This window comes from Lolium perenne, chromosome 6, assembly GCF_019359855.2.
Source record: "Lolium perenne isolate Kyuss_39 chromosome 6, Kyuss_2.0, whole genome shotgun sequence".
Taxonomy (NCBI): Eukaryota; Viridiplantae; Streptophyta; class Magnoliopsida; order Poales; family Poaceae; genus Lolium; species Lolium perenne.
In genome coordinates, this window is record NC_067249.2 from 57,700,077 (window position 1) to 57,772,165 (window position 72,089).

Genomic DNA, 72,089 nt, shown 5'->3' on the forward strand with positions numbered 1-72,089 from the left:
GTGCCAATTCTCTTGCTTCTTCGAGCAAGTCGGCATCATTTTCTTGGGCCTCTTTGACCTCTTCATTTGTAAACAGCTACACTCGTGGTGAGTCATGGATTATATCGGTTGGAATGACCGATTCTGCTCCATATACCATGAAAAATGGCGTGTATCCGGTTGACCAGTCTGGCGTGGTTCTTAAGCTCCACAACATAGATGGTAATTCATCAAGCCAACATCCCGGATTTTTCTCCATAGGCTTAATGAGCCGTGGTTTTATTCCAGATAGCACCTGGGAATTTGTCCTTTCTACTTGTCCATTGTTCTGGGATGTGCGACTGATGCAATGTCAAGCCGGATATTCTTATCTTCACAAAATCGAGCAAATGTATTCACCTTTCCTCGTCTGTGCGCGGGACGAGGAATTGAAGGCCACATGACAAGGAATCGTTGTCCCAGGGCTCGATGGAGCCGTGGGACGTACATGACTTTCAACAGGGTGACCAACTCCTACAAGAAGAGGCGGAAGTTCGAGACGCTGACATTAGCTGGCCGTGTCTTCGGCTTTGGTACGAGCATGAAGTTTCGCGAGTACTACAAAGAGCATGGCAAGAAGAGAAAGGAGAGGAAGACCCAGACGTCGGCTAGGGACAAAGCTGAGGTGGAATAGCTGAGGCAGAAGGTCCATGCACTGGAGGCATAAAAAATGGATGAGTCGGCGGTGGACAAGATGTTGCAGCAGAAGCTCCGCGAGTTTCTACCCCCAATGCTGATGGAGGGGATAGCTGCTTGGAATGCGACCGGTTAGTTGGGGCCGATACAAGTGCCTAGCGCTAGTGGCAGCAACTCGAGCTTCAACGTGTCCACCATCGCTGCGGTGCAGCCGATGGATTTGGATGCGCCATTTCCCCCTCCTGTCGAGAATGCCAAGGAGCAGCCGGCGACGGTGGTGCTTCATAATGCACTCGAGCCAGAGAAGATTGATCAGCCGGCGACCATCCCTATCTCGACATTAGCCCAGCTCAACGCCATCACCAAGGTAGTTACCTAATTAGTTAGTCCGCGCCATCTCCTTTATGCCTTCGATATCCGAAGATGTAATGATGCCCAACATGCATGCATATGTTTTTTACTCAGGACACTCCTTGCGTGCTCCTATTTTACGTGCCCGGTGGGGAGTTGAAGGATGTTGCCATGGGCATGCTCATACAACCGAAGAGCCACACGATGCAAAACAAGGCGATGGACGATGCCATGATGAAGGTCAAATTGGGTCGGGTGTTACCGGGGTGCGAAGACATGGACCCCACCATGCAACCTTCAGGAGCCGACGACCACCTGACCCTTGAAGGTTGCCATGGCTGGCCTATGACATGGCCAAAGACCCAGATTCGTCTTGGGGGTCACTCCACCAGCGCCACCTTGATCGTCCATCCCCAGAAGGCACTAGTCGTCGTCGTCGCCACCACAAATCATCACCAAAAACTGTTGGGAGCATCTGCACCTCCACAAGGCAAGGACATCGTTGCACCTCAACTGCCATCGGCCCCACCACTGGTCGTTGTTGAAAGTGACAAGGCCGTTGGAGTGACAAGTGTAGGGCTGCAAAGCACGTCGTAGCCCTAGGCCGCCCTGGAAGCCCGCGCCACATCACGCACGCATGTGACACGATCATGTGGATCAGCAGTATCCCGTGTTAGGTGGAATGGGATGTGCCCGGACACTTTTGCACCCGCACATTGGGTCCAGATGGCTTCCTCTACAAAGCTCCGCCAGCTCCTGAAGCCGGCCAGGGGGTGCTTAAGCCGGCCAAGGCCAGGCGCAGCCGGCAAGGAAACGCCGAAGCCGACCAAGACGAGGATCCAACCCGCCATGGGCCAGCCGGCCACAGTCAAGTCAGCCACTCCTCTGCCGGCCCAACCGCGGTCCAGCCGGCCTTCCCTGTCCTTTGGCATACCCGGGGTCATCCCCCCAACAAGACTCCATCCGAAGCGTGACCTATCCAGATGGCTTCTGGCCTCCCCTCCTCGACAAATATGATGGCAAAGAAAACACCGAGGCGTGGTTAGCAGACTTCCTCCGTGTATTTTACGAAGATCACTCCACTCGCTGCTTCCCACCTAAAAACCCCAAGTGTGACACCACCCACTCACCTATTTCAATTTAATAGTAAATATATCCTTCACGCCGTACCCTCGCTCTGGTGGTGCGTCTAGCACCGGTGGAGGGCTCTTGGAGTCTTCTGCCCATCGGATTTTCTGGGATCGGGTCAGTTTTCGTGTTCGTTGGTGTGGTTTCAGGTCAGTATCTTCCGATTTACGGTTGTCATCATTGATGATGGTTGATGCTCTAGGGCGCTGGTCCTTTGAGGCCATAGCACGACGGTCTTTCATCTGTGTACTACAAACAAGCTCTAGTACGACAAGTTCTGCCCCGCTCTGGTGATAGAGTGGCGAGGATGGAGGTGCGCCATCGGCTCGCGCTGGTGTCTACCATCGTTGCTAGATAGTCCAAAGATTTATTTGTAATTTGTAGCTTGTACCAGTGTTGATAATTATTAATATATTGCCGGATTTATAAAAAAAATAAGACAAAGCGTAGAAAAAGAAGGTAAATATGAACTATTAGCAGATTGGTTTCACGTGAAGGAGAGCAGATCAGGACATGGTTGCCTGTGTTGCTTTTCCTCTTTACTTGATCCCTTGAGCTGCTGCTGCTCGGCGATTTGGCGCACGGTGGTACCGATTCGAATATTCAGTAGCTAGACAAAAACAATCTCGGACACAGCCGCACGAACAGATCGGAACAAACTGCATCGGCCAACATTTTTTTTCATAAATTCAAGCCAACAAATCTTTGTTTCATATCATAATCTGATTACAACTTCACTCGGCATACCGAGGACTCTCTTAGTCTTGAAGCTTCACCCACACATGCACACACAAGCCTTCACTAACCCGTGCCACTCGTCGGAAACTACAGCTTTAACTCAAGAAGATACCAATGCCTAAGAATCCAAGTCAGCCAGGAATAATTTTACAGAGCAACCAGTACGTAGTCTCCAAAACCTTAGGCAGCTCACACTATTACGCGTGCATCAACAAGTTCAATTCTATTCCTTGCCTGCTACAAGCTGGGTAGCAAACGGGTATTTTGCTCTTTTTTTTTTTTTTTTTTTTTTTTTTTGCATCGAGCGCTTTTCCGTCTCGTGCTTCAGCAGATGAGTTTTTTTCCCATCACTTTTACTTTTTTTATTCAAAATGCCCTTTATTTACTTAAACCCTTAGCTTAGGACCAGGCATGGACATAGTGGTAACTATGTTATGCACGTCCTACAAGGTTTCGCTGCCTGGTTGGAGACTTTGCTAGAGCTCTGGTAAAATTACTAATAGCTGACACAGACTCTAAGAACACTAGCATGATCTTTAAGTTTAGTAGCCGCAGAACTTAGAGAGACCAAGGTTAAAGAAAACTAAGACGTGCATGGTTTAGGAAACTTAAAGACTGAGAAGGAATACTAACACTGTAGTCGATCTTGGTCGGGTTGTAGCCTTGTAGGAGCCGATCTTCATCATCCCTTCATGCCCGGCCGTCGGAACCGCGGGTGCACGACGCCGTGACGGTCGTCCTCGAGCTTGAGCCAAACCTCTTCCGGCAGTACGTCTGTCCAGACGTTGGGGCACCGGTACGCCTCATGGCACAAGGCATCCGCCGCCTGATTGCCCTCTCGGTACACATGCTGCACCTCCACGTCTTGGAACCAAGAAAGGAGCTCGATAATGTGATTGTACATCTCCCAAGGTATCCTTGTGTGCTCCGACTCGCCACGAAGCAGCCGGATCAGTGTGAGGTCATCGCCCTCAACGACCAGCCGATTGCATCCGTTTTGAAGTGCAAGGTCAAGCCCGCGGATGAGTGCCCGCGCCTCGACCTCGCCCACCCCTGCGTGCGGCGTCGTCTCTCCGAATGCTAGCATGGTGCTACCGTAGCAGTCCCGGATTACTCCTCCGATGCTCGCCCTTCCAGAGCCGTCGTGGTGCACCGAGCCATCGAAATTTAATTTGTAGAACCCTGGACGAGGGGGTCTCCATTGCACGAAAGCGACGACGGCTGGACGAGCGGGCTGGTGGAAGGTGGCGCTGACGGCCGGTGGCAGCGACGCAGCGAGCGTCTCCATTGCTGGGCGCGAAGAGTAGGAGCGTACGTATGGGAAGGAAGAGGAGGAGAGGGAGGGCGGCGAAGTTTAGGAGAGTAGGTAGGAAGAAGAAGAGGAGGAGAGGGAGGGCGGCGAAGGGAAAGACGCATGGATACATGCAGAGACTAGCTATATAGATCGGTCTCGCTGCCGAAACTGGGTCGGATCAGAGTTTGTTAGGGGAAAGACGCTGTATAGCATGCAGACGTACTGCTGGAACAGTGGAACTGGGTTGTGTCGGATTGGTTTTTGAGCTGTGGACATGCAGACTAGATCGGCCTCGCCTGCAGAAACTGGGACGGACAAGAGTTGGTTAGAGAAAAAACTCTTAGCTTGAAAATCACGCGCGACCGGAAGACTCTTAGAGTTGGGAAGGAAGAGGAGGAGAAGGGATGGGTAAGAGTTGCATATTGGAAAGACGCATGGATCTGCAGACTAGCTATATGGATCGGCCTCGTGCTGCCGAAATGGGGTCGGATAAGAGTTTGTTAGGGGAAAGATGCATGTACAGCTGGATTGATGCATGCAGAGTGCAGACGTAGTGCTGAAACTGGGTCGTCTCGGACTGCGTTGTTGTGGACATGCAGACTAGGATCGGCCTCGCCTGCTCAAACTGGGTCGGACAAGAATTAGTTAGGGAAAACTCTTAGCTTGAGAATCACGCGCGACCGGAAAACAGTTTTTTGCTACAGGGTGTGCCCAGCAAAGCTAGCGACCTGATCGATTTGGCTAGGTTAGCTAAGGTCATCTCCAACACGGCGACCCATCCCGAGCCCGCGTGTCCGGATGGATCGAAACGGACAAAACCGTGGTCCAACACGGCCACACATCGCAAATGCGGATGGCCGCGGTGTCCGGGACGGCCCAAACCCGGCCTAAATCTGGGCCAGGTTTGCGTGGCCGCAGATGGCACGCGGTGTCCTCGCGTGTTCGCATGCTCGCTTCCCTAGGCCCAGCTGTCGGTGGGGGGCACGCGTCCTATTAAATGTGGACTGGGAGGGACAACTCCCCCCGCACGCGCAATCGCCGCCATGGCCCCGAAGAGGGCTTTTGCTCCCGGCGCCAACGACGGCGAGGCCAGCAGCCGCCGTCCTCCGCCGGCGTTGAGGGCTGGGGAACACCGCGGCGGTCTCTACATCGGAGAGGCCGCCCGCGTCGGCGCTGCATTGGCGCAACCCGCGCCGCTGGTGCCGAAGCCGGAGGGCGACGACGACCCAGACATGCGCGCCGCTCTGGCGCTGTCCGCGGCGGAGGAGGAGGCCAAGTGGCCGCATCTCGTGGCGGTCATCCGCACCTCCGCGATGGAGGAGGAGGCCCGGCAGGCGGTCGAGGACGCCGAGGCCTGGGCGTTGCTCGACCAGGCCCGCCGGGAGGAGTAAGCGAGGCGGCGGGGCGAGGAGGCCAGGCTCCGGCGCGAGGAGGAGAGAAGCCAGGAGGCCAGGCGCCTGGCGGAGCAGGAGAGGCGCCAGGAGCCCAGGCGCCTCGCGTGGCAGGAGAGGCAGCTCCGCCTCAGGGAGGAGGCGGAGCTGCGGGCTACTGCGGAGGAGCAGCAGGCGGCTCCGCACCGCCACTTGGCCTGGGAAGAGGCCCAGGGGTCGCCGTGGTCAGAGTCCCTGAAGCGGTCGAGCCACAACAGCGCGTCGCCGCCCGGGGACGTCGTCGACGCCCACGGCGACGAGGCCCACAGGGACTAGGCGACGCACCGGCGGCCACCACATCCTCATCAAACCCTAGGATAGGGTTTTATATTATTTTTTTAAGTTTAAAGTTCATATAGAGGGCTTTCTTTTGTAGTTTAAATTTGCCCAAAATAGGGCATATGTTGAATGAAATATGGTTTAGGTTTAATTGTCTTCGTTTTTTCCTTTTTTTTTGTTCTATTTTACTTTTGGGGTGCATCCACGGGGACTGCGCGACCCAAACGGACCGACGGCCAGGTTTAATTGTCTACCTGTTCACGCGGCCGCGTTTGGGTCGCTGCCATCGGAGATGCCCTAACACGCGAATTTGGAGATGCCCTAACGCGCGCACACGCGAATACGAAGATGCTAGTAGAATCGATTGGTTGTTACGTGTATTTCTTACCCTATTTCGTAGGGTTACAGTGCATACATAGCAGTTAATACTAATAGCACCAAACCCAGCTGCTCAACTCTTGATCAGGAACATATCGCATCAGGATCCATCGATCCGGTTTTATCTTAGGATCAGGACTACTCTTCGCATCGCAAATCAATAAACTGCAATTGATGTTATCCAAGTTCATTAGCCGTGGTCACAGGGGGCAACATTTCATCCACTGATTAGAAATGCAATTAATATTCGATGTTTGACAATGCTACTTCTGTTCTTGAAAATACAAAATAGTTACCCCCAGTCCTCAAAGTTACCCCCAAGCCCCCCACACGGAAGAAACAGATTCTTAAAGACGTGGAGCGCCGCTCTTATCCATTAGACGTTATCAACTGATGCAGCCAAGCTGCTCTAACACCATGTTCAAGCAAAAGAGTGCACAGGGAGATACTTAAGCTTCAGTCACCTTCCCGTTCTCCTATCCTTTTCCCGGTCTCTGCTCCTATCGTAGTGATCATCCTTCCCTCGGCTTGAACTTTTTTCACGTGCCCTGTCCCTCCCAGCATCACTGACATGCAGTCTTCCTCTATTGCGACTGTACTCTCCATCTCTATCCACAGACGACTTCTTTGAAGGACTATGGCTCCTAGTTGGGCTGTGAGGCCGCTTCCTGGAAGAACCACGTGCATCATTGGTCCTTTCTTTCCGCTCAAGTGATATTCTCTCTGGAAAACATAATAATAGTTCTTATAAGATACACCATAAAGCTACAGCATGGCTCATTGTTGTTGTTAGCACATGAATTGTTAAGCAAAGCTACAAAATAAGTATCAAAGATGAATGTGCCAAAGAAACAGCAGTGCAGCTATCAAATGAACAGGGTATTCTCTTCCTGCCTTCTTACATACCAGAAGATCGCCTGTTGTTTGCACCATCTATTGAAGAAGACAAACCATATTCAGACTGAAGACGCCTACGGTGGCTAGCAACCTTCACCTCAATCTCCTCCATATTCTGCAAACCCTTCTCTTCAAGAGATTCACGGTACTGCATTACAGCAATCTCAACCTGCCTCAGCTTCTGCCTGCAGATAAAAAGGTGTTATGACTATAGGTACAAAGAATGAGAAACACACAACATAACAGCTACATGCTTAAACATTCAGGGGGTACCTATGCTCTTCATCAACAATTGTATCTGGATGATGAATTAAGTGATCTGTACTAATTTCTGTTGTGTCAGCTTTCCCGGAATCACCAGCATTATCACTTCCAGATGAATAGCTTAATCCCAATCCCTGGCCGTCCTTTCTATCATCATAGTCGTCACTATCGTCTTCTCGGTTCCATTTAGAAGCTGGCAAAATGGGATCAGCTTTCTGCTTCTTACTTGGAACTTGTTCAGGTTCAGCAGATGCACTCTCTCTAGAGAGTATTTGTGCTGTTTCCATACCATGACGAGAGAGCCCCAGCATGTCCGAGTCAGCCTTACCAGTACCTTCTCCAAGTTTCAAAACACTACGAGTATTCAAACCAATATCCTCTCTTCCAGATCTGTGAGGGTCTGCTTGTACATGTTTCATGTGAACGTCCCTCTGATATACTTGCTCCTTCTCAGCCTCCTCCAAGCTAAGCAGCCTGGCAACCATCATCTCTTTACCACCACATAGTGAGAGGCCATTATGTCTACAACGACGTTCCAGTTCAGCAAATGGAAGCCCTAACAGCTCCTTCATCGCCGCTGCCTTTCCTGTCGCCAGGGCACCATCTTCATCAAACCTAAATCCGTTCTTATCATCCCCTGGGTTAGTTTTCTTTTCGATTTCAGGTGCATCACCACATAGAGAGTGAAACAAGGTGACCCCAGAGTTGCCTGATCTAAGAAAGGTAGCTTTCAGCCCATTCAGATATGCATCAGAAAACAGGAACCAGTCAGCCCATACTTGTAGAACTTTCAACACCCTCTCCTGCAGAAAAGCAATATAACAAGGCATTACTTAAGAACATCAAAGAAAAAGAGTGAAACTCTACTACTCAATAAATATAGCGACAATTACCTTCAGAGCTTCAGCAGTGATCCTTCCTGTGATACTGTGATACAAGTCATTGAAGCTCTCAATGACATCAGGTATAGCAGCCTCAAACTTAGTTCGAAATGCAGAGGCATTCTTCACTGGGGCACTACTATTATGAAGGATGTCAGATACTAGCATAAGCCGTGCAACCTTGGTTGGGATAGGTGTCTCCTTGAGTGTCAAAGATTCTGCAAGAACCTCAACAATCTATACAAGACACAGAATCAATGTGTTTTCATGCAATGTGAACTAAAATATATACTTAAAGTATACAACAATATAAAGTAGGCCTCCGAAGTATAGTTCATGACAAACAAATGGCAACCAAGTAGGCAATATAACATGTACAGTTATATAAACGAGCAGATGGTCCTGTAGGCAACAATACATGTAGTCAAAATGTACCACTCTATATGTTAGGTCTCAGAAAAAGCATATGTTTCAAACAACAGTTCATGCAAAGTATAACCGCTGAATCCCTTCAGTCCACGACTTCAAGGTTAACGCATAATGATCAAGGTATTAGTGTATCTCATGGTGGGCACATATCATAGAATTTCCATGTGTAACATTTGAGAAAGGGAAAATAACAGGACGCAAAATCATATTCTTAAGTTGAAGACATAAGGCAAAAAGATGAATAGAAACTTTAACTGATTAGGTCAAATGTACAAGGTGGTATTACCTCTCCAGCAGCATCAGCATTATCCAATGCAAATCCCATAGCTGCCTTTATCTGAGTTCTCTCCAATGTCAATGCACGTAGCATGTCCTCAAATTCATCACGCTGTGTATCAGTCAATGTACGCTCCACCTCAACACGCTGGAGAATGAAACATAAATTAATATAGTAAATTGTAATGGACAGAAACAGTTGCACCATCTTTAAAAAGACCAAGTTACATAGCATCTGTCAAGGTCCAACAAAACCTTACCCTGCTTCTACCAGCTGCAAAAGTAGATTCCTTTTCACGATCAGGGCTTCTGGTGGATGGCAAAGTAGGTGGAACCCATCTAAAATAAAACATTTAATGCAAAACTGTCACCAGAGTCAATAAGCACAAGAACAATACATATTTGAATATCATTGTGCTTTATTACCTTCCACTTCCTGTAATCATGATAAACGGTTCTGTTCGCCATCGTTGTAAAGTATCGCCCTGCATTCCAATATCATAAGCATAAATATTAGCATCATATCGGTACAGTGATCCCCATAGCTAGCTCATTCAAGTGGTTTTGCATATATGAAATATAACATTACTAGAATGCCAAATTGAGAACAAGGTGAACAGAATACTCAGAACCTTAAAGGGCAAAAATTTCATCGAACTAATGAATTATTCATTTTGATAAATTACTAGCCTCTCTCTGTGCAAAACATACACTTGTAATGTCAAGGTGATAAATAAAATAATATGTGTCTCTATTGCAACCAAAGATAGCATATAAGCCAGCTTTACCATCACCACGTTAAAGAAATAACAGAAATTTCAATGGACAGAACATATATAATGTTCTATTGTTAGATCATAGGAGATAACGTTGAAAATGTAGCAGCACAAAATAAAACGCATACCTGGGCAAATGAGTATAACCGCCAAACATAGTATGTGTGTTCTTTTGATTTAAGGTCAAACAAGAAGCTAAATAATGATTTTCCTCGTCCTCTCTCCATTACAGCTTGTTCAAAAGCACATCCACCATCAAGTACATGCAGAGCCATCGTGTCAATCACATGCCGAAGATGTGAATCCTCTGGTGGAGCGACCATTATATCAGGAACATTTGGAGTAAGGACCTGTCAAATCAAATGGACCGACGAAGTAAAGTTAGATTAATGAAATTTGACTACACGTACAAAAACTTACATACCAACATCCTTACCAATGCAAAACTTCCTGGATAATACCTAGGCTTACGAGATACTAAAGAACATAGGTGGTACCTTAATACAAGACAGTGTTGTTCAATAAGGTTTTAAAATCCATATCCGGCAAAAAGACCAAAGCAGCACCAGTTCTCAATCAGTTACTGGGGGTACCAGATTCTCTCATAAAGTTCCAATGTGTACAGGATAGGACACAAATTTTGTATTTGACCAAGGCCTTACTATTCAACAATTCAAAAAAAATTCACATTTTCCGGACCGGGATATTTATAATTAGCATCCAGGTGGTGTACATATGTTAGGACTACAAATAGCCGTGAAAAAATGACAACTGAGGACAGATAAAAATATTCCATAAATTAATTTGTATGTGCAACAAGGAAACTGTGAATTTTCTCTTCATCCAAGCACTTAATATTTTCTGAAAAGGGAACTTCAATAATTCGTGAATAGTGGAAAACATGGGAAAATGCAATGATATATTGCTTTTATTATTATGATGACATGAACAGTAAAATCACTATGCAACAAGAGAACAAATGCATATGCAAAAAAGTCACCAACCAGCTCTGAAGTCTGTGGTGTAACAGATGCAACAGGTGGACCTCCGGGACCAGATATGATGACACTACTACCCTGCACAACATAGAAAAAATAATGATAATCAAGGACAACTCACAGGAGAACACCAAAAACATGTCATCTACTTAGACCTTCTAGACAAATTATAAGAGTTAGCTGCACACAGAAACTTTGGAATGGAAGAAGCAACCTCCTTGCTTCTGATTGCCATATGTCCTGGAGGAGGAGCAGGCAGTGCTTGTGATGGAAGAGCAACAGATTTCCCCCACCCAATCTTCAGCTCATAGTCGTACACAACAACACCTGAGATAAATAATTTCAGTAAATTACAAGCAGGAGTGAAGTAGTATTTTAGAAGTACGAATATTTCAAGCTCCTATGGCTATAACATGATTGCCACTACATGGAATAGAAATGCACAATAACCTTGCATTTCATCCTTGGCTGCCTGTCCTTCTGCTCTATTCATGAATGCAACAAATCCACAATGTCTTTGCCTTTTGCGTTCTTCTTCTGTTCGAGGCCACATGATCTTGACGCTCGCAATAGGTCCAAACCGACCAAATGTCCTCAAAAGAAAATTCTCATCCACCTAACACCATATGGTACATATTGCACGGTTAAGCTAGATGCTTATACACAAGTTATGTCTAGACAGAAAAAGAACAGCAGAGAAAATCAACCTTAGGGGAGAGATTGCCAACATATAAGTTTGTGGTTTGCGGATCCCCGTCATCAAATGAACCTGGTAACCTCCCAGTGGGATCAAATTCATCTGGTAATTCATCAAACCGGCTAGGGTGCTGTCGGTTAAAGTTTCAAGCATCAGTATGTCATATACAAACACAGACTACAAGAATTTTGACAAAGATGAGAAGCGATCACAAACTTATTCTATCAGCTGGAAACCTGTTAAAAACAGTTTCTCGAAGTTAACAGACAGGATAGATTTTCTACATTCTACCCTCACTGTTCCCTTTTATAAGACTTTTCAGCAAACCAATTAAGCCTGCCAAAACATCTTATAAAAGGGAACAGAGGAAGTAGTCAACTAAAAAGTATATTTCAGCACACTGAATATAACGATATAATCAAAAATATCATCTGATTTATTTCATATTATGTCTGGTGGAAAGAACCGAACATATACTAACCACGGAGGCTTCACCGTGACGGCTGCCACGTTCTTGATTACGCTTTTCTCGAAGCTCTTTCTCCAACCTGAGTTCCTCCATGACAGTATCTATTGCCCGTGGCTTCCCTTTTTCCTTTTCCTTAGGCCGCTCATCTTCCTTCTGCATGTCAAGGTAATGATTAACCAAAGAACCACACTGAAAACTGAGGAAATCAAATAGCAAAAGCATCCCAACCTTTTTCTCTGGCTCTCTCCCAAATGTTGGTGGCAAAAAAGATGGAACATACCTGGATAAAAATATGCTATGTATAAGATATGTTATGCTGGTAAGTTATATTATGCTGACTATCATTTTGTACACCTAGATATCATGGGGTTACAGGTAACAACAGCAACAAATGGATGCAACCAATGAAACGAACACCTAATTCACTCTCTACAGGAATATTTTGGATCTTCTTAACAAACTAATGGAACTTTTACCTTCCTCTATTCGGTGTCTCTTTTGTATACAAAATCATGCCAATCTAATATACACACGCAGTTTATTAATTTTCCCATAAGTTTGAAACCATTCTACTTTATAGAAGAAGTCCAGTTAATATTAAATCTTATACAATCAGGCCACTGCCTTCAACGATTTACCGATTTAGTGGAAACCATGGAATATTTGTAAATTATTCTAGCACGACTACATAAGAGGAGAAAAATCAAATGAGTGAAACTCCAATCTGCACTGTGGTTCAAAAAATAACTAAGTTTCCACTTTTGAATAAATAATAAATGTCTGAAAGTATCTTTTCTGAGCCAAGCAAAATCATGTCAGAATTAGTAAATAGCTAAACATTCACTGCAAATGACAAATTTCCACAACACAGTAACCAGAAGCTGGGCCTGATTATAGGTTGTCCTTGTTAACTTAATTGGTTGGTTTTCGCAAACTACGAGACTTCCTTCGCGATGCAGCCAACGTAAAGAGCATTCACAATAAGCTGAAAATGGTCCAGCATTATGCAAAAAAAAAACATACCACCTCGTACAAAACACAGTCAATCTTATATCATTACTTAGTGCTCTTAGGAGATATGTAAATCATGACCTAAACATGCAGAACATTCAAGTATGCTGATCATTGCATAAAATATGCAAATAATAGTTTTATTGGAAGTGAAAACAGTGTCAGAAACTAAGATTCATTTGATTTATAATTAGCTGATAAAGGGTCAGAGTAGCAGTAGACTCAAAGCATAAATGATAACAAAAAATAGAACTCTGTGCGCGCACTAGTTGATCCCAACCCTGCAGCATCAGATGTTTAAAATAGAATTTAGAAGTTGATTCAAGATTCTATAAATTCAGTCAGCGCAATTGACATTTGAAACTACTTGTACGAAGGATTGATGCATCTGGTGGTTACAGATTTACACCAAATACCACATTTTCTGTCAATGTATTAGTATTATTCATACATGCTTTCCAAATTTACATCTATCTCGATCAATGGCTTTTTGATAGAAACAACATGGATACCCTCTCCGTGATGCATGATTCAACAAAGTCATGACCACATTACCGGTGTACTACATAAAAGGAAAACCTAAGTTCCATAACATCAATACATTATCATGACCTTGAGCAGTAAGTCAGCAACAACAAGTTTGCTCTGTCAAGAAAGTTCGACTATTTGTCAGAACTACAGCATAAATACAAGTGCCCTATTAAGTCATGAAACGAGATGTCATAAGGCCAGATGAGACTGTTTTCTTCTTCAGACCACTCATAGTTTGAAAGCATTCAGCACTGGGCAACAAACCGAAAAGGTAAATGGACGAATAATTGATGAATCATAATGATGGCATATAGCAAATGATCATGCGTTTAAAAAGCTCTCTCGGAGTTCTTAGTTCTGGTTATGTTGGCACGTGACTGTCTAAAGATGTAGCTGTGGTGCCACAGGATACCATCTTCCAGAAATCAAATACTTTTTTCCTTTACCTACTGCCCTTCTTTGTAACAGACTCCCTATCTTTGGACTTTCCACCTGTCATTGCCGAATGAGTAAAAAGGACAGCCTCTTGATTAATTGGAGCAATAAAGGAAACAATGCATATATCCATCATGATTAATATTGAAACTACAGACTGGAAGGCAAGCATGGCAAAGTTTAGAAGAAGAAGAAAAAATGAAACCCCTATGACTAACCTTGAGAATCAGCTCTCAGCTTGGCATTGGGATCAATCACACCCCCTCGGACAAACTTCGAGGCAGATGTGCTTTCACCCTCAAATGACTGGGCAAACTCCAGATACACGCGTGCTGCTTCATCTTCCTCCCTCTTCACGTACCAGAGCAGTTAATTTCAGATAGGAACGATACGTAAGTGTAGAAGATCCTGAGAATCTCAGGAAAAGGTTGAAAGGGATCCAAATCGCTGACCTTCCTCCTCGCCTCCTCTTTCTCCTTATGCCGATTGAACGGAACCTTCTTCGAACTCATCAGGACACTAGCCTGCGAGCAATGAAGCATCACCAGAGCATCAGAAATGCGTGCAATGTTCCTACCGCCATATGTCATAGAAATCAAATCTACACAAGCACACAGGAACATGCGCATGGAAACGCATAAACATGGGAACTAAAGTTCAGTGCAGACACTCTGTATGCCAAGAGTGACGGTTCCCATATACCTGTCAAGGCGCTAAACGCACAGACCCGCCGCACGCGCAGTGCAACCTACCAGCGCCAGGCGCAAACCCTAACTCTCTCGAGTCGATCCCAACTTCTTTGAGCGGGGAAACAAGCTGCTACTAGTACAAACCGGGCCGAATCCACGGGCTAACTCGATGGATTCACGCATGTCAGGGAATAACAAGGGCGCGCACTGGGTTTGCTCGCAGCGACGAACAAAGCGCTCCTAGACCTATCCCAGCGAAATAAGTTGGGGCATCCGTACCACAGAGGGAGGGAAGGAAGGGGTCGGCCTGGGTGGATCTCTCCTGTCCACGCTAGGATAGCAGCGGTGGCGCGGCTTGGCTGGAGAGGAATCTCGGGCGCTTCTTCTAGAGCGCCGGCGAAGAGAGGGTTCGGCGGCCGCCGGAATCTGTAGTCGGCCACCACAGTGGAAGAGGGCGAAGGGCAGGGACGGGGACTGCAAGTCACCACGTATTGCATCCAACATTCATTGTTCATCCAACGGTTCAAACAAAGCTGACCAAAACTGAATGGAACATCCACTGCTTCTACTCTCTAGCTTCAGACTTGAACGATAGATAGATGCACAACAAAATCGCATCAGGCAGCAGCAGCTAGGGGGTAAGTCTGCTCAAAAAAATTCGATAAAAGAAATACATATTAGAAGATACCAATTATATCCAGTCTATGCAACAACGCACCGTTCTAATGGCAATACGGATTGGCTTCCCTAGCCAGCGATCGCTCGCTGGATCCCTCCCGAGCGGTCACTTTTCGACAAAGTCAACCTTTCCGAAAATAGCAAATCTGTTTGGTTAAGCGGGCGGGCGCGCTGGTAAAAATAACCGCGACAGCAGGAATCGAACCTCCAACATCCAGCTGGAGCGCGCGCACCGTAGCCGAGAGTATGCCAGCTGAGCTAGTAGTACTTCGTGCTAAAGGAAAGAGACGCACTTATTTTGTACTATCAAATTCTACACGGTAGAGGTACAAAAAGGAAATTTGGCTGTACACTAAGACCAGCAAAAATACCGGACGAATAGTAGACCTCGAGCCTCCTAGTCCGGTTCTTAAACTACACTATTTAGTGAAATTTTTAGCTCATAATCTAAAAACACTCTACCCGTTATCTATAAATTATCAACCCTCTACCCCATTATTTATGAATGGTATGGGCGAGAATTTACCGACCTAAAAAGCCAAAATTCATTTTAAATATTTTGGTAACAGTTTTAGCTCATAATTTATCAACCTCTCTGCCCATTATTTATCAACGGTAAATGTGAAAAGTTATCAACCCAAAAAGCTAACTTTATTTAGAATATTTTTGGAAACATTATTAGCTCACAAATTATCAAGCCCTTCGCCCGTTATTTATCAATGCTAAATGTCATAAGTTATCTATCCGAAAGCTAATTTTATTTAGAATTGGGAATATTTTTAGGTCATAATTTATGAACCTCTCTACTTATTATTTATCAACGGTAAATGTGAAAAGTTATCGACCCAAAAGATAATTTTATTTTAAATATTTTTGGGAACATTATAAGCTTACAAATTATCAGCCCCTCCGCCCGTTATTTATCAATGGTAAATGTGAAAAGTTGTCGACCCGAAAACCTAATTTTATTTAGAATATTTGAAGACATATTTAGCTTACAGTTTATCAAACCCTCCGTTAGTTATTTATCAGCGGTAAATATAAAAATTTATCGACCCGAAAAGCTAATTATATTTAGAATATATTTTAATTCTCAAAGTTTATCAACCCTTATGCCCGTTACTTATCAACGGTAAATGTAAAAAAGTTATCAACCCGAAAACCTAAATTTTAATTAGAATATTTTGTCGACTTTCTTAGCTCAAAATTTATCAACCCTCTACCTGTTATTTATCAACGGTAAATTAAAAAATATCAACCCAAAAAGCTAATTTCATTTAGAATATTTTAGCGATTTTTTGGCTCACGATTTATCAACACATATGCCCGTTATTTATCAATGGTAAATGTGAATTTTTATCGACCCAAAAATCTAAATTTCATTTAGAATATTTTCTTGACTTTTTTAGCTCAAAATTTATAAACCCGATGTTCGTTATTTCATCAAAACATGAGAAATATTGATAAAGAAGGTACTTCATTTGAGTTGCAAGTGGTAGTTCATTTGAGTTGCAAGTGATTTTCCCACCCATTATTCCCCACCTAAAAAATCACTAACCCGAAAAAGGGAATAACAAAACTTGGTCCAAAGAAACATGACTTGGCGTAGTAAATTTGAAAAAAAAGGGAATTGATAAAGGGAATTATAAAAAGTCCAACAGATATATATATTTCAGTACCAAAATATAGGATTACTAAAAATAAAGATAATTGTAGAAAAGGGAATTGTAAAAAGGGAATAGAAAATGAAAATTGTCAAAAAGGAAACTAAAATCGGCTAGGGATAATAAAAAAGTTAAACGACCAAATTTGGTCCGCAGAAATTAAAAGCACCAGATTTTCGGGGAGCTCACGAATTAAATGCACATATTAACATATTAACAAAAATGAAAATTGTCAAAAAGGAAACTAAATCCGCGGGATTAACGTGACCAGAAATAAAATTAACGGCTCGGAATTTGCACTATAATAAATAGACGGAATTAAATGGGCGGGATTAACGCTACTACTACCAGAATAGAACTAACGGCTCGTGACGAATTAATTGCACGGAATTAAATGTGCGAAAATTGCGGAAAACGACAAAAAACACGGAAACGGAATTGACTCGGTACAGCGAGCGCTCCCGCGCAAAGGAACTAAGAGCATCTCCAGTCGTGTCCCCCAAACCGTCCCCCAAACCGCGCCGGATTGAGCGTTTGGGGGACGTGTTTCGTTCGTGCCGCGTTTGGGGGACGTCGCTCCCCAGTCGCGTCCCCCAAACAAAATTTCGCAAATTTTAAACTTAACTAGATTCGATTAGATTCGTCCAAACTTACATAGATTCGAACGAAATTTGACTAACTTTAAACTAAACCTAATCTAGAACCACTTGCGGCGGCCGGAGGCGTCGTAGTACTGCTGGAAGTTGTACATGTCGTCGGTGACGACCTCCTGCTTGACGCGCTCGTCGACGGGCTCGTCCTTCACCAAGCCGCTTGGTCCTGCCTCGCCGTCGTCGGTGAGGTCCACCAGCGGCTTGCCGGAGTCGCGGATGGACATGGCGATCGCCGCGTCCAGGTCGCCCTCCAGGCGTCCTTGTCGTTCATGGACGCCAAGAACGCCGCCCGCAGCCCTGGGCAGTCCTCGGGGTCGTCGCTGCTGGCGATGAGCCGCTGCTGCCGCTCGTACTCCGCCAGCAGCGCCGCCTGCGACGCTTCCTCCGGCTCCTCCTTCACCTCCGGCTTCGGGATGAGGAGGGCGCCGCCGCGCCTCCCTTGCTGCCGCCACGCCTCGTGTTGACGGGCGTCGCCGGCTCCTCCTTCACCTCCCGTTTGGGAACGGTGTACGGCGCCGACCGGTAAGACGAGGACGGCGTCGATCGTGCCGGTCCCGAGGAAGAAGAGTGCGAGGAGGACGAGTACGTCGTCCTCCTCGGCTGCCATTGAGGAGACGGCGGCGGCGACGACGGCATCTCCAGCCTTGGAGCGCCGTTGCGGATGCCGCGGATGACGTTGTCGAGGGTGCGCCCCGGAACGCCCCAGAACAGGGCGCGGCCGTCCTTGTTCCAGCTATTGGGGCCGCCGACGAGGTTGTCGGTGCTGTGCATCTCGATGTCGTACTTCGCCTTGAAGTACGTCGTCCACCAGGCGTCGTTGTTGTCGACCGCCCACGTCGGATCCAACCGCTCCTGGGCGGTGAGTTGAGCCCGACGGGCCTTGACGGCGTCCCACCATTGCTCCGTGCGCGGCTTCGGCGGCGGCGGAACGCCAATGCCGTTCACGGCCATCTTCCAGCCGCCGCTGCTTGGCAGCCGCATGTCCGGCGGGACTGGATACCGGGCGTGGTACAGTGCCCACGCCTCCGCCACGGTGAGGCTGCCGCGGCCGAAGCCGTTCGCCGCGGCGATCTTGCGGGAGGACGAGCTCGACATTTTTTGAGCGGCGAGGAGAAGATCTGGGAGGGGGGAGGCGGCGGCGACGAGAAGGATTATGAGCGGCGAGAACTGCAGGGCGTCTTATTAAAACAGCGGCGGCAGCGGGTGGTTGCACACAATAACTCCGGCGCGGACGGCCACGCCTGGGAAAACAGGGACGCCATTAACGTCGCTTGACCAAAGGTAGGCGACGGGGTTTTAGCCTTCCTGTGCCGCTGACGGGTCGACCCCGCCACTCCCCGCCTCGCTTTTCGTTGTGTCCGGCGTCCCTGGTGCGTCCCCTGTGGGACGGGGACGGGCTCGGGGCGCCGGACACCGTATCGGGCCGCGCCGGACAAAAAAGGGCTTTGGGGGACGCGGCTGGAACGCATTTTCTGTCCGGCTGGAGATGCTCTAACCACTCGAGCGACCGAACGCGGTAAAGGGAAATCGAATACGGATGCACATAGCTAAAAAAGAGAAAAAAAGAAAAAGAGCCACACCACAGCATTCTAGCCCTAAGATAAGGCAATTGACAATTCCTATTTCATGTTCATTTGCAAAGATCGATTTTGTGGAGGATCGTGCATATGGCTTTCATTATTTTCAAACTAGTATTATTTAGAATATATTTTGAAACCGGTTAAATGGGTGTGCTTTACTTTGGGTTATATGCCATGTGAAAAATGATTTCATCTCTAAAAAAATGAAAAAAAAAACTCATGGTGGTCCAATCTCTATGCATTATTGCCATGCATTTTGAGTGCAGCCTCATGGCAACGGTTGCACGGGATATATACAACCGGTGCGGTTGTCGGTTCGATGGAACATTAACATGTTGATACAAAGGCCCTGCATGTTATTTCATATTTTTCGTTTCCTAATTCATGTATTAGCATTATGCGATCCAAGACTTATAAGAGTTGTTAAACAAATTCCAATAATGTAATAAAAGGACGCATGCATACCATTTTGATGTAGAATCTGGGGCTTCCCCTTTTCCAAAAAAAGATCATGTTGTCTTTGTCAAACTCGATCAAAGTATTTTCCAGCACAAGGTGACTACAACCGTTTCGATTTTCCTCCAACCAATGTAAGGATGACAGAAAGTTCACGGCGATGGAGATTGTGAAGTCGAGATCGAGCCAGGTGCAGCCTGTCGACCGAGCGAAGTTACGTATACGTATTTGCTGTCTGTACTTCAGGTGTTGTCACGGTGGTGGTTGTATTGTTGTTGCTAGGTCTAGAAGGCTGTAGCGGGACTTTTATTTTTTAATTTTCTTTACTCTTTTTTGGCTCTGTGCATCCATACTGTCATTAGGGTGGGGCGTTGTTGCAGAGGCTGTATGTAATTGGTATCTTTTAATATTAATATATTCCTTTATCGAAGAAAAAAATTCTCAGCTCGTGTTGGTAACTCGGCTGGGTATCTACGTTGAAAAGTAGATCGTCCGACTTTTCTCTATAGTACGTTGCAAGTTTGGCCAGTACAGCAAGCAAAACAAGTACATGTATAACAAACCATGGCTACCTCCTCGTCGGCGCTCATTCTCCTGCTGGCTGTGTCATTCGCCGCCGGCGCCAGCGCGACGTCCTTCAGCATCACCAACCAATCACCACGGGAAAAACAGGGGCTGCCGTGCAGCAAATCATTGCCGTGAGCCCACGCACGGCAAAAATTTCTTTGCCGTTCGCACCGAGCATAACTCACGGCAAAGAAAAGGCGCACAACAACATCTAAAGGGAGCGCACGGCAAAGAAATCACCACGACAATGGCCCAACACACCGCACTGCAAAGATTCGGTTCACGGCAAAGGCGTTGGGCTTTGCCATGGCTCACCCTTTGCCGTGCACCCAGCTGGGATGCACGACAACACAGGCTTTGCCGTGCGTTTTGCCTTTGCCGTGCGCCATATGACATTTCCTTTGTTTTTCTTTCTTTTTTATTTCATCTAATACTTATATTTATTTTTTTAATTAGTTTTACTTTTTGATGACTATTTATTAGTGCTACGTAAGATAATGTGTATATACCCATTGAGTAACAGTAAAATGGAACTACTAAGGCTAAACCACAGCGATTTGGTGTTACCACCCGTCCGATCGGATCTCGAACGGAGCAGATTTTCTGGTCGTGCCACCGAGTATCGTTGGGCTCGTCTTCAGCACGGCCTTAACGCCTATCACGGCCAGCCACCTTTAAAGGGCTGCTACTCCACAGAACTACCTACGCAGCCTCCCGTTCACTGGGCCTCATGGTGTGGTCCATCTGCTTTAACGGCCCAGTCGCAAATAGACTTCATTCCCATCCCATGACGATTGAACTGCTAACAGGTTCGACACAGCGAGGAAACCCTATCGCTGGCCTCTCTTGCCCCCGTCTCGTGTCAGGTATCGCTCGTCCGCCGATCTCCTTCTCGATCTCCGACGGCTCGCAGCCTCTTTGCGGAAAAACAGGGTTGAAGAGGCGAGGGTATCCGGCGCTGGTGTGCCGCCCATACAGAGAAGGGTATCCGCGGGGACGGCGGCAAGCCCACGGCCGCCAGCGAGGGCACCTCGATCCGTCCGTCCCAGAGACTGGTGAGGGTTTTGTACTCAAACACGACGAAACTGACATGTTCATCTAAGATCTATGTCACATATATTCTATGTTTTTCTCTGATATTTGTTCCAAGTTTTCTCCTGTGGGTTGACGACGTCTACGATGGATGGGGCCTGGAGGTCCACTAGGTGATGAACTGATTAGCTTGATCCAGTTTCACGGTGAGAAGCCTCTCCAGATCCCAATCCTTCTTATAAGTTATACAAGTACAAGAACTATAACGATACAGGCTAGCAAATTGTCATGTGTGCATAATTTGTGTTCTCCGTACACATGACTCTATTACCCGTTTTTCTATTAACTTAGTATATATACAGTAAACGAATGAAACATTTGTGTACTGATTATCATTGTTTTTCTCAGCTCTTGTTGCCTGAAAGGGCAATGCACAAATGACATGTAAACGATTTCCACTGTATCCTTTTTTTTTCAGGCGAGGTGTTGTTTTGCCTTTGTCTTATTCGAGGCAATCAACTGCACTTGAAAATCTTAATGTGTGGTGGTGTTTTATGAGGTAATTCTTCACAAGCCTTTGATTTGTGCAATTTGAAGTGTCAGCAACATGTATGTTTATTGAAATTTTCCATCAATCTCAATCGTCTTTTACAGAGATGTTGTGACACATGTGGCATTAAATCTCGGAAAGACATTATTATTGCAAGGTACTCTTATAACGTATTCTGTACATGTTATTTATGGGAAGTACACTTCATGTTAACTTTAGCAAACTACCTCTTTGTTGGCTCTGTTTTGTATGGTTTATTTTTTGAATCTTACCCAATTATACTACCCGGACATTTTGAGGTAAAATTGTTTATAAATTCTCCGCGGCAGAGTTTATTCCCTCCATTTCGTAATTATGTGCAAAGAGGCCAACCCCTTCATATTGGGAAGTTGTATTTCTATTTGTACGGAGTAAAAGGTACGTTTAGTATTTCTTATTTTAACTCTTCTATTAATCAAGGTATCCACGAACTTTTATGTATATATTCCATTACTTGTTAGCTGCTTCTGAATATGTCCTCCTTAAATTCTGTATATGCTTGTTGTAAAAATAGAATCATCAACCCATTAGCTGCTTGCGAATAAGTGTTTTTTAATTGTAATTCAGAAGGTAATTTTTAAAATAGAATCATGAATATTGGAAAATGTTCGTTGTACATGTTTGTGCTGATGGAAAATGAATACGTGGTTTGTACATTTGAAGCCATGGAATGTTGTCAACGTCAAGAGGGTAAAGTGAGCTGAATTTTGATTTGCTATCTGCACATAATATAGCCTCTCTGAATCTCTATGACTGAGGTGTTTCCTCTTTTCCTCTAGACTCATTGAAGAAGCTCAGATGTAGCTGAAATATCAAAATACATACTGGTGCTTGAATTTATGCTAAAAATATTGACTCATTAAAGATCATGCTATTTTAGCAAATATATCAATTTAATATTTTTGACCTTGCTAGCTTGTTACTTATATCTATCAAATACTATATTGTTATCATTGATTTCACTTTTATTGGATTATATCACATTTAGTTGCAAGTTTATATTCCTAGCTAGCATGGGACCTTTTCATGCTGAGTGTGTCCATCGAGTTGACCCGTCAGAAATGTTAAGGCAGAGAACAACACTACACTATATTTAGAACAACCCCTTCCTTCAGCATGCCCTTTATTTTTGTTTCCGCATAAGTTGTGTCGTTCTAAACTGGTTTCTCGATGACAGATCAGTAAGTCACTAGCCTCCTCAATGATTTATGATACAATGAAGATTGTATAATTTTTTTAGTGCTCCTGGAAACTGACATGCTTTCTAATACCAAAAGTGACATGTTCCACTAGATTTTTTCATATTATGTGACATGAATCGGTGTCAAACTACCATTTTTACCCCCTTTTCTTGTTTTATTGAAGTCCATTGAGAATCCTAATGTCATCTGGTGGTTGCACGTGGAGCTGAACTTGGCATTAGATGTACCCATGTTATGCCAAAACTCTACCTTGGTTATAGCTTAGGTTTCACTTGATTATATTTTTCGGGTCCTTGTCGTTTGTGTTCATGCATTGCTTGCATGCCTAACATTCCCTCTTTATTTCAGTACTAATTTGCAAAAGATGATTTAACAGTTTACACCAATCATTGCTATTTTAAGATGTATATATACAGAAATGAAGGCGTGGGCAGCAATTTTTCAAGATTCACTTTGTATTTGTAAAATGAGAGTTTATTTCAGTCTACGTCTACACTCTGCTGGTATATAGGCCATATGAGATGCCATTTTGCTCAAGGACCAGGAAAAGAAGGTATTTGCTGTTGATAAAGGATGGTGTTTCTTAGCCCCAACCAACCTCTACGATAAGTTTTGGGTATCCTAGGAGCCAATATTGTTTCACATTGCAGTGTTCCAGTTCCAGACTAGAACTTAGCTTTTGTAAATAAAGATAAAAGATAAATTCAAATCCATTCCTTTTGCATCTGAAATATTTTATGCATTAGCTGAGTTAGTTTCTCCCACCATATCTTAGTTTCTCCCAAGATGTGATAGCACACTAGAAATTAGCATATGTTTTGACTCTTTAACAAAACGAAATAACTCCATTTTACTTGCATTTTACTTGCATTTTAGCATATGTTTTGCTCGACCGTTTGTCAGGCGGGATTAACTTTCAGTGGTTTTCTCGCCCGCCCCGTGGTAGGTCAGGGGGCATTTTACTTGGCGTCCGCATAGACACCATGACCGTTTTGGCTAGTTCTGATGGAGAGTACCACATTAAGCTCGACATTCAGAACAAAGCAGATAGTTTCACGTGGAGTCTGGTCGCTGTGTATGGTGCCGCCCAGGAAGTGTTTAAGGCTGACTTTTTACGTGAGTTGGTAAACCTTACAAAAGATAATCCTTACCCGATTTTAATCGGAGGTGATTTTAATTTGTTGAGGTTTCCTCATGAGAAAAGTAAAGGCCGTTTTGATGGTCATTGGCCTTTCTTGTTCAACGCTGTCATTGATAGCCTTGATTTAAGAGAGGTGTTTATGACTGGTCGACAGTTTACTTGGGCAAACAGCTTGCCGGAGCCCACCTACGAGAAACTAGATCGCGTGTTGATGGATACCGAATGGGAAAATAAATACCCTCTGGTGTCAGTCCGCGCACTAGAACGTATTGAAAAACTGTCTGACCACGCTCCCATCCTTTTAACCACCGGGAATCCCACACCCGTTTGTAAACGGCCGTTCAAATTTGAACTTGGCTGGTTATATCGAGAGGGATTTCATGATATAGTTAAAAGGGTTTGGGATAGACCGGTCGGAGGGAGTACGCCCATTTTGAGATGGAATAATAAAATGCGTTCTATGCGCAAACATCTCTCTGGTTGGGCTGCCCATACGGCTGGTATTCTTAAAAAAGAAAAGTCTCGCTTATCAAATGTGATTGATGAGCTTGAGGCTGTTGCGGAGATTAGACCCCTGTCTACATATGAGATTGAGCTTAAAAATCAATCCAATGAACAGATGGCGGGTCTTCTTCGCGAAGAGGAGCTCAAATGGTATCAACGATCCAAAGCTCAATTCATCTTGGAGGGAGACTCGAATACGCGGTATTTCCATGGCTTAGCTAATGGGAGACACCGGAAAAAACGTATTCACTCTCTTATTCAAGATGAAGGGTTGATTGAAGGCCATGAGCATCTCAAGTCTTACATTACTAATTATTATAAGGGTCTGTTTGGTCCTCCGGAGGAAAGTACTTTCTCTCTTAACGAGGACTTAACGGATGATATACCCCAAGTTTCTTTGGAAGAAAACGGCTTGCTAACCGCACCTTATACTGAGGAAGAGGTTAAGAAGGCAGTTTTCCAAATGGAATGCAACAAAGCACCGGGTCCAGATGGGTTTCCAGCAGAGTTTTATCAAACATTCTGGGATACTATTAAATCGGACCTTGTAGATTTGTTCAGTGATTTACACATTGGACAACTAGAATTATTTCATCTAAATTTTGGTGAAGTTATCTTGTTACCGAAAATTAATGAGGCAGAAAGGATCCAACAATATAGACCCATTTGCCTATTAAATGTAAGTTTCAAGATTTTCACGAAAGTGGCCACCATTAGACTTAATACGGTTGCGGATCATGTTGTTTTACCATCGCAGACAGCCTTTATGCAAGGACGTAATATCCTTGATGGAGTAGCGGTTCTGCATGAGACGGTACATGAGATGCATTCTAAGAAATTAAATGGGGTTATTTTAAAGCTTGATTTTGAGAAGGCGTATGATAAAGTTAAATGGTCTTTCCTTCAACAGACACTCAGGATGAAAGGCTTTTCGCCTGAGTGGCGAGCTCTAATTCATGATTTCGTGTATGGAGGTAGTGTTGCAATCCGGGTTAATGATGACACCGGTCACTACTTCCAAACACGAAAAGGGTTACGCCAAGGAGATCCGCTATCTCCGATGTTATTTAACATCGTAGCGGATATGTTGGCGGTACTCATAGAGAGAGCCAAGTCTGATGGTCAGATTGAAGGTGTGATTCCACATCTGGTTGATGGTGGTTTATCTATCCTTCAATACGCTGATGACACAATTCTTTTTATGGATCATGATCTTGAAAAAGCTCGAAATCTGAAATTAATTTTAGCAGCTTTTGAGCAATTATCAGGATTGAAAATTAACTTCCATAAAAGTGAATTGTTCTGCTTCGGTGATGCCCAAGACGATGTAGCTCTGTATACAGAGTTATTTGGTTGTGGGCAGGGCCAATTTCCGATTCGTTATTTGGGTATTCCGATTCATTATCGGAGACTGACAATTGCGGAATGGAAATTAGTGGAAGAAAGATTACAAAAACGCCTCAGTAGTTGGAAAGGTAAATTGTTGTCCCTGGGTGGAAGATTGGTACTCATTAATTCAGTACTAACTAATATGGTACTGTATATGCTATCATTCTTCATCCTACCAAAAGGAATTCTGCATAAACTCGATTATTATCGATCCAGATTCTTTTGGCAAGGGGACAACGAGAAAAAGAAATATCGACTGGTTAAATGGAGTATAGTTTGTAGTCCCAAAGATCAAGGAGGGCTTGGAGTTCATGACCTGGAGGTCAAGAATTCAGCTCTTCTGGGTAAGTGGCTTTTTAAGCTACTTACGGAGGATGGGATTTGGCAAACTATACTTCGGAGAAAGTACATCGGCTCGAAGACATTATCTCAGGTGGTTTGGAAACCTGGGGATTCACACTTCTGGGCTGGTCTTATGGCGACAAAAAATGTCTTTTTTCGACATGGGACTTTCTCCATTAAGAATGGAGCACAGATACGGTTCTGGGAAGATGCTTGGCTCGACAATGCTCCCCTATGTGAACAGTATCCCGCTTTGTATAGAATTGCGCGTCGCCAAGGTGATACCATTGCAACTGTAATGACTACTTCACCCCCGAATGTGACGTTCAGACGGGTTTTACTAGGACAAAGGCTTGTGGCATGGAACAATCTAATTCAGCGGCTTGGAGATATTCAGTTATCGCCAGAGCCAGATGAATTTCGATGGAACCTCCATGTAGATGGTACTTTTTCTGTAAAATCTTTATACAATGCGATCCTGCTTTCTGATTTACCAGTTGATAATAATAAAAAAAATTGGAAGATGAAGATACCATTAAAAATTAAAAATTTTAAATGGTATCTTCGTCGCGGGGTTATCCTCACCAAAGACAATCTTGTTAAGCAGAATTGGCACGGAAGTACACGATGTGTCTTTTGTCATCATGATGAAACCATCAAACATTTATTCTTCCAAAGTGCTTTCATAGATCTATATGGTCAGTCATCCAAGTAGCGTCTACCTTGTATCCGCCGACTAGTGTCGCTAATGTCTTTGGCAATTGGCTTCATGGTATTAACTCAAGGTTTAAAATGCTTCTTAGGATGGGGGCGCTAGCAGTTATCTGGGCGCTCTGGCTATGTAGAAATGACAAGATCTTTAATGACAAAAATTGCTCTTTGTTGCAGGTCATCTACAGATGCACAGGTATTCTCCGTTCGTGGTTACCTCTTCAGCGTGTGGAGAACCAAGACCTATTTACGGAGGTTTGTACACGGTTGGAGGATACGGCGAGGGATACTTTTTCCCTATATGGGTGGCAGCATAGTCTACGGATAGTAGCTCCTCCCACATCTTAGGCGTCATATGATTCATCGTTCCGATATGTATTTCGCCTTTTTATTTTTGTAACTCTGGACTCTTGTGACAACAAACGGCTGTGTGCATCCTGGTTATGCAGAGGCTGGATGTAATTGCTTCTTGAAGTAATAAAGCATCCTTTATCGAAAAAAAACTCCATTTTAAATAAACCTTTAAGCAAATGTACAATGCACCTACGAGGCAGTATAACCGAAATGTCCAATTTTTGCTTGGCGTCTATGTAGTTTTTCGTACGAGAAGGATGGGCGCAGCAAAGCGCGCATCTACGATCTAGTACTATTTGCAATACAAAAGTACTCTACATCTTCATCCCCCCACATATATCAGGGTGTCGGAGCAATCCGCGCTTCGGAAAATCTACTAAGTGTTATCGCCCAAATGTGAGAAAGGTCACACCGGGGAGCTATTTTTACACCATTAAACCTTCCACCATAATTTCACACATATCATAGGTCCACATGCAAGATTTGGTGGGATTCCGGTGCTCCGGCGGTCATTCTCCCCCTCCTCCCCCAAAAAACAGCGGTATGTGTGCCCCGGCGGGTCTACCCCCTAGATTTCTCCGTGCGAGGTTCCACCAATGTATTTTTTCATTGTTTTAGGTTTGTTCAGGACATATACACATGAAAAACGAAGCATGGGACCCCTTTGGCACATGGTAGCCTCCGGCATACCCGCAGCTAGCCATTATCACATGATCCACCCTTTCTCGGTTACTTGTTCTTCAAGACAATCTTCAAAAGTGGGCATATATACCAAGCTTCACCGTGTGGCCGGCGGCGAGGCCGGTGGGCGGCGGTAGGCAGCTCAACAGCGGCGAGACGTGGAACCTTGACATCCCGGCGGGCACCCACACGGCCACCATCTGGGGCCGCACGGGCTGCAGCTTCAAAGGAAACTCCGACCGCTGCGCAACAGCCGACTATGTCGGCGCACTGTTCTGCACCCTGTCTAGACAGCCTCCGCTGACGCTGGTGGAGTTCACCCTCGGCGGCAAGTTTGATTCTTATGATATCTCCGTGATCGACGGGTTCAACATCGGCATGGGCTTCTCCTACAGTACCGGCGTCGCGCTGCAGTGCCGGGACTCTCACTGCCCCGACGCATACCAGCAGCCCAACGACGTCAAGACCAAAACCTGCAGGGGCAACAGGAGCTTCCGGATCGTCTTCTGCCCATGATAACTTACAGGGCTTCCGAGTCGTCTTCTGCCCATCATAAGTCTACTTCCTATTATGAGAGTCAGATGCATGTATGTATATGTATACGACCATAAGTGGAACAATCGGTACACACACGGGTGCCCAATAAAGTCGATGAATAAAGGTGAAGAATATTTGTGTCTACTATTAAAACAGCATACAATATTAATTTGCTGCTCTTCATTTTGGTGCAATTGGAAAGAGTAGGCTACGGCGTATGAGAAAAGAGAGGACCGATGCTATAGAATTTTGTTTTGAAAATATATAGGCTACAGGCCAGGTAGAAAACTTTCAACCATTCTTGGCGAAAACATGTACAAATTTGTATCAACGATGAAACCACCTTATTATGACAAAAGACTATCGTTTTGTATACTAGTTACCAGGAGAGACATCGGTCTTGCGTTGATACACACCAAGATCCCTGCTGACAACCAAGTTTCAAAGTTACCTCCTTGTTAAAAATATTTTAAAACAATTAAAGGTAGTTTAACACCGAAGGTATGCGTGGATGAGAAATGCTGATGTTTATGAAAAGCTTGCATGGGGTAACACAAACAGATTACCGTTGGTTTTGGAAAATAATATATTAGTTGAACATGAGAACTTTAATCTCTTGGAGAAAACGCTTCATGTGTTGAATATGTCAGAATACCTATATGTGTATGGACTAGAGATAGCCTAGAACTCTACATTTTCTTGTACTTCAAGTCTAACTCTCTCTTGTACCTGTATACACACATAAGGGTCATGGCAATACAACACATAAAAAATAGTTTTATAATTCTTCATGGTATCACATCGGTTAGTCTCATAACGCCGATCCTAGGACATCCCACCACTTCCGACCCGGGAAGACTAATCTCCTCGGGAGCGCCGCATCATGTTTCGATCAAAGATCATACCAGTTTTTTAGATTAGTTCTTAGATAAAGATTTCCGAAATTCCAATTCTATCGTTTTACATCTAATCACCCAAATAAATCTCTAAACCACGGCCCCAAACTCCGGTGAAAATCTCCATCCATGGCGGCGGCAGCGACAAGACGGCAGATCGCTGCCAACGACCATGCGGCTTCAGCACCGCATCGCCAGATTGCACCAACACCAACTACTCGGGCACACGACCACACGCATAATCAGGTAGACGTGAGGCACGACACTGGCGCGAGTCGGCAACTCGGCGACGCGCCACGCTCGCGCGCGTCATTCAGTCGCAAGTCCTGCAAAGCTATCAACATGGGATTCCGATCCGATCTGCAGTGGCCGCATGTACCGACGTCCGCTAGGCTGAAGGTCCTCCAGCCCATCTCCATGCTAGCAGAAGTAGAACTAGCAAGGCAAGGATCCTATTTTTTTAATAAAAAGAATATACTAATATCGCAAAGACACCAATTATACTCAGCCTCTACAACAAAGATGTGCCCTAGTGGCAATACTTATGCACACATCCAAAAAAAATTTACATAAAACAAAAGTTCCGCTACACTGACCATGCTTTTTGTGTAAGATACACCTGGGATCCGTCAACTCCAAAAGCGGCCCATTTAAAAAGGAAACACTACAGAAGAGCCGTCATCGCCCTGATCAATGGCCATAGGTTTTCACACCGGAGAAAATCCACACTCACAAAATAATTCCTTCAACAAGATTATTGCCAGACACTGATGGCAACAACTCCGTGTGTAATAACTCTTTGGGACTCCTCTTCAATCAATATACAAAACAAAACAAAATTTCCTTGTGTCCCATACTTCACCATATAGTTGTCAAGCACAAGGTTTCGTTTAAGTAATATATGAAGAGTATAGCAAATAAATAAAAGTAAAGAAATCTATTCTAGGCAATAAAAGTAAAACAATAAAGTAGAGTTTTTTTTTTTTGGTTTTCGAAATTAATAAGTGCTGAAATTGTACAGATTGATAAAAGTGTTGCTTTGGTGTTTATTATAATTAAAATTGGGCCAGAGTTCATGGTTTCACTTGTCTATTCTCTTATAAAGGTGTAATGGACTTAAACAATTCATAAGCTATATTATGTTCTTGGAATCTCATATTGTGAAATAAGTATTTGTATGAGAATTACGTCTTGACATAGAAATGATGCAACACATCACTCTTATACTATCCAGAAAGGGAAAACTCGAAGCAATCCGGTATTTAAGAATTATCAGAGTATAGCTTTAAGAACTTTGACATAATGTGTTTGAATCTCAAATATACTACCTTCATTTCACAAGACCACCTAGAATATCACTAGATGAAACTATAGCACATGTATGAACTTAATCCCTACTGAGGTAACAAAGGTAAAATCAAAAGTAGATCTTGAAATTTGTGTCACTATTCAATCACTACCGCCATCTTACTCCTAACACACACGTTTCCCACAAATCTTCTCTCATACAAGTTGGAGTAAAACATGTACTTAAGAAGGGGTACATAATAAGCATCTACTTATACATCTCGCACAAAAAAGGATTCCAATCTCAAATATCAACTCATAGAAAAGAGATCCACCACAAAGGGGTTACATAGATGATCATAATCATGCTAATTCTTCCTATAAAGGAAGCTGCGCTACTCGGCAATCTAGAGCACTTAAAGGGGCAGATCCATCGTGTTCGTTGGTTTGCTGTGCGACAGTGATTTTCTCCTCCCGCTTTTCACCACAGCCGTTTGATGCGATGAAAAAAAAATTACCCGTCGCTGCTCGTTCATGCTCTATGACGCCTGGGGCCATTCTCATACGGGGCCGTCAGCAAGAGGCAGCCGTGTGTGCTCGCTCACGTCGCCTTCCTTTTGCACCGAGTGAAAACTCTAGCGTACCGAGTGGTTCCTACCCCTCCTCCCGTCCCCAATCGGCTGCCTCCTCCCTCCCCCAGTCCCTGCCTCCGCTGCCTCTCGCACTTGCCCACGTTCTCGTCGAAGCAAGTCGAGCTCCATCGTCTAGATGCGGTGGGAGCCTTGAAGGAGGAGGGTGATTTGGTCGCTGATGAGGGTGTGGAGGCCGGCCTCGTCCGGAGGAGCCGCCGGCCTCACCCGGAGAAGGGGGACGAGGGACGTGGCGGCGGTGCCTCGTGGCAGCGTGAAGCAGCATGAGGTTGGGAGAGGGAGGGTGATAGGTCTCAAACGTATCTATAATTTCTTATGTTCCATGCTAGTTTTATGACAATACTCATATGTTTTACATACACTTTATATCATTTTGATGCATTTTCCGGTACTAACCTATTAACAAGATGCCGAAGCGCCAGTTCCTGTTTTCTGCTGTTTTTGGTTTCAGAAATCCTACAAAGGAAATATTCTCGGAATTGGACGAAACAAAAGCCCACGGTCTTATTTTCCACGGAGCCTTCCAGAACACCGAAGAGGAGACGAAGAGGAGCCACGAGGCGGCCACACCATAGGGGGGCGCGGCCCCATGATACGTCTCCGACGTATCGATAATTTCTTATGTTCCATGCCACATTATTGATGATATCTACATGTTTTATGCATACTTTATGTCATTATTATGCGTTTTCCGGAACTAACCTATTGACGAGATGCCGAAGGGCCAGTTCCTGTTTTCTGCTGTTTTTGGTTCCAGAAATCCTAGTAAGGAAATATTCTCGGAATCGGACGAAATCAACGCCCAGCATCCTATTTTTCCACGAAGCTTCCAGAACACCCGAGAGTCGCCAGAGGGGGGCCACTGGGCCCCCAGTTGACAGGCCGGCGCGGCCCTAGGGGGGACGCGCCCCCCTAGTGTGTCGTCGCCTCGTCGACCCCCCGACTCCGCCTCTTCGCCTATATAAAGGTCCCTGACCTAAAAACCTCGACACGTTCGACGAAACCAGAGAAAACCTTCCAGAGCCGCCGCCATCGCGAAGCCAAGATCTGGGGGACAGGAGTCTCTGTTCCGGCACGCCGCCGGGACGGGGAAGTGCCCCCGGAAGGCTTCTCCATCGACACCACCGCCATCTTCATCAACGTTGCTGTCTCCCATGAGGAGGGAGTAGTTCTCCATCGAGGCTCGGGGCTGTACCGGTAGCTATGTGGTTCATCTCTCTCCTATGTACTTCAATACAATAATCTCATGAGCTGCCTTACATGATTGAGATTCATATGATGATGCTTGTAATCTAGATGTCATTGTGCTAGTCAAGTGGATTTTACTTATGTGATCTCCGGAGACTCCTTGTCCCACGTGTGTAAAGGTGACAGTGTGTGCACCGTGTGGGTCTCTTAGGCTATATTTCACAGAATACTTATTCGCTGTTATGAATGGCATAGTGAAGTGCTTATTTATATCTCTTTATGATTGCAATGTGTTTTGTATCACAATTTATCTGTGTGCTACTCTAGTGATGTTATTAAAGTAGTTTATTCCTCCTGCACGGTGTAATGGTGACAATGTGTGCATCGTGCAGTACTTGGCGTAGGCTATGATTGTGATCTCTTGTAGATTATGAAGTTAACTATTGCTATGATAGTATTGATGTGATCTATTCCTCCTTTCGTAGTGTGAAGGTGACAGTGTGCATGCTATGTTAGTACTTGGTTTGGTTATGTTGATCTGTTATGCACTCTAAGGTTATTTAAATATGAACATTGAATATTGTGGAGCTTGTTAACTCCGGCATTGAGGGTTCGTGTAATCCTACACAGTTAGTGGTGTTCATCATCCAACAAGAGGGTGTAGAGTCTAGCATCTATCTATTTATTCTGTTATGTGATCAATGTTGAGAGTGTCCACTAGTGAAAGTATGATCCCTAGGCCTTGTTCCTAAATACTGCTATCGCTGCTTGTTACTGTTTTACTGCATCTTTACTTCCTGCAATATTACTACCATCAACTGCACGCCAGCAAGCACTTTTCTGGCGCCGTTACTACTGCTCATATTCATTCATACCACTTGTATTTCACTATCTCTTCGCCGAACTAGTGCACCTATTAGGTGTGTTGGGGACACAAGAGACTTCTTGCTTTGTGGTTGCAGGGTTGCATGAGAGGGATATCTTTGACCTCTTCCTCCCTGAGTTCGATAAACCTTGGGTGATCCACTTAAGGGAAACTTGCTGCTGTTCTACAAACCTCTGCTCTTGGAGGCCCAACACTGTCTACAAGAATAGAAGCACCCGTAGACATCAAGCACTTTTCTGGCGCCGTTGCCGGGGAGGAAAGGTAAAAGGCTCTCATACTCCGGTCCCAGGTAAAGTACTTTTCTGGCGCCGTTGTGTATGTGCTCGAAGCTATTTCCTTTAGATCCTGCAATTGCATCTTTTTGTTTCTTGTTTACACTAGTTTGGCATAATGGACAACAATGAGCTTCTTATTCTATTTCCTGATTTAAGACATGGATGGTTTGATGCGAAAATTAAAAAACCTATGGAACCTTATTTGCATGCTAGTAGCAATGATATTAGTATGAACGCTTTGAACACCATTGTTGCTAATGATATGGAAAATTCTAAGCTTGGGGAAGCTGGCTTTGATGAGCATGATATTTTTAGTCCTCCAAGCATTGAGGAGAAAGTTTATGTTGATTATGATATGCCTCCCATTTATGATGATTATAATGATAGTGGTCTTTTGGTGCCGCCTACTATGGAGAGTAATTTTTATGATGATAATACCATGCCTCCTACACTTGATGAGAATAATAATGATAGCTACTTTGTTGAATTTGCTCCCACTACAATTAATAAAATTGATTATGCTTATGTGGAGAGTAATGATACTTTTATGCATGTGAATAAGAATGCTTTATGTGATACTTATATTGTTGAGTTTGTTCATGATGCCACTGAAAGTTATTATGAGAGAGGAAAATATGGTTGTAGAAATTTTCATGTTACTAAAACACCTCTCTATGTGCTGAAAATCTTGAAGCTGCACTTGTTTTATCCTTCTATGCTTGTTGCATCATGCTTCATGAATTTGTTTATTTACAAGATTCCTATGCATAGGAAGCATGTTAGGCTTAAATTTGTTTTGAATTTGCTTCTTGATGCTCTCTTTTGCTTCATACTCTATTTTTCATGTGAGCATCATTAAAACTGCTGAGCCCATCTTAATGGCTATAAAGAAAGAACTTCTTGGGAGATAACCCATGTGTTTATTTTGTTACAGTATTTTTATTTTGTATTTGTGTCTTGGAAGTTGTTACTACTGTAGCAACCTCTCCTTATCTTAGTTTTGTTGCATTGTTGTGCCAAGTAAAGTCTTTGATAGCAAGGTTCATACTAGATTTGGATTACTGCGCAGAAACAGATTTCTTGCTGTCACGAATCTGGGCCTAATTCTCTGTAGGTAACTCAGAAAATTATGCCAATTTACGTGAGTGATCCTCAGATATGTACGCAACTTTCATTCAATTTGAGCATTTTCATTTGAGCAAGTCTGGTGCCACTTTAAAATTCGTCTTTACGGACTGTTCTGTTTTGACAGATTCTGCCTTTTATTTCGCATTGCCTCTTTTGCTGTGTTGGATGGATTTCTTTGTTCCATTAACCTCTAGTAGCTTTGTGCAATGTCCAGAAGTGTTAAGAATGATTGTGTCACCTCTGAACATGTGAATTTTTGATTATGCACTAACCCTCTAATGAGTTTGTTTCGAGTTTGGTGTGGAGGAAGTTTTCAAGGGTCAAGAGAGGAGGATGATATACTATGATCAAGAAGAGTGAAAAGTCTAAGCTTGGGGATGCCCCGGTGGTTCATCCCTGCATTTTTCAAGAAGACTCAAGCATCTAAGCTTGGGGATGCCCAAGGCATCCCCTTCTTCATCGACAAATTTATCAGGTTCCTCCCTTGAAACTATATTTTTATTCGGTCACATCTTATGTACTTTACTTGGAGCGTCTGTTTGTTTTTGTTTTTGTTTTTGTTTGAATAAATGCTTGTGTGGGAGAGAGACATGCTCCGCTGGTTCATATGAACACATGTGTTCTTAGCTTTTAATGTTCGTGGCGAAGGTTGAAACTGCTTCGTTAATTGTTATAGGGTTGGAATCGGGAAATGCTACATGTAGTAATTGATAAAATGTCTTGGATAATGTGATACTTGTCAATTGTTGTGCTCATGTTTAAAGCTCTTGCATCATATACTTTGCACCTATTAATGAAGAAATACATAGAGCTTGCTAAAATTTGGTTTGCATATTTGGTCTCTCTAAAGTCTAGATAATTTCTAGTATTGAGTTTTGAACAGCAAGGAAGACGGTGTAGAGTTTTATAATGTTTACAATATGTCTTTTATGTGAGTTTTGCTGCACCGGTTCATCCTTGTGTTTGTTTCAAATAACCTTGCTAGCCTAAACCTTGTATCGAGAGGGAATACTTCTCATGCATCCAAAATCCTTGAGCCAACTGATACGCGTACAGCACGCGTCCGTTGGGAACCCCAAGTGGAAGGTGTGATGCGTACAGCAGCAAGTTTCCCTCAGTAAGAAACCAAGGTTTATCGAACCAGTAGGAGCCAAGAAGCACGTTGAAGGTTGATGGCGGCGGGATGTAGTGCGGCGCAACACCAGGGATTCCGGCGCCAACGTGGAACCTGCACAACACAACCAAAGTACTTTGCCCCAACGAAACAGCGAGGTTGTCAATCTCACCGGCTTGCTGTAACAAAGGATTAGATGTATAGTGTGGATGATGATTGTTTGCAGAAAACAGTAGAACAAGTATTGCAGTAGATTGTATTCAATGTAAAAGAATGGACCGGGGTCCACAGTTCACTAGAGGTGTCTCTCCCATAAGATAAATAGCATGTTGGGTGAACAAATTACAGTCGGGCAATTGACAAATAGAGAGGGCATGACCATGCACATACATGATATGATGAGTATTGTGAGATTTAATTGGGCATTACGACAAAGTACATAGACCGCTATCCAGCATGCATCTATGCCTAAAAAGTCCTTCTTCAGGTTATCATCCGAACCCCTTCCAGTATTAAGTTGTAAACAACAGACAATTGCATTAAGTATGGTGCGTAATGTAATCAATAACTACATCCTTAGACATAGCATCAATGTTTTATCCCTAGTGGCAACAGCACATCCACAACCTTAGAACTTTCTGTCACTGTCCCAGATTTAATGGAGGCATGAACCCACTATCGAGCATAAATACTCCCTCTTGGAGTTAAGAGCAAAAACTTGGCCAGAGCCTCTACTAATAACGGAGAGCATGCAAGATCATAAACAACACATAAGTAATAGATTGATAATCAACATAACATAGTATTCTCTATCCATCGGATCCCGACAAACACAACATATAACATTACAGATAGATGATCTTGATCATTTGAGTTGCAAGTGGTAGTTCATTTGAGTTGCAAGTGATTTTCCCACCCATTATTCCCCACCTAAAAAACCACTAACCCGAAAAAGGGAATAACAAAACTTGGTCCAAAGAAACATGACTTGGCGTAGTAAATTTGAAAAAAAGGGAATTGATAAAAGGGAATTATAAAAAGTCCAACAAATATATATATTTCAGTACCAAAATATAAGATTACTAAAAATAAAGATAATTGTAGAAAAGGGAATTGTAAAAAGGGAATAGAAAATGAAAATTGTCAAAAAGGAAACTAAAATCGGCTAGGGATAATAAAAAAGTTAAACGACCAAATTTGGTCCGCAGAAATTAAAAGCACCAGATTTTCGGGGAGCTCATGAATTAAATGCACATATTAACATATTAACAAAAATGAAAATTGTCAAAAAGGAAACTAAATCCGCGGGATTAACGTGACCAGAAATAAAATTAACGGCTCGGAATTTGCACTATAATAAATAGACGGAATTAAATGGGCGGGATTAACGCTACTACTACCAGAATAGAACTAACGGCTCGTGACGAATTAATTGCACGGAATTAAATGCGCGAAAATTGCGGAAAACGACAAAAAACACGGAAACGGAATTGACTCGGTACAGCGAGCGCTCCCGCGCAAAGGAACTAAGAGCATCTCCAGTCGCGTCCCCCAAACCGTCCCCCAAACCGCGCCGGATTGAGCGTTTGGGGGACGTGTTTCGTTCGTGCCGCGTTTGGGGGACGTCGCTCCCCAGTCGCGTCCCCCAAACAAAATTTCGCAAATTTTAAACTTAACTAGATTCGATTAGATTCGTCCAAACTTACATAGATTCGAACGAAATTTGACTAACTTTAAACTAAACCTAATCTAGAACCACTTGCGGCGGCCGGAGGCGTCGTAGTACTGCTGGAAGTTGTACATGTCGTCGGTGACGACCTCCTGCTTGACGCGCTCGTCGACGCGCTCGTCGACGGGCTCGTCCTTCACCAAGCCGCTTGGTCCTGCCTCGCCGTCGTCGGTGAGGTCCACCAGCGGCTTGCCGGAGTCGCGGATGGACATGGCGATCGCCGCGTCCAGGTCGCCCCTCCAGGCGTCCTTGTCGTTCATGGACGCCAAGAACGCCGCCCGCAGCCCTGGGCAGTCCTCGGGGTCGTCGCTGCTGGCGATGAGCCGCTGCTGCCGCTCGTACTCCGCCAGCAGCGCCGCCTGCGACGCTTCCTCCGGCTCCTCCTTCACCTCCGGCTTCGGGATGAGGAGGGCGCCGCCGCGCCTCCCTTGCTGCCGCCGGCTGCCGCTGCCGCCACGCCTCGTGTTGACGGGCGTCGCCGGCTCCTCCTTCACCTCCCGTTTGGGAACGGTGTACGGCTCCGACCGGTAAGACGAGGACGGCGTCGATCGCGCCGGTCCCGAGGAAGAAGAGTGCGAGGAGGACGAGTACTTCGTCCTCCTCGGCTGCCATTGAGGAGACGGCGGCGGCGACGGCATCTCCAGCCTTGGAGCGCCGTTGCGGATGCCGCGGATGACGTTGTCGAGGGTGCGCCCCGGAACGCCCCAGAACAGGGCGCGGCCGTCCTTGTTCCAGCTATTGAGGCCGCCGACGAGGTTGTCGGTGCTGTGCATCTCGATGTCGTACTTCGCCTTGAAGTACGTCGTCCACCAGGCGTCGTTGTTGTCGACCGCCCACGTCGGATCCAACCGCTCCTGGGCGGTGAGTTGAGCCCGACGGGCCTTGACGGCGTCCCACCATTGCTCCGTGCGCGGCTTCGGCGGCGGCGGAACGCCAATGCCGTTCACGGCCATCTTCCAGCCGCCGCTGCTTGGCAGCCGCATGTCCGGCGGGACTGGATACCGGGCGTGGTACAGCGCCCACGCCTCCGCCACGGTGAGGCTGCCGCGACCGAAGCCGTTCGCCGCGGCGATCTTGCGGGAGGACAAGCTCGACATTTTTTGAGCGGCGAGGAGAAGATCTGGGAGGGGGAGGCGGCAGCGACGAGAAGGATTATGAGCGGCGAGAACTGCAGGGCGTCTTATTAAAACAGCGGCGGCAGCGGGTGGTTGCACACAATAACTCCGGCGCGGACGGCCACGCGGCCATGCACGACGAGACGCGTCCCTGCGTCGCCTGGGAAAACAGGGACGCCATTAACGTCGCTTGACCAAAGGTAGGCGACGGGGTTTTAGCCTTCCTGTGCCGCTGACGGGTCGACCCCGCCACTCCCCGCCTCGCTTTTCGTTGTGTCCGGCGTCCCCGGTGCGTCCCCTGTGGGACAGGGACGGGCTCGGGGCGCCGGACACCGTATCGGGCCGCGCCGGACAAAAAAGGGCTTTGGGGGACACGGCTGGAACGCATTTTCTGTCCGGCGCGCCCCAAATCCCTTTGGGGGACGGTTTGGGGGATGCGGCTGGAGATGCTCTAACCACTCGAGCGACCGAACGCGGTAAAGGGAAATCGAATACGGATGCACATAGCTAAAAAAGAGAAAAAAAGAAAAAGAGCCACACCACAGCATTCTAGCCCTAAGATAAGGCAATTGACAATTCCTATTTCATGTTCATTTGCAAAGATCGATTTTGTGGAGGATCGTGCATATGGCTTTCATTATTTTCAAACTAGTATTATTTAGAATATATTTTGAAACCGGTTAAATGGGTGTGCTTTACTTTGGGTTATATGCCATGTGAAAAATGATTTCATCTCTAAAAAAATGAAAAAAAAACTCATGGTGGTCCAATCTCTATGCATTATTGCCATGCATTTTGAGTGCAGCCTCATGGCAACGGTTGCACGGGATATATACAACCGGTGCGGTTGTCGGTTCGATGGAACATTAACATGTTGATACAAAGGCCCTGCATGTTATTTCATATTTTTCGTTTCCTAATTCATGTATTAGCATTATGCGATCCAAGACTTATAAGAGTTGTTAAACAAATTCCAATAATGTAATAAAAGGACGCATGCATACCATTTTGATGTAGAATCTGGGGCTTCCCCTTTTCCAAAAAAAGATCATGTTGTCTTTGTCAAACTCGATCAAAGTATTTTCCAGCACAAGGTGACTACAACCGTTTCGATTTTCCTCCAACCAATGTAAGGATGACAGAAAGTTCACGGCGATGGAGATTGTGAAGTCGAGATCGAGCCAGGTGCAGCCTGTCGACCGAGCAAAGTTACGTATACGTATTTGCTGTCTGTACTTCAGGTGTTGTCACGGTGGTGGTTGTATTGTTGTTGCTAGGTCTAGAAGGCTGTAGCGGGACTTTTATTTTTTAATTTTCTTTACTCTTTTTTGGCTCTATGCATCCATACTGTCATTAGGGTGGGGCGTTGTTGCAGAGGCTGTATGTAATTGGTATCTTTTAATATTAATATATTCCTTTATCGAAGAAAAAAATTCTCAGCTCGTGTTGGTAACTCGGCTGGGTATCTACGTTGAAAAGTAGATCGTCCGACTTTTCTCTATAGTACGTTGCAAGTTTGGCCAGTACAGCAAGCAAAACAAGTACATGTATAACAAACCATGGCTACCTCCTCGTCGGCGCTCATTCTCCTGCTGGCTGTGTCATTCGCCGCCGGCGCCAGCGCGACGTCCTTCAGCATCACCAACCAATCACCACGGGAAAAACAGGGGCTGCCGTGCAGCAAATCATTGCCGTGAGCCCACGCACGGCAAAAATTTCTTTGCCGTTCGCACCGAGCATAACTCACGGCAAAGAAAAGGCGCACAACAACATCTAAAGGGAGCGCACGGCAAAGAAATCACCACGACAATGGCCCAACACACCGCACTGCAAAGATTCGGTTCACGGCAAAGGCGTTGGGCTTTGCCATGGCTCACCCTTTGCCGTGCACCCAGCTGGGATGCACGACAACACAGCCTTTGCCGTGCGTTTTGCCTTTGCCGTGCGCCATATGACATTTCCTTTGTTTTTCTTTCTTTTTTATTTCATCTAATACTTATATTTATTTTTTTAATTAGTTTTACTTTTTGATGACTATTTATTAGTGCTACGTAAGATAATGTGTATATACCCATTGAGTAACAGTAAAATGGAACTACTAAGGCTAAACCACAGCGATTTGGTGTTACCACCCGTCCGATCGGATCTCGAACGGAGCAGATTTTCTGGTCGTGCCACCGAGTATCGTTGGGCTCGTCTTCAGCACGGCCTTAACGCCTATCACGGCCAGCCACCTTTAAAGGGCTGCTACTCCACAGAACTACCTACGCAGCCTCCCGTTCACTGGGCCTCATGGTGTGGTCCATCTGCTTTAACGGCCCAGTCGCAAATAGACTTCATTCCCATCCCATGACGATTGAACTGCTAACAGGTTCGACACAGCGAGGAAACCCTATCGCTGGCCTCTCTTGCCCCCGTCTCGTGTCAGGTATCGCTCGTCCGCCGATCTCCTTCTCGATCTCCGACGGCTCGCAGCCTCTTTGCGGAAAAACAGGGTTGAAGAGGCGAGGGTATCCGGCGCTGGTGTGCCGCCCATACAGAGAAGGGTATCCGCGGGGACGGCGGCAAGCCCACGGCCGCCAGCGAGGGCACCTCGATCCGTCCGTCCCAGAGACTGGTGAGGGTTTTGTACTCAAACACGACGAAACTGACATGTTCATCTAAGATCTATGTCACATATATTCTATGTTTTTCTCTGATATTTGTTCCAAGTTTTCTCCTGTGGGTTGACGACGTCTACGATGGATGGGGCCTGGAGGTCCACTAGGTGATGAACTGATTAGCTTGATCCAGTTTCACGGTGAGAAGCCTCTCCAGATCCCAATCCTTCTTATAAGTTATACAAGTACAAGAACTATAACGATACAGGCTAGCAAATTGTCATGTGTGCATAATTTGTGCTCTCCGTACACATGACTCTATTACCTGTTTTTCTATTAACTTAGTATATATACATTAAACGAATGAAACATTTGTGTACTGATTATCATTGTTTTTCTCAGCTCTTGTTGCCTGAAAGGGCAATGCACAAATGACATGTAAACGATTTCCACTGTATCCTTTTTTTTTTCAGGCGAGGTGTTGTTTTGCCTTTGTCTTATTCGAGGCAATCAACTGCACTTGAAAATCTTAATGTGTGGTGGTGTTTTATGAGGTAATTCTTCACAAGCCTTTGATTTGTGCAATTTGAAGTGTCAGCAACATGTATGTTTATTGAAATTTTCCATCAATCTCAATCGTCTTTTACAGAGATGTTGTGACACATGTGGCATTAAATCTCGGAAAGACATTATTATTGCAAGGTACTCTTATAACATATTCTGTACATGTTATTTATGGGAAGTACACTTCATGTTAACTTTAGCAAACTACCTCTTTGTTGGCTCTGTTTTGTATGGTTTATTTTTTGAATCTTACCCAATTATACTACCCGGACATTTCGAGGTAAAATTGTTTATAAATTCTCCGCGGCAGAGTTTATTCCCTCCATTTCGTAATTATGTGCAAAGAGGCCAACCCCTTCATATTGGGAAGTTGTATTTCTATTTGTACGGAGTAAAAGGTACGTTTAGTATTTCTTATTTTAACTCTTCTATTAATCAAGGTATCCACGAACTTTTATGTATATATTCCATTACTTGTTAGCTGCTTCTGAATATGTCCTCCTTAAATTCTGTATATGCTTGTTGTAAAAATAGAATCATCAACCCATTAGCTGCTTGCGAATAAGTGTTTTTTAATTGTAATTCAGAAGGTAATTTTTAAAATAGAATCATGAATATTGGAAAATGTTCGTTGTACATGTTTGTGCTGATGGAAAATGAATACGTGGTTTGTACATTTGAAGCCATGGAATGTTGTCAACGTCAAGAGGGTAAAGTGAGCTGAATTTTGATTTGCTATCTGCACATAATATAGCCTCTCTGAATCTCTATGACTGAGGTGTTTCCTCTTTTCCTCTAGACTCATTGAAGAAGCTCAGATGTAGCTGAAATATCAAAATACATACTGGTGCTTGAATTTATGCTAAAAATATTGACTCATTAAAGATCATGCTATTTTAGCAAATATATCAATTTAATATTTTTGACCTTGCTAGCTTGTTACTTATATCTATCAAATACTATATTGTTATCATTGATTTCACTTTTATTGGATTATATCACATTTAGTTGCAAGTTTATATTCCTAGCTAGCATGGGACCTTTTCATGCTGAGTGTGTCCATCGAGTTGACCCGTCAGAAATGTTAAGGCAGAGAACAACACTACACTATATTTAGAACAACCCCTTCCTTCAGCATGCCCTTTATTTTTGTTTCCGCATAAGTTGTGTCGTTCCAAACTGGTTTCTCGATGACAGATCAGTAAGTCACTAGCCTCCTCAATGATTTATGATACAATGAAGATTGTATAATTTTTTTAGTGCTCCTGGAAACTGACATGCTTTCTAATACCAAAAGTGACATGTTCCACTAGATTTTTTCATATTATGTGACATGAATCGGTGTCAAACTACCATTTTTACCCCCTTTTCTTGTTTTATTGAAGTCCATTGAGAATCCTAATGTCATCTGGTGGTTGGACGTGGAGCTGAACTTGGCATTAGATGTACCCATGTTATGCCAAAACTCTACCTTGGTTATAGCTTAGGTTTCACTTGATTATATTTTTCGGGTCCTTGTCGTTTGTGTTCATGCATTGCTTGCATGCCTAACATTCCCTCTTTATTTCAGTACTAATTTGCAAAAGATGATTTAACAGTTTACACCAATCATTGCTATTTTAAGATGTATATATACAGAAATGAAGGCGTGGGCAGCAATTTTTCAAGATTCACTTTGTATTTGTAAAATGAGAGTTTATTTCAGTCTACGTCTACACTCTGCTGGTATATAGGCCATATGAGATGCCATTTTGCTCAAGGACCAGGAAAAGAAGGTATTTGCTGTTGATAAAGGATGGTGTTTCTTAGCCCCAACCAACCTCTACGATAAGTTTTGGGTATCCTAGGAGCCAATATTGTTTCACATTGCAGTGTTCCGGTTCCAGACTAGAACTTAGCTTTTGTAAATAAAGATAAAAGATAAATTCAAATCCATTCCTTTTGCATCTGAAATATTTTATGCATTAGCTGAGTTAGTTTCTCCCACCATATCTTAGTTTCTCCCAAGATGTGATAGCACACTAGAAATTAGCATATGTTTTGACTCTTTAACAAAACGAAATAACTCCATTTTACTTGCATTTTACTTGCATTTTAGCATATGTTTTGCTCGACCGTTTGTCAGGCGGGATTAACTTTCAGTGGTTTTCTCGCCCGCCCCGTGGTAGGTCAGGGGGCATTTTACTTGGCGTCCGCATAGACACCATGACCGTTTTGGCTAGTTCTGATGGAGAGTACCACATTAAGCTCGACATTCAGAACAAAGCAGATGGTTTCACGTGGAGTCTGGTCGCTGTGTATGGTGCCGCCCAGGAAGTGTTTAAGGCTGACTTTTTACGTGAGTTGGTAAACCTTACAAAAGATAATCCTTACCCGATTTTAATCGGAGGTGATTTTAATTTGTTGAGGTTTCCTCATGAGAAAAGTAAAGGCCGCTTTGATGGTCATTGGCCTTTCTTGTTCAACGCTATCATTGATAGCCTTGATTTAAGAGAGGTGTTTATGACTGGTCGACAGTTTACTTGGGCAAACAGCTTGCCGGAGCCCACCTACGAGAAACTAGATCGCGTGATGATGGATACCGAATGGGAAAATAAATACCCTCTGGTGTCAGTCCGCGCACTAGAACGTATTGAAAAACTGTCTGACCACGCTCCCATCCTTTTAACCACCGGGAATCCCACACCCGTTTGTAAACGGCCGTTCAAATTTGAACTTGGCTGGTTATATCGAGAGGGATTTCATGATATGGTTAAAAGGGTTTGGGATAGACCGGTCGGAGGGAGTACGCCCATTTTGAGATGGAATAATAAAATGCGTTCTATGCGCAAACATCTCTCTGGTTGGGCTGCCCATACGGCTGGTATTCTTAAAAAAGAAAAGTCTCGCTTATCAAATGTGATTGATGAGCTTGAGGCTGTTGCGGAGATTAGACCCCTGTCTACATATGAGATTGAGCTTAAAAATCAATCCAATAAACAGATGGCGGGTCTTCTTCGCGAAGAGGAGCTCAAATGGTATCAACGATCCAAAGCTCAATTCATCTTGGAGGGAGACTCGAATACGCGGTATTTCCATGGCTTAGCTAATGGGAGACACCGGAAAAAACGTATTCACTCTCTTATTCAAGATGAAGGGTTGATTGAAGGCCATGAGCATCTCAAGTCTTACATTACTAATTATTATAAGGGTCTGTTTGGTCCTCCGGAGGAAAGTACTTTCTCTCTTAACGAGGACTTAACGGATGATATACCCCAAGTTTCTTTGGAAGAAAACGGCTTGCTAACCGCACCTTATACTGAGGAAGAGGTTAAGAAGGCAGTTTTCCAAATGGAATGCAACAAAGCACCGGGTCCAGATGGGTTTCCAGCAGAGTTTTGTCAAACATTCTGGGATACTATTAAATCGGACCTTCTAGATTTGTTCAGTGATTTACACATTGGACAACTAGAATTATTTCATCTAAATTTTGGTGAAGTTATCTTGTTACCGAAAATTAATGAGGCAGAAAGGATCCAACAATATAGACCCATTTGCCTATTAAATGTAAGTTTCAAGATTTTCACGAAAGTGGCCACCATTAGACTTAATACGGTTGCGGATCATGTTGTTTTACCATCGCAGACAGCCTTTATGCAAGGATGTAATATCCTTGATGGAGTAGCGGTTTTGCATGAGACGGTACATGAGATGCATTCTAAGAAATTAAATGGGGTTATTTTAAAGCTTGATTTTGAGAAGGCGTATGATAAAGTTAAATGGTCTTTCCTTCAACAGACACTCAGGATGAAAGGCTTTTCGCCTGAGTGGCGAGCTCTAATTCATGATTTCGTGTATGGAGGTAGTGTTGCAATCCGGGTTAATGATGACACCGGTCACTACTTCCAAACACGAAAAGGGTTACGCCAAGGAGATCCGCTATCTCCGATGTTATTTAACATCGTAGCGGATATGTTGGCGGTACTCATAGAGAGAGCCAAGTCTGATGGTCAGATTGAAGGTGTGATTCCACATCTGGTTGATGGTGGTTTATCTATCCTTCAATACGCTGATGACACAATTCTTTTTATGGATCATGATCTTGAAAAAGCTCGAAATCTGAAATTAATTTTAGCAGCTTTTGAGCAATTATCAGGATTGAAAATTAACTTCCATAAAAGTGAATTGTTCTGCTTCGGTGATGCCCAAGACGATGTAGCTCTGTATACAGAGTTATTTGGTTGTGGGCAGGGCCAATTTCCGAAAGACGATGTAGCTCTGTATACAGAGTTATTTGGTTGTGGGCAGGGCCAATTTCCGATTCGTTATTTGGGTATTCCGATTCACTATCGGAGACTGACAATTGCGGAATGGAAATTAGTGGAAGAAAGATTACAAAAATGCCTCAGTAGTTGGAAAGGTAAATTGTTGTCCCTGGGTGGAAGATTGGTACTCATTAATTCAGTACTAACTAATATGGTACTGTATATGCTATCATTCTTCATCCTACCAAAAGGAATTCTGCATAAACTCGATTATTATCGATCCAGATTCTTTTGGCAAGGGGACAACGAGAAAAAGAAATATCGACTGGTTAAATGGAGTATAGTTTGTAGTCCCAAAGATCAAGGAGGGCTTGGAGTTCATGACCTGGAGGTCAAGAATTCAGCTCTTCTGGGTAAGTGGCTTTTTAAGCTACTTACGGAGGATGGGATTTGGCAAACTATACTTCGGAGAAAGTACATCGGCTCGAAGACATTATCTCAGGTGGTTTGGAAACCTGGGGATTCACACTTCTGGGCTGGTCTTATGGCGACAAAAAATGTCTTTTTTCGACATGGGACTTTCTCCATTAAGAATGGAGCACAGATACGTTTCTGGGAAGATGCTTGGCTCGACAATGCTCCCCTATGTGAACAGCATCCCGCTTTGTATAGAATTGCGCGTCGCCAAGGTGATACCATTGCAACTGTAATGGCTACTTCACCCCCGAATGTGACGTTCAGACGGGTTTTACTAGGACAAAGGCTTGTGGCATGGAACAATCTAATTCAGCGGCTTGGAGATATTCAGTTATCGCCAGAGCCAGATGAATTTCGATGGAACCTCCATGTAGATGGTACTTTTTCTGCAAAATCTTTATACAATGCGATCCTGCTTTCTGATTTACCAGTTGATAATAATAAAAAAATTTGGAAGATGAAGATACCATTAAAAATTAAAATTTTTGGATGGTATCTTCGTCGCGGGGTTATCCTCACCAAAGACAATCTTGTTAAGCGGAATTGGCACGGAAGTACACGATGTGTCTTTTGTCATCATGATGAAACAATCAAACATTTATTCTTCCAGTGCCAGTTTGCGAGATCTATATGGTCAGTCATCCAAGTAGTGTCTACCTTGTATCCGCCGACTAGTGTCGCTAATGTCTTTGGCAATTGGCTTCATGGTATTAACTCAAGGTTTAAAATGCTTCTTATGATGGGGGCGCTAGCAGTTATCTGGGCGCTCTGGATATGTAGAAATGACAAGATCTTTAATGACAAAAATTGCTCTTTGTTGCAGGTCATCTACAGATGCACAGGTATTCTCCGTTCGTGGTTACCTCTTCAGCGTGTGGAGAACCAAGACCTATTTACGGAGGTCTGTACACGGTTGGAGGATACGGCGAGGGATACTTTTTTCCTACATGGGTGGCAGCATAGTCTACGGATAGTAGCTCCTGCCACATCTTAGGCGTCATATGATTCATCGTTCCGATATGTATTTCGCCTTTTTATTTTTGTAACTCTGGACTCTTGAGACAACAAACGGCTGTGTGCATCCTGGTTATGCAGAGGCTGGATGTAATTGCTTCTTGAAGTAATAAAGCATCCTTTATCGAAAAAAAAACTCCATTTTAAATAAACCTTTAAGCAAATGTACAATGCACCTACGAGGCAGTATAACCGAAATGTCCAATTTTTGCTTGGCGTCTATGTAGTTTTTCGTACGAGAAGGACGGGCGCAGCAAAGCGCGCATCTACGATCTAGTACTATTTGCAATACAAAAGTACTCTACATCTTCATCCCCCCACATATATCAGGGTGTCGGAGCAATCCGCGCTTCGGAAAATCTACTAAGTGTTATCGCCCAAATGTGAGGAAGGTCACACCGGGGAGCTATTTTTACACCATTAAACCTTCCACCATAATTTCACACATATCATAGGTCCACATGCAAGATTTGATGGGATTCCGGTGCTCCGGCGGTCATTCTCCCCCTCCTCCCCCAAAAAACAGCGGTATGTGTGCCCCGGCGGGTCTACCCCCTAGATTTCTCCGTGCGAGGTTCCACCAATGTATTTTTTCATTGTTTTAGGTTTGTTTAGGACATATACACATGAAAAACGAAGCATGGGACCCCTTTGGCACATGGTAGCCTCCGGCATACCCGCAGCTAGCCATTATCACATGATCCACCCTTTCTCGGTTACTTGTTCTTCAAGACAATCTTCAAAAGTGGGCATATATACCAAGCTTCACCGTGTGGCCGGCGGCGAGGCCGGTGGGCGGCGGTAGGCAGCTCAACAGCGGCGAGACGTGGAACCTTGACATCCCGGCGGGCACCCACACGGCCACCATCTGGGGCTGCACGGGCTGCAGCTTCAAAGGAAACTCCGACCGCTGCGCAACAGCCGACTATGTCGGCGCACTGTTCTGCACCCTGTCTAGACAGCCTCCGCTGACGCTGGTGGAGTTCACCCTCGGCGGCAAGTTTGATTCTTATGATATCTCCGTGATCGACGGGTTCAACATCGGCATGGGCTTCTCCTACAGTACCGGCGTCGCGCTGCAGTGCCGGGACTCTCACTGCCCCGACGCATACCAGCAGCCCAACGACGTCAAGACCAAAACCTGCAGGGGCAACAGGAGCTTCCGGATCGTCTTCTGCCCATGATAACTTACAGGGCTTCCGGGTCGTCTTCTGCCCATCATAAGTCTACTTCCTATTATGAGAGTCAGATGCATGTATGTATATGTATACGACCATAAGTGGAACAATCGGTACACACACGGGTGCCCAATAAAGTCGATGAATAAAGGTGAAGAATATTTGTGTCTACTATTAAAACAGCATACAATATTAATTTGCTGCTCTTCATTTTGGTGCAATTGGAAAGAGTAGGCTACGGCGTATGAGAAAAGAGAGGACCGATGCTATAGAATTTTGTTTTGAAAATATATAGGCTACAGGCCAGGTAGAAAACTTTCAACCATTCTTGGCGAAAACATGTACAAATTTGTATCAACGATGAAACCACCTTATTATGACAAAAGACTATCGTTTTGTATACTAGTTACCAGGAGAGACATCGGTCTTGCGTTGATACACACCAAGATCCCTGCTGACAACCAAGTTTCAAAGTTACCTCCTTGTTAAAAATATTTTAAAACAATTAAAGGTAGTTTAACACCGAAGGTATGCGTGGATGAGAAATGCTGATGTTTATGAAAAGCTTGCATGGGGTAACACAAACAGATTACCGTTGGTTTTGGAAAATAATATATTAGTTGAACATGAGAACTTTAATCTCTTGGAGAAAACGCTTCATGTGTTGAATATGTCAGAATACCTATATGTGTATGGACTAGAGATAGCCTAGAACTCTACATTTTCTTGTACTTCAAGTCTAACTCTCTTGTACCTATATACACACATAAGGGTCATGGCAATACAACACATAAAAAATAGTTTTATAATTCTTCATGGTATCACATCGGTTAGTCTCATAACGCCGATCCTAGGACATCCCACCACTTCCGACCCGGGAAGACTAATCTCCTCGGGAGCGCCGCATCATGTTTCGATCAAAGATCATACCAGTTTTTTAGATTAGTTCTTAGATAAAGATTTCCGAAATTCCAATTCTATCGTTTTACATCTAATCATCCAAATAAATCTCTAAACCACGGCCCCAAACTCCGGTGAAAATCTCCATCCATGGCGGCGGCAGCGACAAGACGGCAGATCGCTGCCAACGACCATGCGGCTTCAGCACCGCATCGCCAGATTGCACCAACACCAACTACTCGGGCACACGGCCACACGCATAATCAGGTAGACGTGAGGCACGACACTGGCGCGAGTCGGCAACTCGGCGACGCGCCACGCTCGCGCGCGTCATTCAGTCGCAAGTCCTGCAAAGCCATCAACATGGGATTCCGATCCGATCTGCAGTGGCTGCATGTACCGACGTCCGCTAGGCTGAAGGTCCTCCAGCCCATCTCCATGCTAGCAGAAGTAGAACTAGCAAGGCAAGGATCCTATTTTTTTAATAAAAAGAATATACTAATATCGCAAAGACACCAATTATACTCAGCCTCTACAACAAAGATGTGCCCTAGTGGCAATACTTATGCACACATCCAAAACAAATTTACATAAAACAAAAGTTCCGCTACACTGACCATGCTTTTTGTGTAAGATACACCTGGGATCCGTCAACTCCAAAAGCGGCCCATTTAAAAAGGAAACACTACAGAAGAGCCGTCATCGCCCTGATCAATGGCCATAGGTTTTCACACCGGAGAAAATCCACACTCACAAAATAATTCCTTCAACAAGATTATTGCCAGACACTGATGGCAACAACTCCGTGTGTAATAACTCTTTGGGACTCCTCTTCAATCAATATACAAAACACAACAAAATTTCCTTGTGTCCCATACTTCACCATATAGTTGTCAAGCACAAGGTTTCGTTTAAGTAATATGAAGAGTATAGCAAATAAATAAAAGTAAAGAAATCTATTCTAGGCAATAAAAGTAAAACAATAAAGTAGAGTTTTTTTTTTTGGTTTTCGAAATTAATAAGTGCTGAAATTGTACAGATTGATAAAAGTGTTGCTTTGGTGTTTCTTATAATTAAAATTGGGCCAGAGTTCATGGTTTCACTTGTCTATTCTCTTATAAAGGTGTAATGGACTTAAACAATTCATAAGCAATATTATGTTCTTGGAATATCATATTGTGAAATAAGTATTTGTATGAGAATTACGTCTTGACATAGAAATGATGCAACATATCACTCTTATACTATCCAGAAAGGGAAAACTCGAAGCAATCCGGTATTTAAGAATTATCAGAGTATAGCTTTAAGAACTTTGACATAATGTGTTTGAATCTCAAATATACTACCTTCATTTCACAAGACCACCTAGAATATCACTAGATGAAACTATAGCACATGTATGAACTTAATCCCTACTGAGGTAACAAAGGTAAAATCAAAAGTAGATCTTGAAATTTGTGTCACTATTCAATCACTACCGCCATCTTACTCCTAACACACACGTTTCCCACAAATCTTCTCTCATACAAGTTGGAGTAAAACATGTACTTAAGAAGGGGTACATAATATGCATCTACTTATACATCTCGCACAAAAAAGGATTCCAATCTCAAATATCAACTCATAGAAAAGAGATCCACCACAAAGGGGTTACATAGATGATCATAATCATGCTAATTCTTCCTATAAAGGAAGCTGCGCTACTCGGCAATCTAGAGCACTTAAAGTGGCAGATCCATCATGTTCGTTGGTTTGCTGTGCGACAGTGATTTTCTCCTCCCGCTTTTCACCACAGCCGTTTGATGCGATGAAAAAAAATTACCCGTCGCTGCTCGTTCATGCTCTATGACGCCTGGGGCCATTCTCACGCGGGGCCGTCAGCAAGAGGCAGCCGTGTGTGCTCGATCACGTCGCCTTCCTTTTGCACTGAGTGAAAACTCTAGCGTACCGAGTGGTTCCTACCCCTCCTCCCGTCCCCAATCGGCTGCCTCCTCCCTCCCCCAGTCCCTGCCTCCGCTGCCTCTCGCACTTGCCCACGTTCTCGTCGAAGCAAGTCGAGCTCCATCGTCTAGATGCGGTGGGAGCCTTGAAGGAGGAGGGTGATTTGGTCGCTGATGAGGGTGTGGAGGCCGGCCTCGTCCGGAGGAGCCGCCGGCCTCACCCGGAGAAGGGGGCGAGGGACGTGGCGGCGTTGCCTTGTGGCAGCGTGAAGCAGCATGAGGTTGGGAGAGGGAGGGTGATAGGTCTCAAACGTATCTATAATTTCTTATGTTCCATGCTAGTTTTATGACAATACTCATATGTTTTACATACACTTTATATCATTTTGATGCATTTTCCGGTACTAACCTATTAACAAGATGCCGAAGCGCCAGTTCCTGTTTTCTGCTGTTTTTGGTTTCAGAAATCCTACAAAGGAAATATTCTCGGAATTGGACGAAACAAAAGCCCACGGTCTTATTTTCCACGGAGCCTTCCAGAACACCGAAGAGGAGACGAAGAGGAGCCACGAGGCGGCCACACCATAGGGGGGCGCGGCCCCACCCCTGGCCGCGCCGCCATATGGGGTGGGCCCATCGGGCGTCCACTACAAGGAAAAGCCTTATTGCCGGCGCACCAAAAACGGCTATTGCCGGCGCACCAGAGCCCGCCGGTGCGAACAGGCCGGTGGTAACAAGTTACCGCCGGCGCATCAGCTGGTGCGCCAGCAGCAACATGAATTATCCCCGGCGAACCAGGCCTGGTGCGCCGGCGGTACGTTTTTTCGAAATTCAAAAAAAAGCCCGATCCAGATCTAGATCTAGCTCGGGTTCATCTAGCTCGGGTCCTCGAAAACAGTGGCCGTGCGTCACCTTGTCGTCGTTGCCGCGCCGGAGGAGAATGAGGCCGGAGGTGGTGGTGGTTTAGGAGGAGGAGGATGAGGCCGGAGGTGGTGGTTGTGGTTTAGGAGAGGAGGAGGAGGAGGAGAAGATGGCCGGAGGTGGAGGTGGTGGAAGAGGAGGAGAAGGAGAAGGCCGGAGATGGAGGTAGAGCCCCGAGGTGGAGGAGATTACCGGAGGAGGAGGAGGAGGTCATCGGAGCCGGAGTAGTAGGAGGTCACCGGAGTAGTAGGAGGAGGAGGCCGTCGGTGAGTACTGCAAGGAGAAGAGGAGGAGGGAAAGAGAAGAAGGGGGAGAAGTGAGGAAAGAGAAGAGGGAGGAGGGTCGGCATGAATATATAGCACAGCTTACCGCCGGCGCACCTAGTATGGTGGTGCGCCGGGGGTAAATTTTTTATTTTTTTCACCCAAATCTTAAACCTGAAAAAAGTCCTGTTTCTGTTTTCCAATTGACGAATCCATTTTTTGTCCAAACGGCCGTAGGCGGTTGAATTCGAATAGGAAATTTCGCGTAGATCGATTTTGATATAAAAAAGTTTTTCATCGGAGGTCGTATGCAACCAGAAATCCCGTTTTACCGAAAGATGACGCCATTTTGCATAATACATCGAAATTCAAATTTTCAAATTTTTACTAAAACTAGATCACATATTACATGGGCATTTCAAAGGATTTTATTTTTTGAATTTTCTATCATTTTCTATTATTTTTTTGAAAACTGAAAAGGCGATTCCCGGGGGGGGGGGGTGGAGAGAAAAATCTAGGCAACTTACCCCCGGCGCACCTCTATGGTGGTGCGCTGGTGGTAAATTGTCTACCACCGGCGCACCACCATAGAGGTGCGCCGGGGGTAAGGTGCCCATATTTTCTGTTTCCGGCCAGAACTCTTCGAATTTTATTCCCGACGCACTAAATTTTCTTGTGCGCCGGCAGTATAGGTTCTTCGCCGGCGCGGTCTTACATGGCTCGCCGGCGGTATTTTGCCACCGGCGCGCGTCAATGATGGTGCGCCGGCACCCTTCCGTGCAGCTATAGCCCTTTTCCTAGTAGTGGTCCCCTGACTCTGCCCCTTCGCCTATATAATCCTTCCGTCGCAAAAACCCTAGTACCGAGAGCCACGATACGAGAAAAGTTACTGAGACGCCGCCGCCGTCAACCCCATCTCGGGGGGGTTCTGAAGATCGCCTCCGGCACCCTGCCGGAGAGGGGAATCATCACCGGAGGGCTCTACATCACCATGCCCGCCTCCGGACTGATGCGTGAGTAGTTCATCCTTGGACTATGGGTCCATAGCAGTAGCTAGATGGTTGTCTTCTCCTCTTGTGCTATCATGTTTAGATCTTGTGAGCTGCCTATCATGATCAAGATCATCTATTTGTAATGCTACATGTTGTGTTTGTTGGGATCCGATGAATATGGAATACTATGTCAAGTTGATTATCGATCTATCATATATGTGTTGTTTATGATCTTGCATGCTCTCCGTTGCTAGTAGAGGCTCTGGCCAAGTTGATACTTGTGACTCCAAGAGGGGGTATTTATGCTCGATAGTGGGTTCATGCCTCCATTGAATCTGGGACAGTGACAGAAAGTTCTAAGGTTGTGGATGTGTTGTTGCCACTAGGGATAAAACATCAATGCTTTGTCTAAGGATATTTGTATTGTTTACATTACGCACAGTACTTAATGCAATTGTCTGTTGTTTGCAACTTAATACTGGAAGGGTGCGGATGCTAACCCGAAGGTGGGCTTTTTAGGCATAGATGCATGCTGGATAGCGGTCTATGTTCTTTGTCGTAATGCCCTAAGTAAATCTCATAGTAGTCATCATGATATGTATGTGCATTGTTATGCCCTCTTTATTTGTCAATTGCCCAACTGTAATTTGTTCACCCAACATGTTATTTATCTTATTGGAGAGACACCACTAGTGAACTGTGGACCCCGGTCCATTCTTTTACATCTGAAATACAACCTACTACAATCATTGTTCTCTGTTGTTCTTTGCAAACAAATATCATTCTCCACACCATACGTTTAATCCTTTGTTTACAGCAAGCTGGTGAGATTGACAACCTCACTGTTAAGTTGGGGCAAAGTATTTTGATTGTGTTGTGCAGGTTCCACGTTGGCGCCGGAATCCCTGGTGTTGCGCCGCACTACACTCCTTCACCAACAACCTTCACGTGGCCTTCATCTCCTACTGGTTCGATAACCTTGGTTTCTTACTGAGGGAAAACTTGCTGATGTACGCATTACACCTTCCTCTTGGGGTTCCCAACGGACGTGTGCTTCACGCGTCATCATGCACTTTTTCTGGCGCCGTTGCCGGGGACCTGAAGAAAAAAGTTACACCACAGAGATTGCTAACTCCCACGGCAACAACACTTTTTCTGGCGCCGTTGCCGGGGAGATCAAGACACGCTGCAAGGGGAGTCTCTCACACCCAATCTCTTTACTTTGTTTATTGTCTTGCTTTATTTTATTTTCTGTCTTGTTTGCTTTCTTTATATCAAAAACACACAAAAATTAGTTACTTGTTTTACTTTATTTAATTAGGTTTGCTTTATTACTGTTAAAATGAATACTCCTGAGAACACTAAGTTGTGTGATTTCACTAGCACCAATAATAATGATTTCATATGCACTCCTATTGCTCCACCTGCTACTACAGCAGAATTTTATGAAATTAAACCTGCTTTACTAAATCTTGTCATGAGAGAGCAATTTTCTGGTGTTAATACTGATGATGCTGCTGCCCATCTTAATAATTTTGTTGAACTTTGTGAAATGCAAAAGTATAAGGATGTAGATGGGGATATTATCAAACTGAAATTGTTTCCTTTCTCCTTAAGATGAAGAGCTAAAGATTGGTTGCTATCTTTGCCTAAGAATAGTATTTATTCATGGACTAAATGTAAAGATGCTTTCATTGGAAGATATTATCCTCCTGCTAAAATTATATCTTTGAGAAGTAGCATTATGAATTTTAAGCAATTGGATAATGAACATGTTGCCCAAGCATGGGAAAGAATGAAATCTTTGGTAAAGAATTGCCCTACCCATGGACTAACTACTTGGATGATCATCCAAACCTTTTATGCCGGATTAAATTTTTCTTCAAGGAACCTATTGGATTCAGCTGCTTGAGGTACTTTTATGTCCATCACTTTGGGTGCTGCAACAAAGCTTCTTGATGATATGATGATCAACTACTCTGAATGGCACACTGAAAGGACTCAAGGTAAGAAGGTAAATTCTGTTGAAGAAACCTCTTCTTCGAGTGATAAGATTGATGTTATTATGTCTATGCTTGTTAATGGTAGATCTCATGTGAACTTCATTAAAAGTAATAATTTCAACAACAATGCTTATACGAATAATTTTGGTAACAACAACTATAGGCCATATCCTTCTAATAGTGGTAATTCTTATGGTAATTCCTATGGTAGATCTGTTTTGCCTAGTGAGGAAAAGATGCTAGAAATTGAAAGAGCTACTAAGAGCTTTATGCAATCACAATATGAGCAAAATCAATTGTTTACTAAAACTATGAATGAACAATCTGCCTTGTTGAAAAATATAGGGAATCAACTTGAAAATTTGAATATGGAAATTCCTGGTTTGCAAACTAAGCTTTCAAATGCTGAAAACCGAATCTCATACATGTCTGAGTCACAAGCTTCTTTAATTAATAAAATGGCTGCTAAACCTGAGGATAATGATAACAAAATTCTTACTACAGCAAACACTATCCAAGTCCGAATTAATGACAATATTAGAATGATGGCTGAATTGCATGCTAGGTGGGAAAGAGAAGAAAAACTTGCTAAAGAGAATAATGTAGCTAAAGTTTGGACTATAACCACCACTAGTAATGTTGATGCATCACATGTTGCTAAACCTCCTACTATCAATGGTAAAATAATTGGTGTTGGCAATGTTTCTACTTCTAATACAAAGCATGCAAAACTGCCTGAAACTGCTGAAACTGTTTGTGATAAAAGTGCTGAAATTTTTCAGAATATTGGGGACAATGATCCCATTGCTTTAGATCATAATGGTTTTGATTTTGATAATTGTCATATCTCTGAAGTTATTAAGTTCTTGCAAAAACTTGCTAGAAGTCCTAATGCTAGTGCTATAAACTTGGCCTTTACAAAACATATTACAAATGCTCTCATTAAAGCTAGAGAAGAGGAATTAAAACTCGAAGCTTCTATTCCTAGGAAGTTAGAAGATGGTTGGGAGCTCATCATTAAAATGAAGGTCAATGATTTTGATTGTAATGCTTTATGTGATCTTAGTGCAAGTATTTCTGTTATGCCTAAGAAACTCTATGATATGCTTGACTTGCTACCTTTGAAATATTGTTATTTGGATGTTAATCTTGCTGATAATTCTATAAAGAAACCTTTGGGGAGGATTGACAATGTTCACATTACGGTTAACAATAACCTTGTCCCCGTTGATTTTGTTGTCTTGGATATTGAATGCAATGCATCTTGTCCTATTATTTTGGGAAGACCCTTTCTTCGAACTGTTGGTGCTATTATTGATATGAAAGAAGGAAATATTAAATATCAATTCCCTCTTAAGAAAGGTATGGAACACTTCCCTAGAAAGAGAATAAAGTTGCCTTTTGGTTCTACTATTAGAACAAATTATGATGTTGATGCTTCTTCTCTTGATGTTACTTGATTTACACTTTCTGCGCCTAGCTGAAAGGCGTTAAAGAAAGGCGCTTATGGGAGACAACCCATTATTTTATTTCTGCAATTTTTGTTTTTTCTATTTGAGTCAAGGTGCTTGTTACTACTGTAGCAATACCTTTGTATCTTTACTTTATTGCATTGTTGTGCCAAGTAAAGTCTTTGATAGTAAGGTTGATACTAGATTTGGATTTCTGCGCAGAAACAGATTTTTAGCTGTCACGAATTTGAGTTGATCTCTCTGTAGGAGAATCTAAAAATTCTGCAAAAATTCATGAGTAATCCTCAGATATGTACGCAACTTTCATTCAATTTGAGCTTCTTCATCTGAGCATGTGAAGTGCCTCGAAAAAATTCGTCTTTATGGACTGTTCTGTTTTGACAGATTCTGCCTTTTATTTCACATTGCCTCTTTTACTATGTTGAGTGGATTTCTTTGCTCCATTAACTTTCAGTAGCCTTGGGTAATGTCCAGAAGTGTTGGAAATGATTATGTCCTTGCTGAACATGTGAATTTTTGATTATGCACTAACCCTCTAATGAGATTGTTTTGAGTCTGGTGTGAAGGAAGTTTTCAAGGATCAAGAGAGGAGGATGATATGATATGATCAAGAAGAGTGAAAAGTATAAGCTTGGGGATTCCCCCGTGGTTCATCCCTGCATATTTCAAGAAGACTCAAGCATCTAAGCTTGGGGATGCCTGGGCATCCCCTTCTTCATCAACAACTTATCAGGTCACCTCTAGTGAAACTATATTTTTATTCCGTCACATCTTATGTGCTTTACTTGGAGCGTCTGTGTGTTTTTATTTTTGTTTGTGTTTGAATAAATTCGGATCCTAGCATTCCTTGTGTGGGAGAAAGACACGCTCCGCTTTTTCATATTGAACACTGGTGTTCTTAGTATTACTTTTAATGTTCATGGCGAAAGTTGAAAGCTGCTTCGTTTATTGCTATTTGGTTGGAAACAGAAAATGCTTCATGTGGTAATTGGTATATTGTCTTGAATAATTTGATACTTGGCAATTGTTTTGATCTCTCAAGTAGATCATGTTTAAGCTCTTGCATCATGTAGTTTAAACTTATTAATGGAGAACTACCGTAGAGCTTGTTGAAATTTGGTTTGCATGATTGGCCTCTCTAAAGTCTAGATATTTCCTGGTAAAAGTGTTTGAGCAACAAGGAAGACAGTGTAGAGTCTTATAATGCTTGCAATATGTTCTTATGTAAGTTTTGCTGTACCGGTTCATACTTGTGTTTGCTTCAAACAACCTTGCTAGCCAAAGCCTTGTACTGAGAGGGAATGCTTCTCGTGCATCCAAAACCTTGAGCCAAAACTTATGCCATTTGTGTCCACTATAACTACCTACTATGTGGTATTTTTCTGCCATTCCAAAGTAAATTGCTTGCGTGCTACCTTTAAAAAATTTATTCCTTGTCTTTGCAATACATAGCTCATGGGAAAGTAGCCTAAAAACTATTGTGGTAAAGAATATGTCGCTTATGTATCTTATTTCTTATAAGTTGCTTGTTGAGCGGTAACCATGTTTCTGGGGACGCCATCAACCTGTTACACCTTTGTTGAATATCATGTGAGTTGCTATGCATGTTCGTCTTGTCTGAAGTAAGGGAGACTTGCCATGAGTTAAATGGTTTGAGTATGCATATTGTTAGAGAAGAACATTGGGCCGCCAACCAAAGCCATGTATCATGGTGGAAGTTTCAGCTTGGACATTAATCCTCAAATCTCTTATGAGAATATTATCTGTTGTTGAATGCTTAAAGCATTAAAGAGGAGTCCATTATCTGTTTTCTATGTTGTCCCGGTATGGATGTCCTAAAGTTGAGATCTATCAAAATAGAGAAATCAAATGCGATTTATCTCCTTGGACCTTTGTACAGGTGGCATAGAGGTACCCCTTTGTGACACTTGGTTGAAACATATGTAATGCAATGATAATCCATGGAAGTCCAAGCTAATTAGGACAAGGTGCGGGCACTATTAGTATTCGATGCATGAGGCTTGCAACTTATAGGGGGTTTTATGTATAACACATATGAATTATTACTACCGTTGACAAAATTGTTTCCATGTTTTCAAAATAAAAAGCTCTAGCACATGAGTAATCCCTGCTTCCCTCTGCGAAGGGCCTTTCTTTTACTTTATGTTGAGTCAGTTTACCTACTTCTTTCTATCTTAGAAGCAAACACTTGTGTCAACTGTGTGCATTGATTCTTACATACTTTCTTATTTGCACTTATCATATTACTTTGTGTTGACAATTATCCATGAGATATACATGTTGAAAGTTGAAAGCAACTGCTGAAACTTAAATCTTCCTTTGTGTTGCTTCAAAACCTTCTATTAAGAATCTATTGTTTTATGAGTTAACTCTTATGCAAGGCTTTTTGATGCTTGTCTTGAAAGTACTATTCATGAAAAGTCTTTGCTATATGATTCAGTTGTTTAGTCATCATCTTTACCATTGCTTTGAATCACTTCATTCATCTCATATGCTTTACAATAGTATTGATCAAGATTATGATAGTAGCATGTCACTTCAGAAATTATCCTTGTTATCGTTTACCTACTCGAGGGCGAGTAGCAACTAAGCTTGGGGATGCTTGATACGTCTCAAACGTATCTATAATTTCTTATGTTCCATGCTAGTTTTATGACAATACTCACATGTTTTACATACACTTTATATCATTTTGATGCATTTTCCGGTACTAACCTATTAACAAGATGCCGAAGCGCCAGTTCCTGTTTTCTGCTATTTTTGGTTTCAGAAATCCTACACAGGAAATATTCTCAGAATTGGACGAAACAAAAGCCCACGGTCTTATTTTCCACGGAGCCTTCCAGAACACCGAAGAGGAGACGAAGAGGAGCCACGAGGCGGCCACACCATAGGGGGCGCGGCCCCATGATACGTCTCCGACGTATCGATAATTTCTTATGTTCCATGCCACATTATTGATGATATCTACATGTTTTATGCATACTTTATGTCATTATTATGCGTTTTCCGGAACTAACCTATTGACGAGATGCCGAAGGGCCAGTTCCTGTTTTCTGCTGTTTTTGGTTCCAGAAATCCTAGTAAGGAAATATTCTCGGAATCGGACGAAATCAACGCCCAGCATCCTATTTTTCCACGAAGCTTCCAGAACACCCGAGAGTCGCCAGAGGGGGGCCACTGGGCCCCCAGATGACAGGCCGGCGCGGCCCTAGGGGGGCGCGCCCCCCTAGTGTGTCGTCGCCTCGTCGACCCCCCGACTCCGCCTCTTCGCCTATATAAAGGTCCCTGACCTAAAAACCTCGACACGTTCGACGAAACCAGAGAAAACCTTCCAGAGCCGCCGCCATCACGAAGCCAAGATCTGGGGGACAGGAGTCTCTGTTCCGGCACGCCGCCGGGACGGGGAAGTGCCCCCGGAAGGCTTCTCCATCGACACCACCGCCATCTTCATCAACGCTGCTGTCTCCCATGAGGAGGGAGTAGTTCTCCATCGAGGCTCGGGGCTGTACCGGTAGCTATGTGGTTCATCTCTCTCCTATGTACTTCAATACAATAATCTCATGAGCTGCCTTACATGATTGAGATTCATATGATGATGCTTGTAATCTAGATGTCATTGTGCTAGTCAAGTGGATTTTACTTATGTGATCTCCGGAGACTCCTTGTCCCACGTGTGTAAAGGTGACAGTGTGTGCACCGTGTGGGTCTCTTAGGCTATATTTCACAGAATACTTATTCGCTGTTATGAATGGCATAGTGAAGTGCTTATTTATATCTCTTTATGATTGCAATGTGTTTTGTATCACAATTTATCTGTGTGCTACTCTAGTGATGTTATTAAAGTAGTTTATTCCTCCTGCACGGTGTAATGGTGACAGTGTGTGCATCGTGTAGTACTTGGCGTAGGCTATGATTGTGATCTCTTGTAGATTATGAAGTTAACTATTGCTATGATAGTATTGATGTGATCTATTCCTCCTTTCGTAGTGTGAAGGTGACAGTGTGCATGCTATGTTAGTACTTGGTTTGGTTATGTTGATCTGTTATGCACTCTAAGGTTATTTAAATATGAACATTGAATATTGTGGAGCTTGTTAACTCCGGCATTGAGGGTTCGTGTAATCCTACACAGTTAGTGGTGTTCATCATCCAACAAGAGGGTGTAGAGTCTAGCATCTATCTATTTATTCTGTTATGTGATCAATGTTGAGAGTGTCCACTAGTGAAAGTATGATCCCTATGCCTTGTTCCTAAATACTGCTATCGCTGCTTGTTACTGTTTTACTGCATCTTTACTTCCTGCAATATTACTACCATCAACTGCACGCCAGCAAGCACTTTTCTGGCACCGTTACTACTGCTCATATTCATTCATACCACTTGTATTTCACTATCTCTTTGCCGAACTAGTGCACCTATTAGGTGTGTTGGGGACACAAGAGACTTCTTGCTTTGTGGTTGCAGGGTTGCATGAGAGGGATATCTTTGACCTCTTCCTCCCTGAGTTCGATAAACCTTGGGTGATCCACTTAAGGGAAACTTGCTGCTGTTCTACAAACCTCTGCTCTTGGAGGCCCAACACTGTCTACAAGAATAGAAGCACCCGTAGACATCAAGCACTTTTCTGGCGCCGTTGCCGGGGAGGAAAGGTAAAAGGCTCTCATACTCCGGTCCCAGGTAAAGTACTTTTCTGGCGCCGTTGTGTATGTGCTCGAAGCTATTTCCTTTAGATCCTACAATTGCATCTTTTTGTTTCTTGTTTACACTAGTTTGGCATAATGGACAACAATGAGCTTCTTATTCTATTTCCTGATTTAAGACATGGATGGTTTGATGCAAAAATTAAAAAACCTATGGAACCTTATTTGCATGCTAGTAGCAATGATATTAGTATGAACGCTTTGAACACCATTGTTGCTAATGATATGGAAAATTCTAAGCTTGGGGAAGCTGGCTTTGATGAGCATGATATTTTTAGTCCCCCAAGCATTGAGGAGAAAGTTTATGTTGATTATGATATGCCTCCCATTTATGATGATTATAATGACAGTGGTCTTTTGGTGTCGCCTACTATGGAGAGTAATTTTTATGATGATAATACCATGCCTCCTACACTTGATGAGAATAATAATGATAGCTACTTTGTTGAATTTGCTCCCACTACAATTAATAAAATTGATTATGCTTATGTGGAGAGTAATGATACTTTTATGCATGTGAATAAGAATGCTTTATGTGATACTTATATTGTTGAGTTTGTTCATGATGCCACTGAAAGTTATTATGAGAGAGGAAAATATGGTTGTAGAAATTTTCATGTTACTAAAACACCTCTCTATGTGCTGAAAATCTTGAAGCTGCACTTGTTTTATCCTTCTATGCTTGTTGCATCATGCTTCATGAATTTGTTTATTTACAAGATTCCTATTCATAGGAAGCATGTTAGGCTTAAATTTGTTTTGAATTTGCTTCTTGATGCTCTCTTTTGCTTCATACTCTATTTTTCATGTGAGCATCATTAAAACTGCTGAGCCCATCTTAATGGCTATAAAGAAAGAACTTCTTGGGAGATAACCCATGTGTTTATTTTGTTACAGTATTTTTATTTTGTATTTGTGTCTTGGAAGTTGTTACTACTGTAGCAACCTCTCCTTATCTTAGTTTTGTTGCATTGTTGTGCCAAGTAAAGTCTTTGATAGCAAGGTTCATACTAGATTTGGATTACTGCGCAGAAACAGATTTATTTCTGTCACGAATCTGGGCCTAATTCTCTGTAGGTAACTCAGAAAATTATGCCAATTTACGTGAGTGATCCTCAGATATGTACGCAACTTTCATTAAATTTGAGCATTTTCATTTGAGCAAGTCTGGTGCCACTTTAAAATTCGTCTTTACGGACTGTTCTGTTTTGATAGATTCTGCCTTTTATTTCGCATTGCCTCTTTTGCTGTGTTGGATGGATTTCTTTGTTCCATTAACCTCTAGTAGCTTTGTGCAATGTCCAGAAGTGTTAAGAATGATTGTGTCACCTCTGAACATGTGAATTTTTGATTATGCACTAACCCTCTAATGAGTTTGTTTTGAGTTTGGTGTGGAGGAAGTTTTCAAGGGTCAAGAGAGGAGGATGATATACTATGATCAAGAAGAGTGAAAAGTCTAAGCTTGGGGATGCCCCGGTGGTTCATCACTGCATTTTTCAAGAAGACTCAAGCATCTAAGCTTGGGGATGCCCAAGGCATCCCCTTCTTCATCGACAAATTTATCAGGTTCCTCCCTTGAAACTATATTTTTATTCGGTCACATCTTATGTACTTTACTTGGAGCGTCTGTTTGTTTTTGTTTTTGTTTTTGTTTGAATAAATGCTTGTGTGGGAGAGAGACATGCTCCGCTGGTTCATATGAACACATGTGTTCTTAGCTTTTAATGTTCATGGCGAAGGTTGAAACTGCTTCGTTAATTGTTATATGGTTGGAATCGGGAAATACTACATGTAGTAATTGATAAAATGTCTTGGATAATGTGATACTTGTCAATTGTTGTGCTCATGTTTAAAGCTCTTGCATCATATACTTTGCACCTATTAATGAAGAAATACATAGAGCTTGCTAAAATTTGGTTTGCATATTTGGTCTCTCTAAAGTCTAGATAATTTCTAGTATTGAGTTTTGAACAGCAAGGAAGACGGTGTAGAGTTTTATAATGTTTACAATATGTCTTTTATGTGAGTTTTGCTGCACCGGTTCATCCTTGTGTTTGTTTCAAATAACCTTGCTAGCCTAAACCTTGCATCGAGAGGGAATACTTCTCATGCCTCCAAAATCCTTGAGCCAACTGATACGCGTACAGCACGCGTCCGTTGGGAACCCCAAGTGGAAGGTGTGATGCGTACAGCAGCAAGTTTCCCTCAGTAAGAAACCAAGGTTTATCGAACCAGTAGGAGCCAAGAAGCACGTTGAAGGTTGATGGCGGCGGGATGTAGTGCGGCGCAACACCAGGGATTCCGGCGCCAACGTGGAACCTGCACAACACAACCAAAGTACTTTGCCCCAACGAAACAGCGAGGTTGTCAATCTCACCGGCTTGCTGTAACAAAGGATTAGATGTATAGTGTGGATGATGATTGTTTGCAGAAAACAGTAGAACAAGTATTGCAGTAGATTGTATTCAATGTAAAAGAATGGACCGGGGTCCACAGTTCACTAGAGGTGTCTCTCCCATAAGATAAATAGCATGTTGGGTGAACAAATTACAGTCGGGCAATTGACAAATAGAGAGGGCATGACCATTGATACGTCTCCGACGTATCGATAATTTCTTATGTTCCATGCCACATTATTGATGTTATCTACATGTTTTATGCACACTTTATGTCATATTCGTGCATTTTCTGGAACTAACCTATTAACAAGATGCCGAAGTGCCGATTCTTTGTTTCTGCTGTTTTTGGTTTCAGAAATCCTAGTAACGAAATATTCTCGGAATTGGACGAAATCAACGCCCAGGGTCCTATTTTGCCACGAAGCTTCCAGAAGACCGAAGAGGAGACGAAGTGGGGCCACGAGGTGGCCAAACCCTAGGGCGGCGCGGCCCCTGCCCTGGCCGCGCGGCCCTATGGTGTGGGCCCCTCGTGCCCCCTCCTGACCTGCCCTTCCGCCTACTTAAAGCCTCCGTCGCGAAACCCCCAGTACCGAGAGCCACGATACGGAAAACCTTACTGAGACGCCGCCGCCGCCAATCCCATCTCGGGGGATTCAGGAGATCGCCTCCGGCACCCTACCGGAGAGGGGAATCATCTCCCGGAGGACTCTACGCCGCCATGGTCGCCTCCGGAGTGATGTGTGAGTAGTCTACCCCTGGACTATGGGTCCATAGCAGTAGCTAGATGGTTGTCTTCTCCCCATTGTGCTTCATTGTCGAGTCTTGTGAGCTGCCTAACATGATCAAGATCATCTATCTGTAATTCTATATGTTGCGTTTGTTGGGATCCGATGAATAGAGAATACTTGTTATGTTGATTATCAAAGTTATGTCTATGTGTTGTTTATGATCTTGCATGCTCTCCGTTACTAGTAGATGCTCTGGCCAAGTAGATGCTTGTAACTCCAAGAGGGAGTATTTATGCTCGATAGTGGGTTCATGTCTCCGTGAATCTGGGGAAGTGACAGAAATCTCTAAGATTATGGATGTGCTGTTGCCACTAGGGATAAAACATTAGTGCTATGTTCGAGGACGTAGTTACTGATTACATTACGCGCAATACTTAATGCAATTGTCTGTTGTTAGCAACTTAATACTCGAGGGGGTTCGGATGATAACCTGAAGGTGGACTTTTTAGGCATAGATGCATGCTGGATAGCGGTCTATGTACTTTGTCGTAATGCCCAATTAAATCTCACAATACTCATCATAATATGTATGTGCATGGTCATGCCCTCTTTATTTGTCAATTGCTCAACTGTAATTTGTTCACCCAACATGCTGTTTATCTTATGGGAGAGACACCTCTAGTGAACTGTGGACCCCGGTCCAATTCTCTATACTGAAATACAATCTACTGCAATACTGTTCTACTGTTTTCTGCAAACAATCATCATCCACACTATACATCTAATCCTTTGTTACAGCAAGCCGGTGAGATTGACAACCTCACTGTTTCGTTGGGGCAAAGTATTTTGGTTGTGTTGTGCAGGTTCCACGTTGGCGCCGGAATCTCTGGTGTTGCGCCGCACTACATCCCGCCGCCATCAACCTTCAACGTGCTTCTTGGCTCCTACTGGTTCGATAAACCTTGGTTTCATACTGAGGGAAAACTTGCCGCTATACGCATCACACCTTCCTCTTGGGGTTCCCAACGGACGCGTGCTGTACGCGTATCAAGCACTTTTTCTGGCGCCGTTGCCGGGGAGATCAAGACACGCTGCAAGGGGAGTCTCCACTTCCCAATCTCTTTACTTTGTTTTTGTCTTGCTTAGTTTTATTTACTACTTTGTTTGCTGCACTAAATCAAAATACAAAAAAATTAGTTGCTAGTTTTACTTTATTTGCTATCTTGTTTGCTATATCAAAAACACACAAAAAAATTAGTTACTTGCATTTACTTTATCTAGTTTGCTTTATTTACTGTTGCTAAAATGGCCACCCCTGAAAATACTAAGTTGTGTGACTTCACAACCACAAATAATAATGATTTCTTATGCACACCTATTGCTCCACCTGCTACTACAGCAGAATTCTTTGAAATTAAACCTGCTTTACTAAATCTTGTTATGCGAGAGCAATTTTCTAGTGTTAGTTCTGATGATGCTGCTGCCCATCTTAATAATTTTGTTGAACTATGTGAAATGCAAAAGTATAAGGATGTAGATGGTGACATTATAAAATTAAAATTGTTCCCTTTCTCATTAAGAGGAAGAGCTAAAGATTGGTTGCTATCTCTGCCTAAGAATAGTATTGATTCATGGACTAAATGCAAGGATGCTTTTATTGGTAGATATTATCCCCCTGCTAAAATTATATCTTTTAGGAGTAGCATAATGAATTTTAAACAATTAGATACTGAACATGTTGCACAAGCATGGGAAAGAATGAAATCTTTGGTTAAAAATTGCCCAACCCATGGACTGACTACTTGGATGATCATCCAAACCTTCTATGCAGGACTAAATTTTTCTTCGCGGAATTTATTGGATTCAGCTGCTGGAGGTACCTTTATGTCCATCACTCTTGGTGAAGCAACAAAGCTTCTTGATAATATGATGATCAATTACTCTGAATGGCACACGGAAAGAGCTCCACAAGGTAAGAAGGTAAATTCTGTCAAAGAAACCTCTTCTTTGAGTGATAAGATTGATGCTATTATGTCTATGCTTGTGAATGATATGACTAATGTTGATCCTAATAATGTTCCGTTAGCTTCATTGGTTGCCCAAAAAGAACATGTTGATGTAAACTTCATTAAAAATAATAATTTCAACAACAATGCTTATCGGAACAATTCTAGTAATAACTATAGGCCATATCCTTATAATAATGGTAACGGTTATGCTAATTCTTATGGGAATCCTTAAAAAAATAATAGGAACACACCCCCTGGACTTGAAGCCATGCTTAAAGAATTTATTAGTACACAAACTGCTTTTAACAAATCTGTTGAAGAAAAGCTTGGGAAAATTGATATACTTGCTTCTAAAGTCGATAGTCTTGCTGCTGATGTAGATCTTTTGAAATCGAAAGTTATGCCTAGTAGGGATATTGAAAATAAAATTGTTACTACAGTAAATGCCATCCAAGTTAGAATTAATGAGAATATAAGATTAATGGCTGAACTGCGTGCTAGGTGGGATAGAGAAGAAAATGAAAAACTAGCTAAAGAGAAGAATGTAGCTAAAGTTTGGACTATTACCACGACTAGTAATGCTAATGCTACACATGTTGCTGCACCTCCTACTATTAACCATAAAAGAATTGGTGTTAGCAATGTTTCCACTTCTGATGCAAAGCGCGAGAAACTGCCTGAAACTGCTAAAACTGCTGAAATTGCCTGTGATAAAGCTGCTAAAATTTTTTTCCAACATTGGGGATGATGATCCCATTGTTTTAGATTATAATGGTTTGAATTTTGATGATTGCCACATCTCTGAAGTTATAAAGTTCTTGCAAAAACTTGCTAAAAGTCCTAATGCTAGTGCTATAAATTTGGCTTTCACGCAACATATTACAAATGCTCTCATAAAAGCTAGAGAAGAGAAACTAGAGCGCGAAGCCTCTATTCCTAGAAAGCTAGAGGATTGTTGGGAGCCCATCATTAAGATGAAGGTTAAAGATTTTGATTGTAATGCTTTATGTGATCTTGGTGCAAGTATTTCTGTTATGCCTAAGAAAATTTATAATATGCTTGACTTGCCACCGCTGAAAAATTGTTATTTGAATGTTAATCTTGCTGATCATTCTACAAAGAAACCTTTGGGGAAAGTTGATAATGTTCGCATTACCGTTAACAATAACCTTGTCCCCGTTGATTTTGTTGTCTTGGATATTGAATGCAATGCATCTTGTCCCATTATATTGGGAAGACCTTTTCTTCGAACTGTTGGTGCTATCATTGATATGAAGGAAGGTAATATAAAATATCAATTTCCTCTCAATAAAGGTATGGAACACTTCCCTAGAAAGAGAATGAAGTTACCTTTTGATTCTATTATTAGAACAAATTATGATGTTGACACTTCGTCTCTTGATAATACTTGATACACACTTTCTGCGCCTAGCTGAAAGGCGTTAAAGAAAAGCGCTTATGGGAGACAACCCATGGTTTTTACTACAGTACTTTGTTTTTATTTTGTGTCTTGGAAGTTGTTTACTACTGTATCAACCTCTCCTTATCTTAGTTTAGTGTTTTGTTGTGCCAAGTAAAGTCGTTGATAGTAAAGTTCATACTAGATTTGGATTACTGCACAGAAACAGATTTCTTTGCTGTCACGAATCTGGGCTGTTTTCTCTGTAGGTAACTCATAAAATTATGCCAATTTACGTGAGTGATCCTCAGATATGTACGCAACTTTCATTCAATTCGAGCATTTTCATTTGAGCAAGTCTGGTGCCTCGATAAAATTCGTCAATACGAACTGTTCTGTTTTGACAGATTCTGCCTTTTATTTCGCATTGCCTCTTTTGCTATGTTGGATGAATTTCTTTGATCCATTAATGTCCAGTAGCTTTATGCAATGTCCAGAAGTGTTAAGAATGATTGTGTCACCTCTGAACATGTTAATTTTTATTGTCCACTAACCCTCTAATGAGTTGTTCTAAGTTTGGTGTGGAGGAAGTTTTCAAGGATCAAGAGAGGAGTATGATGCAATATGATCAAGGAGAGTGAAAGCTCTAAGCTTGGGGATGCCCCGGTGGTTCACCCCTGCATATTCTAAGAAGACTCAAGCGTCTAAGCTTGGGGATGCCCAAGGCATCCCCTTCTTCATCGACAACATTATCAGGTTCCTCCCCTGAAACTATATTTTTATTCCATCACATCTTATGTGCTTTGCTTGGAGCGTCAGTTTGTTTTTGTTTTTTGTTTTGTTTGAATAAAATGGATCCTAGCATTCACTTTGTGGGAGAGAGACACGCTCCGCTGTAGCATATGGACAAGTATGTCCTTGGTTTCTACTCATAGTATTCATGGCGAAGTTTCTTCTTCGTTAAATTGTTATATGGTTGGAATTGGAAAATGATACATGTAGTAAATTGCTATAATGTCTTGGATAATGTGATACTTGGCAATTGTTGTGCTCATGTTTAAGTTCTTGCATCATATGCTTTGCACTCATTAATGAAGAGATACATAGAGCATGCTAAAATTTGGTTTGCATATTTGGTCTCTCTAAGGTCTAGATAATTTCTAGTATTGAGTTTGAACAACAAGGAAGACGGTGTAGAGTCTTATAATGTTTACAATATGTCTTTTATGTGAGTTTTGCTGCACCGGTTCATCCTTGTGTTTGTTTCAAATAGCCTTGCTAGCCTAAACCTTGTATCGAGAGGGAATACTTCTCATGCATCCAAAATCCTTGAGCCAACCACTATGCCATTTGTGTCCACCATACCTACCTACTACATGGTATTTCTCCGCCATTCCAAAGTAAATTGCTTGAGTGCTACCTTTAAAATTTCATCATTCACCTTTGCAATATATAGCTCATGGGACAAATAGCTTAAAAACTATTGTGGTATTGAATATGTACTTATGCACTTTATCTCTTATTAAGTTGCTTGTTGTGCGATAACCATGTTCACTGGGGACGCCATCAACTACTCTTTGTTGAATTTCATGTGAGTTGCTATGCATGTTCGTCTTGTCTGAAGTAAGAGAGATCTACCACCTTATGGTTAAGCATGCATATTGTTAGAGAAGAACATTGGGCCGCTAACTAAAGCCATGATCCATGGTGGAAGTTTCAGTTTTGGACATATATCCTCAATCTCATATGAGAAAATTATTAATTGTTGTTACATGCTTATGCATAAAAGAGGAGTCCATTATCTGTTGTCTATGTTGTCCCGGTATGGATGTCTAAGTTGAGAATAATCAATAGCGAGAAATCCAATGCGAGCTTTCTCCTTAGACCTTTGTACAGGCGGCATAGAGGTACCCCTTTGTGACACTTGGTCAAAACATGTGCATTGCGATGATCCGGTAGTCCAAGCTAATTAGGACAAGGTGCGGGCACTATTAGTATACTATGCATGAGGCTTGCAACTTGTAAGATATAATTTACATGATACATATGCTTTATTACTACCGTTGACAAAATTGTTTCATGTTTTCAAAATCAAAGCTCTAGCACAAATATAGCAATCGATGCTTTTCCTCTATGGAGGATCATTCTTTTACTTTTATTGTTGAGTCAGTTCACCTATTTCTCTCCACCCCAAGAAGCAAACACTTATGTGAACTGTGCATTGATTCCTACATACTTGCATATTGCACTTATTATATTACTCTATGTTGACAATATCCATGAGATATGCATGTTACAAGTTGAAAGCAACCGCTGAAACTTAATCTTCCTTTGTGTTGCTTCAATGCCTTTACTATGAATTATTGCTTTATGAGTTAACTCTTATGCAAGACTTATTGATGCTTGTCTTGAAGCACTATTCATGAAAAGTCTTTGCTATATGATTCACTTGTTTACTCATGTCATATACATTGTTTTGATCGCTGCATTCACTACATATGCTTTACAAATAGTATGATCAAGGTTATGATGGCATGTCACTCCAGAAATTATCTTTGTTATCGTTTTACCTGCTCGGGACGAGCAGAACTAAGCTTGGGGATGCTGATACGTCTCCGACGTATCGATAATTTCTTATGTTCCATGCCACATTATTGATGTTATCTACATGTTTTATGCACACTTTATGTCATATTCGTGCATTTTCTGGAACTAACCTATTAACAAGATGCCGAAGTGCCAGTTGCTGTTTTCTGCTGTTTTTGGTTTCAGAAATCCTAGTAACGAAATATTCTCGGAATTGGACGAAATCAACGCCCAGGGTCCTATTTTGCCACGAAGCTTCCAGAAGACCGAAGAGGAGACGAAGTGGGGCCACGAGGTGGCCAAACCCTAGGGCGGCGCGGCCCTTGCCCTGGCCGCGCGGCCCTATGGTGTGGGCCCCTCGTGCCCCCTCCTGACCTGCCCTTCCGCCTACTTAAAGCCTCCATCGCGAAACCCCCAGTACCAAGAGCCACGATACGGAAAACCTTACTGAGACGCCGCCGCCGCCAATCCCATCTCGGGGGATTCAGGAGATCGCCTCCAGCACCCTGCCGGAGAGGGGAATCATCTCCCGGAGGACTCTACGCCGCCATGGTCGCCTCCGGAGTGATGTGTGAGTAGTCTACCCCTGGACTATGGGTCCATAGCAGTAGCTAGATGGTTGTCTTCTCCCCATTGTGCTTCATTGTCGGGTCTTGTGAGCTGCCTAACATGATCAAGATCATCTATCTGTAATTCTATATGTTGCGTTTGTTGGGATCCGAT

The 72,089-nt window shown here is 43.3% G+C and overlaps 3 protein-coding genes across 5 annotated transcripts; 2 read left to right on the plus strand and 1 right to left on the minus strand.

The window, feature by feature from the left end:
* Nucleotides 1–6,449: 6,449 nt before the first annotated feature.
* Nucleotides 6,450–15,124, minus strand: LOC127308085 (protein RRC1). 2 transcript variants are annotated; one of them, XM_051338852.1, is made up of 18 exons: nt 14,885–15,124; nt 14,369–14,440; nt 14,135–14,267; nt 13,928–13,973; nt 12,168–12,219; nt 11,952–12,092; nt 11,481–11,600; nt 11,224–11,389; nt 10,988–11,100; nt 10,780–10,851; nt 9,904–10,125; nt 9,426–9,484; nt 9,260–9,338; nt 9,010–9,147; nt 8,307–8,531; nt 7,423–8,216; nt 7,159–7,334; nt 6,450–6,975 (listed from the first exon to the last, which is right to left on the minus strand). In XM_051338852.1, the coding sequence occupies exons 1-18, from the start codon at nt 15,107–15,109 to the stop codon at nt 6,713–6,715; spliced, it is 3,096 nt and encodes a 1,031-aa protein (XP_051194812.1). In that variant the 5' UTR covers nt 15,110–15,124; the 3' UTR covers nt 6,450–6,712. The 2 variants fall into 2 exon arrangements, with proteins under 2 accessions (XP_051194812.1, XP_051194813.1); XM_051338853.1 differs by lacking the exons at nt 13,928–13,973; nt 14,369–14,440; nt 14,885–15,124 and having other exon boundaries at nt 14,135–14,272.
* An 11,502-nt stretch (nt 15,125–26,626) lies between these two features.
* Nucleotides 26,627–28,837, plus strand: LOC127310501 (thaumatin-like pathogenesis-related protein 4). Its single transcript, XM_051341172.2, has 2 exons — nt 26,627–26,680; nt 28,227–28,837. The coding sequence occupies exons 1-2, from the start codon at nt 26,627–26,629 to the stop codon at nt 28,662–28,664; spliced, it is 492 nt and encodes a 163-aa protein (XP_051197132.1). The 3' UTR covers nt 28,665–28,837.
* An 11,669-nt stretch (nt 28,838–40,506) lies between these two features.
* On the plus strand, nt 40,507–49,201 carry LOC127309674 (thaumatin-like pathogenesis-related protein 4). Of its 2 annotated transcripts, none has more exons than XM_051340434.1 (2): nt 40,507–40,622; nt 48,616–49,201. In XM_051340434.1, the coding sequence occupies exons 1-2, from the start codon at nt 40,513–40,515 to the stop codon at nt 49,034–49,036; spliced, it is 531 nt and encodes a 176-aa protein (XP_051196394.1). In that variant the 5' UTR covers nt 40,507–40,512; the 3' UTR covers nt 49,037–49,201. The 2 variants fall into 2 exon arrangements, with proteins under 2 accessions (XP_051196394.1, XP_071677447.1); XM_071821346.1 differs by having other exon boundaries at nt 40,507–40,603; nt 48,612–49,201.
* Nucleotides 49,202–72,089: the final 22,888 nt, after the last annotated feature.

Bases quoted from the DNA above. Each gene is read 5' to 3' on its own strand.
- LOC127308085 (XM_051338852.1), bottom strand. From the start codon at position 15,109: ATGTTGGATGCAATACGTGGTGACTTGCAGTCCCCGTCCCTGCCCTTC. The intron at 14,268-14,368 runs GTCAGCGATTTG...TGGTACGTGAAG, and splicing joins AAGAGGAGGCGAGGAGGAAG to AGGGAGGAAGATGAAGCAGC. The intron at 8,532-9,009 runs GTAATACCACCT...TGTCTTGTATAG, and splicing joins ATGCTGATGCTGCTGGAGAG to ATTGTTGAGGTTCTTGCAGA.
- LOC127310501 (XM_051341172.2), top strand. From the start codon at position 26,627: ATGCTCCCCTATGTGAACAGTATCCCGCTTTGTATAGAATTGCGCGTC. The intron at 26,681-28,226 runs GTGATACCATTG...AATCTTCAAAAG, and splicing joins TAGAATTGCGCGTCGCCAAG to TGGGCATATATACCAAGCTT.
- LOC127309674 (XM_051340434.1), top strand. From the start codon at position 40,513: ATGGCTACCTCCTCGTCGGCGCTCATTCTCCTGCTGGCTGTGTCATTC. The intron at 40,623-48,615 runs GCTGCCGTGCAG...ATATATACCAAG, and splicing joins TCACCACGGGAAAAACAGGG to CTTCACCGTGTGGCCGGCGG.